The sequence below is a fragment of the Anopheles gambiae genome, chromosome 2 (assembly GCF_943734735.2).
Source record: "Anopheles gambiae chromosome 2, idAnoGambNW_F1_1, whole genome shotgun sequence".
Classification (NCBI taxonomy): Eukaryota; Metazoa; Arthropoda; class Insecta; order Diptera; family Culicidae; genus Anopheles; species Anopheles gambiae.
Window position 1 is genome coordinate 59183690 of NC_064601.1, and position 72089 is coordinate 59255778.

General features: G+C 42.9%; 2 protein-coding genes and 3 long non-coding RNA genes across 5 annotated transcripts; all 5 read right to left on the reverse strand.

Annotated features, from left to right (window-relative positions):
* Positions 1-9390: 9390 nt before the first annotated feature.
* On the reverse strand, positions 9391-11919 carry LOC3292406 (homeobox protein SMOX-3). Its single transcript, XM_558008.5, has 3 exons — positions 11521-11919; positions 10211-10322; positions 9391-9919 (listed from the first exon to the last, which is right to left on the reverse strand). Exons 1-3 carry the CDS (start codon positions 11725-11727, stop codon positions 9411-9413), a joined length of 828 nt encoding a protein of 275 aa, XP_558008.5. The 5' UTR covers positions 11728-11919; the 3' UTR covers positions 9391-9410.
* Positions 11920-25007: 13088 nt separating this feature from the next.
* On the reverse strand, positions 25008-27023 carry LOC133395087 (protein LSM14 homolog car-1-like). Its single transcript, XM_061663780.1, has 2 exons — positions 26990-27023; positions 25008-25393 (listed from the first exon to the last, which is right to left on the reverse strand). The coding sequence occupies exons 1-2, from the start codon at positions 27021-27023 to the stop codon at positions 25008-25010; spliced, it is 420 nt and encodes a 139-aa protein (XP_061519764.1).
* Positions 27024-31484: 4461 nt separating this feature from the next.
* On the reverse strand, positions 31485-33038 carry LOC133391562 (uncharacterized). The gene is made up of 3 exons (XR_009765052.1): positions 32271-33038; positions 32107-32210; positions 31485-31611 (listed from the first exon to the last, which is right to left on the reverse strand). It is a non-coding gene; the product is annotated as an uncharacterized LOC133391562 (long non-coding RNA).
* Positions 33039-41529: 8491 nt separating this feature from the next.
* On the reverse strand, positions 41530-42555 carry LOC133391637 (uncharacterized). Its single transcript, XR_009765121.1, has 2 exons — positions 41923-42555; positions 41530-41861 (listed from the first exon to the last, which is right to left on the reverse strand). It is a non-coding gene; the product is annotated as an uncharacterized LOC133391637 (long non-coding RNA).
* A 9594-nt stretch (positions 42556-52149) lies between these two features.
* LOC133391750 (uncharacterized) lies at positions 52150-52833 on the reverse strand. Its single transcript, XR_009765206.1, has 2 exons — positions 52543-52833; positions 52150-52481 (listed from the first exon to the last, which is right to left on the reverse strand). It is a non-coding gene; the product is annotated as an uncharacterized LOC133391750 (long non-coding RNA).
* Between the last annotated feature and the right edge of the window lie 19256 nt (positions 52834-72089).

Here is a 72089-nt window from a genome sequence, read left to right on the forward strand (position 1 = left end):
GATCCTCTTTTGTATGGATTCAATTCAAAATGTTGTTTCCACTTGCGCCCGCTAGCTGAATTAGAAATAAATGTGCACATATCACACGCACGTTTGCTTAGATCGTGTGTCTTTTTAATTCCCCCAACAGCAGAGCCTATCGCAAAGATGCCAATGCCAATGGTTGTGTTGTCTCTCAGGTAGCGAGATCGAAAATGCGTGGTATTTTGTAGCCGCAGCGGATGAAAATGTACGCATCAGAATCAAATAGTTTTGGGGTTTCCAAACGCACGCACACGCACAAACACACAAACACGCGCGCCCAAACTCACAAACACGCGAGCGCAAACTCGTGCACACACACACACACACACACACAAACGCGTGCGCGCGCGCGCACACATGCATGAACGCGCGCACGCCAGCACGCACGCACGCACACACACACGCACGTACGCGCGTCCGCGAGCATGAAAGCGCGCACGCCAGCACACACCCACGAAAGCGCGAACGCAAGCACACACCCCCCACCAGAACCCCCCCACCACCCCCTCCCCGCACGAGCGAGCACGGCTACCTTATCGGAAGAAAGGCTGGTTCAGCTATCATGTAGCGCATCCTCATCCCTAGCGCCGGGCGGGGTGGGGACATGATAGAGTGAACGATCACTTTCCCCGCGCTGTGTGCTTGTGCGTGTGTGTCGAGACACAAAAACGCGAGACAGATTTCGGCGAATTAAAAAAAATTATTGCCACTATACACTGTGCTACATAATGCTTACAAGGTCGTTGAAGCATCAAACATGTTCAAATTAAAAAATATTAGATTAGTGTTAGACGTTCTCCTACGCTTGTTTTAAATACGCTTCTTCACCCTTAACTGGCAGGGGCATCGAATGGTCTCATCAGCAGCGGCACGAAATAAAATAAACCATCAATACACCGATAACACTTTGAATCCCAAACCACCCGCTGCGCAAATTCGAGCAGTTTCCAGCGCAGAAAATGTACCAAAATCTGCGCTGGCCAGCGCAGATTTTGGCCCTTCCCCGCGCTGGACTTCAGCGATTCCTGCGCTGGTTCGAGCAAGTTTAGCGCCATCTGCTGGCGAAACGGACGAACTATTTATGGCGGCGGAGCAAAAAAAAAACGGTCAAAAAAATAAAAAATATTGGCGCCCATTTTTTCGTCCGCTTCTTCTCCCTCCCTCACCCTGCCTTGCCTTACTTGCGCTTCTGCCCGTGCCTTCCGCCGCCAGCTGATTGGCTGTTGCGGTGTATGCGTTGATACTCATATGTGCATTGCGGTTGTGTGTTGTTATTGGTGGGTGTTAGCATTTATTAATTTTTGTGTGACCTTGAGACTCTGTGGGAGAAGCTGGATTGGGATTCAAAGTGTTATCGGTGTATTGATGGTTTATTTTATTTCGTGCCGCTGCTGATGAGACCATTCGATGCCCCTGCCAGTTAAGGGTGAAGAAGCCTATTTAAAACAAGCGTAGGAGAACGTCTAACACTAATCTAATATTTTTTAATTTGAACATGTTTGATGCTTCAACGACCTTCTAAGCATCATGTAGCACAGTGTATAGTGACAAATTTTTTTTTTTAATGTGCCAAAATCTGTCTCGCGTTTTCGGGTCTCGTCACACACACACACACACAGCTCGGTGAAAGTGGCCGTTCACTCTATCATGTCGCGATCCCACACCCCGCCAGGCGCTAAGGATGAGGATGCTACAAGAAAGCTGAACCAACCGTTCTACCGATAAGGTAGCCGTAATCGATCATGCGTGGAGGTGGTGGGGGGTGGTCTAGTCGGGTGGGGGGGGGGGGGGGGGTAGTGCATACTTGCGCGACTTCGAGGGTGCGTGCTCGCGAGCGCGCTTTCGTGTGTGCGTGCTGGTGTGCACGCTTTCATGCTCGCGCTCGCGTACGTGAGTGTGTGTGTGCGTGCGTGCGTGCTGGCGTGCGCGCGTTCATGCATGTGTGCGCGCGGGTGTGTGTGTGTGTGTTTGTGTGTGTGTGTGTGTGTGTGTGTGTGTGTGTGTGTGTGTGTGTGTGTGTGTGTGTGTGTGTGTGTGTGTGTGTGTGTGTGTGTGTGTGTGTGTGTGTGTGTGTGTGTGTGTGTGTGTGTGTTTGTGCGGGTGTGTGAGTTTGCGCTCGCGTGTTTGTGTGTGAGTTTGCGCGCGCGTGTTTGTGTGTTTGTGTGTGTGTGCGTGCGTTTGGAAACCTCAAAACTATTTGATTCTGATGCGTACATTTTCATCCGCTGCGGCTACAAAGTCAAGGCATTTTCGATCTCGCTACCTGAGAGACAACATAACCATTGGCATTGGCATCTTTGCGATCGACTCTGCTGTTGGGAGTATCAAAAAGACACACGATCAAAGCAAACGTGCGTGTGATATATTGCACATTTATTTCTAATTCAGCTAGCGGACCCAAGTGGAAACAACATTTTGAATTGAATCCATACAAAAGAGGATTCTGGATTTGTTTATTACGGTGCGCGTATGGTGCTGCACCTGTCAGTCCAGAATCTGGTGGCTTGTTGGTTTGGAGTAGTTATCATGACGCCGGTTGACCGGCAATGCCTTGGAATGGGTTCGGATCGGTAGGTTCATGTTTTGGTCGAGTGCATTCCGTGTATTTGTCTCATCACAGCGGTAGCCCGGCAGCAACAAAGTCAAGACAAACTCTTACCCGGGTGTGGACTGCTACGCTAAGTTCTTTTTATTATTATTATTATTATTATTATTATTATTATTGGCGTAATAGCCAACGCGATCATGCCGGCCTTTTCAGGACTTGAGTACCACGTAGCCGGAGCCGGTGGCTAATCCCTTGCTACGACGGCCGGTTCATACGCGATTAGAACCCACGACAGGCATGCAGATGTGCGTAATGATGGCGGTGCCGCGGGCCCGCTCCTATCCAGTGTGCAACTTGCATACTGCCACACTGTCTCCTGCCCGGTGCATACGTAGCAGGGGGGAAGGATACACCTCCACAGTAAAAAAAAAACACCGTCATGAACCAGCGGTGGACCTAACGGTAGGCGGACTAGGCGGTCGCCGAAGATTTCTAGTCTGTAGTATGCCGTATGTCTACAAGTGGACAGATTATTAGCGACAAGGGCGATGGTCGTTAGGGCTCCATGGCTGGAGAACCATTTGCACCACCCCTCCCCCCATGGCGACTACAATTTTAGGGCCTGTGACCGATGATCGTAGGGGTCCCATGGCCACCCCCCCATCCGCCGGCAATTTAAGTATACCGTTCAATCTTCCAACAGCTGTGTGTCAGTACCCCCTCCTCAGGGGCCTCAATTCGTCTTTCCGCCTTTCATGAACACCTTCCTTTCTTTGACCGATAGATCATAACATTCCGGAAGAAATTACATTTGGCGACAGTTTTGCATACACACGCACACTCACAACCATGCGCAGGATGCTTAGCATATCTTAGCATATCTATGTAATCCACAACAGACGAAGGCAAAAGCTTAGTGTTAGAAACGTGTTAGAGCGAATTAGGGTTCTGCGCGTTGCACAGCAAACCCTCCATCGTGCGCTAGCGATTCCGTAGTCATTTTTACATTGCATCGATTAAACTCATTGCGCTTTTTTGGTTTGATTTGTAAAAATGCAACTTCATCGCCGCAATGTGTACAAACGGTTTTTTAAGCGCCACAGCAACTTATGAGCATTGTCCACACGCGAGAAAGAGATAGCGCTATGGAGGGAAAAAGCACGGACGACGGCTGACAGTGATTGGCCGTCTGACGCACCAACACATTCAAACCTTCGACAGCGCGCTCAGGCGAGGGGTACGAGGCGGAGCCAGGGACGGGTAGCTCGACGAGCTGCTCGACAAATTTGCCGTTGGAGGGAAAAAGATGGCATGATAAAATTCTCAGAACGCCATAACGCCTTCCGTCGCTTTGCGCAGCGGGTTGTATGTCCACGGAAAGAGGGGAAATTAAGCCAGCGTACAAACCAAAAAATGTAAACATCGCTAACGGAACACAGCACTGTGTAATAAGTACCCGAAGAAATACATTCAGAATTCAGTAAACAGCACAGATTTTGGAGCCAGAATTTAATTGTATAGAGTCCTTGACGGGTAGCTCTTGCTTGACACTTGTTAGCGCTCTCCGGTGAATATGGTAACTGTGCTGATTTTTGCTCCCATAGAAAACTCGAGTCGCGAGTTTTAACTATCTAGTGTGGGGCGCAATCCTACACACATGTTCCCGGTTTACAAAAATGGAAATAGAAATGACATTTGTAATTACCGTGGTATTTATATGTTTTGTGCAGTCAGCAAAATTTTTGAGATCACCATTTCGAAACACCTATCAAGTGGTTTTAAAAATATAATCTCCAATGATCAGCACGGCTTTCTACCCAACCGCTCAATTGAAGCAAACCTTCTCTCTTTATTGAGCACCTGCTATCCTGCAATGGACAATGGTAAACAGGTAGACGTAATCTACACCGACTTCAGTGCTGCCTTTGACTCCGTAAATCACTCAATGCTAATTTCAAAACTATCAAGCTACGGAGTAAATGGGGCGCTAGTTCATTGGCTCTCCTGTTATTTAAGTGATAGGCATATAACAGTGAATATTTCCTCCTCTATATCTGCACCATTCACCAACACGTTCGGGGTTCCACAAGGCAGTACTCTCGGACCTATTCTCTTTAACATTTTCATAAACGATGTTATTTATGTTATACCAGATTGCGAAAAATTGTTTTATGCAGATGATATGAAAATGTTTCTACCGATATCAGATCAAACCGATTGTTTTACTCTTCAAAACTGCTTAACTCGATTCAATTCATGGTGTAAATCAAATTGTATGCGTCTCAACATATCTAAATGCTCTGTTATATCCTATACTAGAAAAAGAACCCCCATTGTTTACGATTATAAAATTGATGATAGATCAGTGCCGCGTAAAAATGTGATTCGCGATTTAGGCGTCCATTTAGATAGCAGACTAACGTTACAGAACCACTATGAAGCAATACTTTCAAAAGCCTTCCGTTTGTTAGGATTCATTTTGCGTGTTGCGAAAGACTTCAAAGATCCATTCAGTATAAAAGCTCTGTATTGTGCAATTGTCCGTCCTACCTTAGAATTCGCTAGTATTATTTGGACTCCGACACAGCAATATTTAATAGATAGGCTAGAATCGGTTCAACGCAAGCTCACTCGTTCATTGTTTTACCGTCTCCCGTGGTCTCGTAATTGTGTTTGTCCCTCTTACCGTACAAGGTGCCTGTTATTTGGACTAGAACCTCTGCAACATAGAAGAAAGACGGCACAGTGCTTATTTATACACAAACTTGTTAGCGGATCTTTAGACGCCCCGTCAATTCTGAGTAAATTGAACTTTCAAGCCCCCAGTAGAATGTTAAGAACCAGGACATTATTTAACATAGAATTCAGATCGACTAATTTTGGATCTAACGATCCTTTATTAAAAATGATAAGTGCCTATAACTCGCTAGGAAACAATGTCGACTTGAACTCAAACTTAAACAATTTACGGACCTTTTTACATAGCTTAATATGACGCTTCCACAGTTTATGTTGTTTTTTATTTTTATTTGGTTGATTGACAGTTAAACTTGTTATGTTTTTTTATGCGTTTTTGTTAGCACTGTTCTTTAGCATAAACTAAAGAAATAAGTATGTTATGTAAGCTTATGCCAGCTGGATAACTTTCGGAATAAATATAATAATAATAATAATAATAAAATTTAATTTACCGTCTCGCTGTGAAAACAACGTACGACGTAAAAGGATGTATAAGTTTTATTTTTTCCCACACGCACTAAACTACAGCACAAAACTCCTGAAATACCAAACACGAACAACACTTTCCAGCACTACGATTCGCGAGCGTTGAAATTATTAAGAATTGTTAAAAATTTTTCAATGTGGAGCATTTTTCTCTGTGCTTCCTTCTCTTTTTTGTACTCCCTTCTTCCATCGATTTGATGCGCGATTCCTGATTCGACTTCGCAGTAACATCCCAACCAGCAAAACCGAAGCTATTGGAAAACTTTCTTGTGTGCCAAAGCGAGAGAGCATATCTACTCTCTCTAGAGTTTGGACTGGCAAAAAATAATGGACGAAAATCGGGAGAAGAGGAAACCCTTCGAACGACACGCACACATGCATTTGCATACGGATTCCACTTGACCAGGTCTACCGGTCGCTCATCCGGGTGTTAGGCATCCTTAGTGTCTGCGTACAAACTGCGCCCACGGGCCTGCCCACGCTCGAATGCAGAGCCGATTTCATACGATTCTATCTTTTCCAATAACATAAAAGGGACAGGGCTTATACCCCGAACGTACCCGAAAGGCATGTATGCTTCACTCATCAGAATCTAAAGACAAGGACTAGGCAAAAGAGATACAGAAAAATTTCCTCACGGCTACACATGTCCTCTAGACGCGTTGCCTATGCGTCTCGCTCGGTATCACAGCGGCATACGGCAGGTAAGCAGTACAAATGCAGCTACCTGATACGCACACATGTTTATCGAACACAACTATTCGGTTCGGCTCGGTAAACTTCATGAAGACTTCGGAACAAAAGGGCGCAGACTTTTTCATGATTTTGTATGATTTCGGCTGTTTTGGACCACGCGTGTAGGCGCTTACAGTCTGTCCAGAACTTTCCGTCGCTGTGGAAGGATGTGATTTCTTGTGATCCGTACTTTGCTCTCTTACGTTTTGTGCCGTGTCCCTTCTTCTTCAATTATGGAATGATTTATCCTTGTAAATTTCTAAGGTAAGTTTCTTGTTGTCGTGCTTGCTTCTATGGGTACATTCAACTAACGCTTTAAAAGTTACAGGTCGTTTAAAAAGTTACAAGTGCACGCGCATATTAATCGACGGCTACCTGATGGCCTTGCCAACATCCCGAAACAGATTTCAATACCGTTCTTTCGCAGAAGAGCGCACTTCAAGGACGCCAAGGATACGGCTAAACATGCGCATCACCAGCCCGTGACGTCATTTCCAGACAGGCGCTGGCTGAATATGACGAGGATATCCTAGCGCGGAGGATAGAAGGAAGAACGAGAGGCAGGCTAGCGGAAAGTTACCGCATTATTTTGAAGTGATAAAGCATCCTGCCGTATACAGAGCGTGAGTGTGCCAAAACGTTTGTGGAGTAACACCAATAAATAGCTTGCGAAAGTGTGCTTAAAGCAACTCGACAAAGTGTCACTACTACAACCAGCAATCTACAAACCAGCAAATATGGGAGCGGGACCAGTGTGTATGCGTGAGAATGACCAGCAACCCGCGGCCAATTCGTGCTGGGCTGAAGTTTTTATTTTAGCTGCTGCTAGTGTAAAAACTAGAGGAAATCTTATAGGAAATCTTTTTTTCACGTGCCGCCTTCGGAAATTATTGAGGGGATGCCGTTGAGGGGTGCCGCTTTCTGTTGGGAATGAGATACTGTACGAAAATATACACGCCGTTTTCATTTTGCATCCGTGGTCCATATGGAGCGCTCCATATGGATATAAAAAATAATATAATTTATCCATTTAGCTGTGATGTACTCGTTCACTCAGTGTAAAATTTGGAATGAATCATTCAGTTCTGATTCAATTTGCCCATGTATAATCTATATGTACAAAAACGCACCATACAGGGTTTCGAATCCTATAAGGGCATAGTTCAATCACTTAGGGGAATGTTGCAAATCGCTTGGGGAATGTTGCAAATCGGTAGGGGAATGTTGCATGTAAGCTGTGGAAGTTTGCAATCATATAGGGGAGTGTTGCAATCGATTAGGGGAATTTTGCAAGCGTACTGTGGAGCCGGTGCCGGTGTAAAAAGCTTCGAATTGATACCGATGATGTTTATTAAAAAAAACATCATATAGAGTTGTTTTTGTGTGGGATCCAGCTGTACACACTAGTGATTGGTATAATTGGCAAAAATCCGGTGTCGACTCCGATCCGACTCCGATAAATTCGGAATCGACTCCGGAAGGTAGGTCCGCGCTGCAATATCCGGAGTCGTTCGGAGTCGTCCGGAGTCGTCCGGAGTCGTTCGGAGTCGGAGTCGTCCGGAGTCGTTCGGAGTCGTTCGGAGTCGTTCGGAGTCGTTCGGAGTCGTTCGGAGTCGTTCGGAGTCGTTCGGAGTCGTCGGAGTCGTTCGGAGTCGTTCGGAGTCGTTCGGAGTCGTCGGAGTCGTCGGAGTCGTTCGGAGTCGGAGTCGTCCGGAGTCGTCCGGAGTCGTTCGGAGTCGTTCGGAGTCGTTCGACTCCAGACGACTCCAGACAACTCCGGACGACTCCGAACGACTCCGACTCCGGGCGGATCTAGTGGTTCCATTTTGCCGGAGTCGGAATCGAACTAACAATAGTCGGAGTCAGATCGGAGTCGTGGGTGCGCTTCATACAGCACATCACTAGTAGACACGATAAACTAAATAAATCCTGCTGCAGAGCCATAATTAAACATGATAAGTTAGTAAGATTGACGAAAATATTTTGAGGTATTTACAGTGGCACCCACAGTTGATGACAGTTCCAAAGTACGCTTGTAAAATTCCCGTAATCGATTGCAACACTCCCACTTTCACAGCTTGCTTGCAACATTCCCCTACCGATTTGCAACATTCCCCTAAGTGATTGAACTATTCCCCTCTGAGTTCCGAGCTCTGTTCTTGTTCCCCAGATTGACAGGTTCGATCCGTTCCTCAATTTTTGGAATTATTCCCATCACTACAGTGTTTATACCATATTATCAGCTACTCGCGAAATAACTGCGATTCGCGTTCAGTTCATCTAAATATAAGAACTAGTATGTTCAAGTATGTTGGGCCGGTCTGGTGGTTGATGACTGTACCACTCCTACGACTTTAACAACAATCCCTCAAGGGTTCTAGCCCCGAATAGACCGTGCCTCCATACGTAGGACTGACTATCCTGCTATGGTAACAATAAGTCAAAGAAAGCCAAGCTTACTTCACCAGTGGGTAAAAGGCAGGCCTTGTGACCGACAACGGTTGTTGTGCCAAAGAAAACAAAATGTTCAAGTTCATGAACCGATTAGCCCAGGCCTACTAACGAGCCCTGAGGCATTCAACGAGGCTTCTTAACCTTCTATCATATAAGCAGGAAGTACCATATACGGTGCTTCAAAATCGACGGGACTAACTTGCGGTCGCTTAGTACATTTACCGTTTAATACGCCATTGCAACACTAAACTTATTCTCTTGACCAAATTAAATCCTAACTCACTTTAAACATTTAATGGTAAATAGCAGTGATTAGAAAATTCTCTTTGATGACAAACTAGTAACCTGGATTTTACGGTTTTCAATACTCAATGGCATAAAGAAGGGCAAAAATATAACAAGGGTTAATCATATATTATGCGTTTCAATTTTTATTGGAATTTGAGTAATCGATGCATCCCTTACTGCTGGTTAGATCTATTTCTTCAGAATCATTGGATGAGTCGCTAGAATTTGCATATCTCACACTTATTCTCGATGGTTGTGAAGATAGTTGTACTGTTGAGAGGGTTTCAGGATCTTCAGTGATAGTTTGCTGGTACAGTTTACTCTCTGGGTGAAAATAGCGATGGTGTTCGAAAGAAACTTGCTCCAAACATTGCTTAGAAAAGACTGTCAAATTGCTTTCATTTAGGTGGTCCTTCCCATTTTCCTTGTAGGTGCTAGCAGCTTTATGATTCATTATAGTTGCGTTATCAATTCTTAGGCTGCTGCTATATACCGTATTTTGACAAACTGATTGTGAATCAATGTCACTAGACTGTTCATGAACACGTTCTGAATTGTGTTTATTCTTCGTTTCAAATATTCCTTTTTTGATCTCATCTTTGTTGTTGTTAGTATTGTTGTTTGAAGCAGTTCGCGAATCAGACGCTAATAACGAAATGAGATATAGTTAAATGCAATTATTAAATTAAGAACTCATTGAAGTTACAACAAAACATGTGTGTGTGTGTGTGTGTGTGTGTGTGTGTGTGTGTGTGTGTGTGTGTGTGTGTGTGTGTGTGTGTGTGTGTGTGTGTGTGTGTGTGTGTGTGTGTGTGTGTGTGTGTGTGTGTCAATTTGGCGTGATTGTTAATTCGAAAGATACGAAAAGTTTTTTATTTATTCCTTTTTTTCATCACTTCGTCATGATAATCTAAAATTTTCTAAAATATTATTTACCTATTATTATTTCTGCGTTACCCATACTTAAACAACGCATTCTCCATGCATCTTGCAATAATTGAAGTCTTGCTTGTTTCCTCCATTTGGCCCTCCGATTCTGAAACCACACCTAAAAAACGAAAGCAATCTTTCATAGCCATTAACAAATTCATCCAGCATAATTTAAAACACATGATTTATAAGTGGTTTATGGGCATCCTAGGTGGGCTGCCGGTCATTAATATAGTGTCCAAATTTAATACTCTAAATTAGAAAATAATTGGATAGTCAGTCCTTTCTGCGGAAGGACGTTATTGTTAGATATTAATCCACCCGATATTGTATGATTGCCAGACTATACCTCTTAAATATATCTAATAATTGTATACTTATATTATTATCATCATATTTGAAAGCTCCTTTAATTGAACGTCATATGCTTTGATCAAACGGCATTTTTAAAAGTTTGTCAAACACGGATTTTTTTTTAATTTAATAAATAGTCGAGAATGCAACTGGATAACTGTTTTGTTTCGAAATATCAAGCAAATTATTATGATTACAAGCATTCCTATTATTTAATTTTTTCGCTAAAGTAATGAAACTTAACTCTCGTTATAACGCAATACGCATCATTTTCGTTTGAGTTCGATAACATGTATTTATATCGTATATGTACAATTTTTTCGTATTTAGTTGTTAATTTATTCATCATCATTAACAACAGTAATAGTTTGTCTATGCCTACCTAATCATACCTTTTCCAACACTTATAAGTGGTCGATTAGTGATCACATAGCACGATCCATATGAGATTAGAATCCTTCACCGGTATTTTGTTAGGTCGTATGATTTGACGTCTATACCTAGACTGTTCCTGCCTCTGTGTTGACTTTATTTATTTTATAGTTATTATTAAGTTATAAGTTTTTTTTAAATCAAACCAGTACGACCTAATAACTCCTCAAACATAAAAAGCTTCCATTACTTTTTTGTTTATCTTTATTTCTCATTTTGCATTTCATTTTTGATCATATTTTTTATGTATTAGAGTTAATATAAAAAGAAAAAGTCAAAATCAAGCGACTGTACACAGCTTTTAGAACATAAAATAACATCAAAACAGTCTGTTGCACGTAAAACACACATAAATTGTCCCACAGAAATAGTTAAGAAATGTTCTATTGATCTTTGTTTACTAATTTTAATAGATACGACTACAATAATTTGTTCACCATTAACTTGCAAAAATATAAGTAATACGACTTTTTCGGACCGTTCCTTCTGAATAAAAAAAACTTGCAAAAAGTTGATTAATTAATTATAACCTGGACACGTGCTTCACTCAAATTAATCCGTAGTGCAACTTCTTCTCTCAAGAAGACATCTGGATAATGAGTTTTTTTAAACAACTGTTCAAGTTCTTGAAGCTGTTGCGGGGTAAACGTAGTGCGATTTCGCCGTTGACGACGCCGACCAAACATATATTCCGTAAGCAAATCTCCAGGCATCGGAGACAAGAATGGACCCGCCATCGATAGTTGTACGCAAAACTTTATATACTTTTTGTGTTTTTATTTTTCAAGCAACCAGATTTCACGAATAAAGCACCTTACAAATAGATTCACAAACACCTTATTTTATTTCAACTAATCTAGACAGTGTCTCCAACAAGACTGGTTCGTTTTGTTAGTAATAAACATCTCCTCGGTCTTCTCAACACTAAGTGCCATCCCGTGCGATCCCTTTCTATCTGATAAATACAACTTTTTCTATATTTCGCTTTCTCACTTTACCTCTCATTCCTCTCATATTTTTGAATTCAAATCAGAATGCGAATAAAAGTGCATCTTGTTCGACCAACACGTTATTCACCAACACATCCGATTTTGTCCCTTTCGTTTTATCGTTCGGGAAGTATATAATTGTGTTCATGTTACCTGTTAGTTATTTTCCAGCAGGAAACTTCCCCTTTTTTCATAACTGAGTATGTTGTCTCATTTTCATGAGATTTTTCGGCCATCGTAGATTAGAAAGGTACTTGAAAGATGCTTTAAAACGGAACATTTTTATTCATTATTTGTAAATGAAAACATGTTTTAATTTTGAACAACATCAATGTTGCTGTTTATAACCTATATTAGCGTTATTAATGCTATCTCTTATGTTCATTTGGATTACACGAGTTTTGTTACATTACAAAACAGTTTTATACATAATGGATAAAAAAATCATCAGTATAACAAAGTTTTTCAACTAAATATGGTTATACATGTAGATTTACGTTTGTAATATATTTGTATTGCAATAATTTTCCCAAGAGCATGTACCATTCAATTTACTTTTCACACCACCCGAGTGTGCGCGCTTCCACCACAGTCGTAATAGAAATGCATGCAAGCGCTTGCGCTTGTATTGTTATGTTAACTTCGATGCAAAGAAAACAATTATGAGTAATGTATTTCCAAACAAGGAAAATGAAAAAGACATTATATTATATTTTCGTCGCGTAGTGACACGCGCATATATTTTCATTCACTTTTGATTTGGGTAAGGATTGCTTTTGTTAGATGGAAGAGAATAGAACGAAAATTTGCGACGGGGTACGAGGAACCTTATTTTACCATGCCCTTTCAGGGACGGCTTAGGAAGTTCAGTAATGAAAAAAAGGCGGAGCAAAAACCGAGGCCAATCAAAACGTTATTAAAAACGTATTTAAATATGGTTTGCAATTCGCCATTTGTTGTCCATATGTAGCAATGTATCTCATATTGCTTTACTTATACAATTGTAATGATTAAATTATATTTATATACAAAAAAAGACCATATAAATACCAGGGTTGAAATCCATTTCCACTATTGTATTTTGTCTTCATTTGATACTTTTGGCCTGGCTCTTATTGATACCTAGGTCTATAGCACTACGTTAATGACTGCGTATCAGTTTATCGATATTTCATATGCTTTTACGCTAGAAATGTGTCACATTCATGGGCTTAAAATACGCTGTCCCAGGTGATATTCATGTTTTGAGGTATTGTGCTTCAGTCATGGCTTTGACTCATTACGAATCGGTAAATTATCCCCTTAGGGTAGCTTGAATAGCTCCAAAAATAATGTTATCCTCAGTGGAGGATCAAGCCTCACCACGGTCCTAGGCTCGGTTTGGTAGCAGGCCCCCAGGTAGCAGGTTATGGCTTAAAGATATAAGTAATGCTTTTTATGCTAGACTGCAGAAGTGTTTTCCGCACAATACCACATCACATTCAATATGCACTTTTTATAAATTACCGCATTGCATATATATATTTATATCTATAGCATATCAGGGACACAACTACCGCGGTGCAATACGGTCAGGGATTTAGGAGTCACCCTGGATTGTAAACTAGATTTCCGACAACATTACTGTGAAATTTTAGACAAAGCTAACAAAACGCTAGGATTTATTCGGCGACAAACGAGAGAGCTCAATGACCGAGCGAGCTGAGAGAGATCTGTATAAGTCCTACGTTTGTTCCATCCTCGAGTTTAGTCCTATAGTTTGGTGTCCGTTCTCTAGTGTATGGTCCAATAGGATTGAAGCTGTCCTAACGATAGTTACACGTATTGTCTTGCACTTCACTCCGTGGCGTAATGTAATCCCTCGTACATCGTACCGCACTCGTTGTTTGTTGTTTGGTCTGGACACACTTGCTAAGAGATGTGATATTGCCCAATATACGTTTATGTCCAATCTTATTGTCGGTGAGATAGAATCGCCAGCACAATTGGCTAGAGTCAACATAAATGTCTCTCCTAGAGTTTTCCTTAACTACAGACTAATTAGAACTGAAACAATTAAACATTGATGAACATTGAAAGTCGCATGATTTTTCAAAACATTGTACAAAATCATGAAATTTAATCAATATTTATTTGTATATTCTGGATAGTAACGAGCTCATATTTCATATTATAACCTATGCCTTCACGCAAAAGGGGTTACGAATCACGAGGTGTCTTTAGATATATTTCTTCACAAGCCCACACTTTGAATATGTAATATTTATAAACTACTGCATTGCTTCGAATTACGGACACTTATGGCATGTTCGGCGGTTCCGTGGTATAGTCGTCAACTCGTACTCGACTTAACAACATGCCCGTAAGCCAAGTCTAGAATGGACCGTTCATCCCTAACAAGGATTGACTATCCGACTGCGTAAGTCAAGCCTAGAATGTACCGTCCCGATCCTACTGCGTGGTACTAAAAAAGGTTCGAAAGAGTGTATAGGCTCGCATGTCTACGTAAGACGTGAGACCAAATAGAAGAAGAGGAAGAATACGGCAATTTTGGCAATCATTCTAAATTGTTAAAAAAAATCAATTCTCGAAATCATTACTCTCAGATTGTTATTCATATTCATCACGATATTTTCATTCATATTCCACAGTTTTGAGGTCATGTTTCATATTATGAACGCTTGGATCAGCGATGTCAAACTCATTTGACCCAGCGGGCCCAAATGCCACTGAAAATAGCAGTACGAGCCACAGCCTAATTTTAACATTATATTTATTATATGATACAAAAATCAGATCGCTATCCATTTCATTTTAGGATGATAGTTACATTACAAAAGTTGAAACTTTGATCAAAAATTTAAAAAAATAACTGTAGCAAATTATTTTCAATTGACCATTTGGTTATTTCCTTCCTGCTAATCTACATTGAATTCTTCATTCATTATGGCGACCAAAATCAGAGTCATAATCCCACCTGTAGTTTATCTAAACACATCTAAGGGTCTTGGTACGATACCTCATGGAGAGCTTGAGATCGTTTGTAACATCCTATCAAAACATCCTATCCTAACACGTGTTTGTGCTGAAATCTGAGTTCATCTTATATTTAAACGTTTTGCAGAAGTAAATGTTCTATCTTTAGTATACCTAAAGATTGGGGTTTTTGGTTCGATCTTTTCCAAAAAAATATACAAAAATGATGAGAGCTTACGTTTTTTATTCCTGTTGGTTAAGTGTTTTTGTTTATTTTTACAAATCTTTTTCTTAAAGAAATTGCTTCATTGGTCGCCAAATGCCAAATGTTAACAAAAAAAAGTAATGTTCTAAAACTAAATAATATGAGTATGAGTATTAACAATTTTGTATGAGGTTGAAGCAAAAATGTGAGTTGTTTTTTTAAAAGAATCGCTTATCAAATATTTGTTCCAAACATATTTAATCATCGGAAAGGGTATAACATAATTTTTATTGATTTCTTAACCATTTTACTATAGTGGTATGGAATTGAATGCTCATCTCATCTCATCTTATGCTCATCATCAAAATAACCATGTTTGATTTTCTTTCTATGATTATAACAGTTTTTGGAAGTTAAAATCCGAGTAAAAATTCTGAGTTAAAATCTCGCATAACGAGGAAATTCATTTTTGTTCCCGATAAGAAACCGTGACCATTTCGAGAGTTTCAATCAAAACAAATAGCGGAGATGAGAGTTTTTCTGCGCTTATCGACAACTGGAGTAAGTTAGCTACCCGCTTTCCACGACGGAAGAAATCATGGCGTTCGGCGAAATTTCTTATGCCTTTTTTCCCTCCTACGGCAAATTTGTCAAGCAGCTTGTCGAGCTACCCGACCCTGGCTCCAACTCCTTCCCCTCGCCAGAACGCGCTGTCGAAGGTTTGGATGTGTTAGTGCGCCAGACGGCCAATCGCTGTCAGCCGTCGTTCGTGCTCATTCCCTCCATAGCGCTATCTCTTTCTCGCGTGTGGTCTATGCTCGCGAGCTGTTGTGGCGCTTAAAAAAGCCGTTAACAAACATTGCGGCGATGAAGTTGCATTTCAAAAAAATCAAACCAAAAAAGGGCAATGAGTTTAAACGCTGCCAAGTAAAAATGATCAAGGAATCGCTAGCTCACGCCGGAGGGTTTGCTGTGCAACGCGCTGAACCCTAATTCGCATTGACACGTTCAGCCCGGCGCTGATTTTCATCAACTTTCCGTTCCGCCGGCATCTAGAACGCAAGCTAATAGTGAAACTGGTATACTGGAAAGTTCACTGGCAGTCCCTGGGGCCTGCCATCGAACTGAACGTGTTAAGCATTAAATATAATATTTTTACAATAGGCTTACTTAAATTTCAAGCGGAGAGGGGGGTGGCCATGGGACTCCTACGATCATTGGTCACAGGCCCTAAAATGGTAGCTGGCATAGGGGGGAGGGAGAGGTGAAGATGCAAATGGGTCTTCAGCCACGGGGCCCCGACGACCATCTTTCCGGGATCCATTGTCGCTAATACTCTGTCCACTTGTAGAAATACGGCATACTACAAACTAGAGATCTTCGGTGATCGCTTAGTCCACCTACCGTTAGCAAGGGCTGACTATCCGGCTACGTGGTACTCAAGTCCTGAAAAGGCCAGCATGATCGCGTAGGCTATTACGCCAATCTATCTATCTACATCTACATATATACATATAAATCTCATGTCACGGTGTTTGAGGCAAGCAACCTTCGAAACGGCTGGATAATTATCAACGAAATTTTGCACACACCTTATGGTGGTTTGGGAATAGGTTTTAAGACTTACTACATATCAGATCGACTTACTACATCAGATATTACACTAAACTTAATTTAATTACAATTTTCTAACTCCCATACAAAGGACATAATTGTTCTTGCTGTGTGCAGCACTTTGACAGTCGGTGAGAAGTGCGATTTACACTGGCGTTGAAAACCCGCAACCATAGTTTTTTCGACCATAGCTTTAGCAGTTTAGAATTAGAGCACTCAGCAAACAGTTTTAACATCACAAATTGTAGTTTGATAAAGACATACAATGATATATTTTTCCTTACAAAATTCACAAAAAGACCGTTGGTAATCAAGGCAGCGGGGCTATTGAATGACTAACAGTTTTAAATCTATAATATAGAGTGGAGCGCCATTTTTTTGGGCTAATCGGGAGCCGACCTCGCCTGGATACTTGAAAAACACGGATAATTAGTCGAATTAGATATTTAATCACAAATTCCAGTTTTTTAATTGTTCTAGTTAAGGCCCGGTAAAATCTACCGGATGTACTCAAATTTAGAATTATTCTCAAACTCTACACGTTCAGTGGCAACAACCATAACTCAAACACCTATTTGTTCTTATGCGTTACACCACAAATGTGTTAACCATGTAACTTCCTGGACAGTTCTTACTGTACTTTGCAGAAACGTTAAATGAGGCGCTGTCGATGAAGCTACTTTTGAGCAAAGTCACACAATTTTAAAATTTCTGAACTGATACGTTCCATGCCTCTGTTGACACAAATGTATAATTTTTTAATTATTATTTTTTATTTTTCGGCGTAATTTTATGGAAAGCATAGCTAAGTAGTTACCTCAACAACGTGTTCATTGAATAACGTATTGATGTGCAGTGGATTAAAAAAAGGGTGCCGCTAATACATATACAGGGTGGCATCGTAGAAGTGATACACCTATTCGAGTGCTCCTGTATTGTGTTTTTTATCACTGTGTGTCAAACTCATTTGCATATTTTGACTGCTTAATTTGTTTACTATTTATCGTGAAAAACGTAAACTTAGTGTTCACTTCAGTGTTCTCATATATTATAATGAATTCAAGTCGCAAACAAATAAAAATCTTGCATTTGCATGGATTGACAAACATACAGAGTAAGCAGAAACTGTCTCATCTCAATTTAAGTCAACTATTCGTCTACCGGACCATCAAGCGATACAAGGAGACAGGCACGGTTGTTCCAAATAAGAAACTGGGCAAAAAACTGAGTGTCCGGACTCCAGCGGTGATCAAAGCGGTAAAGGAACGTGTGGGGCAAAATCCAGCTCGCGCGGGAAGAAAAATGGCGCGTTAAATGAACGTGAGTCACTTTTCCATGCAAAGCATTCTGAAAAAGGACCTTGGTTACAGAGCGTTTAAAAAGCAAAAAAATCACGGCTTAACCAGCAAAAGTATTACCGAAAGGGTGATCAGATCTCGCTTGTTGCTGAAGACGCACGCAGGCCACAACATCATCTTTTCGGACGAAAAACTGTTCACTCTGGAGGAAACTTTGAATAAGCAGAATGATCGTATTTATGGAGCATGTATTCGGGATATAACAGCCGTCAAAAGAACAGTCGAACGGCATCAAAATGCGTCAGCTGTGATGGTTTGGAGAGCTATCTCGGTCAAAGAGAAGATTTCGTTATTTTTTCTCGACAAAGGCGTGAAGATCAACAAGGAGAACTATTTAGAACACGTTTTTCAAGGCCACTTGAAGCCATACGCTAAGAAGCTTTTTGGCAACGACAGCTTTTGCTTTGCTTCCAGCCCATAAGGCTTCGATCTTTCAGAAGTGGTGCAATGTGCTTTTGCTATTTTTTATCAGTGCATCGGAATGGCCTGCGTCGTCTCCATATTTGAACCCGTTGGACTTCTGCATATGGGGATACATGCTTTAAAAGTTGGGCGACCTCAAACATTTGCATTTGGACGGATTCAAGAAACGGTTGTTAAAGATATGGGACGAAATGCTGGATGAAGTTGTGCGTGCGGCCTGCAACGATTTCCAAAAGCGCCTACGGGCGGTTATCAAGTGTAAAGGTGAAAGGTTTGAAATAAATTAAATGAAATGCAGGTTTAGTACCAATAGAAGCTATTTCAATCGATTCCTAAGAGAAATCAATCCTGGTGTCAATTTTATTACAAAAACAAATTGTATCACTTCTACGATGCCACCCTGTACAACATGTTTAGATGCAATTGCGTACTTAAAAACATACAATTTTTGAAATGCTCACTTCTGCTTCAATCCATTTTGTGTTTTTGTGCCCATAAATGTAAGATTGAACTGTAAAAATATGATATCGCACATGGTTCGAATTTCAGTTCTACTCTTTTTTTCGACTTATGTTTCATACTAGTGATGAGAATAGTTCCGAAAATTGAGCAACGGAACGAACCTGCCAATCTGGAGAAAAAGAACGGAACGCGGAACGCAGGTTCAGAGGAACGCAGGATGATCTGCCATGGTTACGCTTTTTTCAGTTGCTCACTTTATATATGGTTAACTTGAAAGTATTAATTGAATATTGTGTATTATATTTTTTGTGCAGTAATCACACAGTTACAATTAAAACAAAGCTAAATAATAGTTTACTGAATGTGTAAAACTATTCTTCTACTAAAATATAAACGCTTAACTTAAGCAGCCCGCTATACAATTCCTTTTTCATTAAAAGGTTAGGGCATTTTGTTGTTTTTGTTTTTACTTAAATTAATGATTATTCCCTTTTTATACTTCTAAATAAAGAAGTAAATCAGAAATTTGTTGCAACGCATATGTAATTTTGATGCAAAATCAAAAAGCTTATAAGTTTAGCCGGTTTTTTAAATTTCGTATGGTCTAAATTACACTACACTGATTGAATTAATATTTCTTAATAGAAGCAGATAGCATCGAATAACATTGGTTTATATAAAATACATACACTGTTAAGTTGTTTTTATAAGGTTGACATTATACGGTACGGTGAACTACCCGTGTGAAAGTGCCCGGCAGTGCACTTTAATTGTCCATAAGAATAGCGCTGTTTCAAGGGGCGATAAACAGCGTTAAAGAAATTATTGCGGAAGGCTAAACGTGTCATGCACCCTCAATATTTGCACAAAGAAGATCTCAAGTAAAAATTCAAACGAGTTCATTGGAGATGCATGCGCAATGAAGCAGCTTAGCACCAGACACATAGCAATTCATTGATAACATCCATATGGCAGAAAAGAAACATTTCATTCATTGCGCTTACCGCTAGTGCAGGATTGTCTCTTTAAATTTTGGCGATTAGCTTCCCACCCACAAATCTCTATCCTTTTCTGGCTTCACGGCTCAGGTGTTGTACCGTTATCTCTTTGACTGAGAGAGTACGGCTTGCGCTGTTATCACTCACATAGACATAATGTGTGCGTATGTCCATACTAGAAAGAAGCAAAAGAGAAGAGAACGCCGTTCTTTACCGGAACGAAAAGAACGCTGAGAGAAACAGGTTCAGATTTTACCTGCTTCCTTTGTACGTACCAAATCGGCCCATCGTATGAAAGAGAGCAAATGATCGTGCGTTCCAGACTGGATCGAAAAGAACGCTGAGAGAAACAGGTTTAAATTGAACCGGCAAACCGGCTCATCAATACAAAGAGAATAGAATGTCGTGCGTTCTAGACCGGATCGCAAAGAGCACAAAGAGCAACCGGCCCAGCACAGATCGCCGAGAACGCTGAGAGCTGCCGGTTCAGATCGGATCGATAAGATCGTTGATAACAGTCGGTTCAGGTCGGATCGCAAAGAACGGTGAGAGCAACAGGTTCAGTTTGAACCTGCTTGGGTTAAAAATAAGGATCGCGGTCCGGATGCTTGCATGCTGGAACGGATCGCACCTGGCAGGTTCGGAACGCAACGCGCATCACTATTTCATACGTTAGGTAATAAGTAATAAATGCTTAGAACATTTTTAATGTAAATTTTCCCGGTCTTAAATTTCATTAAGGTCATTTTCAAAAACGCTGTCAAAATTTTATTTTATTATCCTGAAACTGGTTTTGAAGTATTGAATGGAACTGGTATTTGTGTATAAGACAATTGTTATTGTTGCGCCAAAAATCAAATTTCAACAGTGAACATATCCCCTCATATAACCATTTCAAATGTGTAGTTCTAATTTTCCAATCTATACTGTTATAGAAAAGAATGATTCAACACTGTTATACCCTTTCCAGATCAATTAACTAAATTCACGTTTACTTGCAAACTACTTTATTTACTCTTGACGACCCACATTTTTCAGATTTTGCTTCTAACTTGACGTGTCCTTAATTATAATGTGGTTGTTCTTAATCAACACCATAGTACGGTGATAGCATCACATGGTAGATATCGCCATCACTCTTGATAGATACAGTCAGAATCTTTTCAGTCCTCTTGGGCACGTTACAGTAAGCATAGTTTCATTGTGGTTCATTCTGCAGTTGATGCTGATCCGGCTGAATGCAATGCGCACGGTTGTCTCACCTAACGCGCAGTATGTTGCAGTCATGTTGCGCAATGAACCATCTCTCCCTTTAGTGCTTTGTTTCGGAAGGACATCCTAAAATAAGTAGTTCTTCCTGCCCGCGAGCAAATCTCTTCTCTATTATAAAATTCTAGTAAAGGCTGATCAGCGTTACTTTCCAGCGGTAGCTTGGATGTTTTTTGCTTACTTTACATCCATACAATGACAACCACTTTAGTTACGGAAAACGCGACGCCGACTTGGTTTAGAGTGTTTCGAGGAGTAAGGAAAGCACGATACAAATTACAGTCAGAATTTAATAGTTGAACGCTGTTCCGTGGTTTCCCAAAAAAAAAAATACGTAACAAATTTTTGGCGAGCTTTTTTTCCAAATATACGTTTTAGATGCAGAACAAAAGAAAGGGACAAACGTATTTGCTTTGAGTTTGTATTTTTACCCAGTGATCGAGTTTCGCAACATAACGATCAAAGTAAGCCATACTTTTGCGTGAAACCGTGAACGGTTTGACAAAACAAAAGCTTCAGTGTCACCAACGTTGTCGCGGAATTTTTGTTTTTTTGTCGACTAGAAGCAGTATATCGGTAAAAAACTATTTGTGGCATAACGAAAAAATCCATTTTCTTTAAGCATTTACTAATTCATTCCCATATAGGTGAGTAAAAGGTACAATTTTCCGAAATAGTTTAACAACAATGACAATTATTACTTATGATTTTAGAATAATGAGCAGTTTTGAAGAACAACTAGATAATAATTTTCCTATGCATCTAGAAGTGGAGCCACTAACACCAGCATGGCTTGCTCGATATGCAACTCCGCCTAACGAGACCCTAGCAGATAAAAAGGCAAGATTAAACCGCAAACGTCAAGCTAAGTACAGACATCGCCATCGGTCCGCGAAAGTCCATACGATGCCGACTGAAACAATGGCGGTACATGCCACTCCTCCTGTTGGAACATGTAACCGTTATCGAGATGCGCCACATGCTCATAATCTAACCAGCGGTATAAACGGTTCGGAACAACCTCAAACAAGACCAGTTAACATCGATACCACCGAAAATAATGTACCTGTAACGAATACAGTCCATCTCACTCAAACAGGGATTGATTTAGAAGCGACCGCATCCACTGTTAAGATGTCATCTACAATTGCGTGGATGGCACGGTACGCCACCCCGGAAGAAGAAACTCCTGCAGAATGGACGACACGATTGAAACGCAAATATCAAGCCACCTACTATCGTCGTCGACGAGCTGCTAATTTATCGGTCCCAAATTCAGTGCCTTCCGTGCGACAGACTAATCGGTCCAGTAGGCCTGTTTCCATGGAAACCAGCATTATTGATATCCAGATTCCATTAAGACAACGGTGGGAAACAATTCGACGACAACGACTAATCCGACGACATGGCACAAGAACTCTAAGGCAAGGCCTGGGATATCATGATGCCTACATCCAACCTCAACGTCATTATCTGGGAGTCCGTGAACCATGTCCATACTGTGCGGCGGAGAAGTGGTTTGGTGAGACTGGCACTCTCTGCTGCAACGGAGGCCAAGTGATTCTACCACCATTTGCCGAGCCTCCCCGTGAATTATGCGAATTGTTTACAAACTCACGATTCATGCAAAACATCCGAACGTATAACAACGCCTTTGCATTCACTTCAATGGGTGCATCGTTGCGAGCACATGATCAAGTGCGCCAGGATCGAACAGTCGCTGATGGTCGAGGTGTGTATACGTATCGTGTACAAGGCGCCCTTTGCCATCGGATTGGTATGCTTGGCAAACTTCCAGGACGAGCGCCACAGTACGCACAGCTCTACTTTCACGATTCTTCCGCTGAAGAGCAACGAAACGGAGTAATCGAAGCACGTGTGGCAAGAAGCAACAAAATGGATCGATTGATTGTAGCGACACTTCAGCAGATATTAGATCAGCACAACGAACTGGCACGCCTTTTCCAACATGCTTACGAAAGGATGACACAACAAGAAGATGTGCAGTTGCATATTCACGCACGTTTGCCAGGTTTGGATCAGCGTCGGTACAACCGCCCAACAGCCGATGAGATTGGTGATATATTTATTTCAAACAACGCTGGAAAGCCTCGCGATATTATTTTGCAGAGTCGCAGTACTGGTGGCCTCATTCGAGTGTACGAGACACACCAATTATATGATGCGATGCATTTCCCTCTTCTACATCCTTACGGTGAGGTTGGATGGACGTTCGGCATTCCGAAGGCAGCACGAAAAGATAACACTCATTCTGCGCGAGAAAATCGCTCCGCTGTTGATGAATCAGCTGACGTGATAAACGAGCAGCCTACGAGATCTTCCCGACAGATTACTCTTCGCGAGTACGCCGCCTATCGGATGTGCACACGGCATCCAATGTCTCTTATACATCGTGCTGGTCGACTGATGCAGCAATACGCAGTTGATCAGTGCTGCAAAATAGAAGAACAGCGGCTTAAATATCATCGCGACCATCAAGCCCAGCTGCGTGCTGATGCCTACTCTGGCATTATGGACTTCGCTGGACTAGCAGACCAGCAACTACATGGCGAACCAATTGGAAATCACAGAAACCTTGGCCAGGCAGGAACGCGTATTATTCTCGCACCATCTTTCCCCGGCGGTGACCGATTCATGCGGGCACAATATCAAGATTCAATGGCGATTGTGCGAGCGATCGGAAAGCCTGACCTGTTTATAACGGTCACTTGCAATCCCAAATGGCCGGAAGTGACGGAGGCTCTTCTTCCAAGGCAGCAAGCCGCAGATCGTCCTGACCTTACAGTGCGTGTTTTTCGTTTAAAATTTAAAGCTATTTTTGAAGATCTGTCGGCAGGAGTGCTGGGACTCGAGATTGCGCGAATACACGTTATTGAATTCCAAAAGCATGGCCTACCGCATGCACACTGTTTGATAATCCTCGGTGACACGGACAAACCACGGTCGGCGGCGGATTACGACCGTTTGGTTTCGGCTGAAATTCCGGACCAAGCGAACGAGGAGTTATACGAAACAGTGAGCAAGTGTATGATGGACCTTGCGGTAGATCGAATCCTCAAGAACCTTGCATTAAGGATGGCGTTTGTTCGAAGCGGTTCCCTAAGCAGTATACCAAGGAAACGCGTCAGGCCGAGGACGGATATCCCGTGTATCGTCGCCGCAACGATGGACGCAAAGTCGTCGTTAAGGGAGTGGAATTGGACAACCGGTATGTGGTGCCATACAATCCATGGCTTTGCCATAAGTATAACTGCCACATTAATGTGGAAATATGCGCATCGGTGGCCAGTATAAAATACTTGAAAAAGTATTTGTTTAAGGGTTGCGACCATGTAGCATTTTCCACTGACACGCAGTCATGCGATGAAATTCAACAGTATCAGGATGCACGATACATCTCAGCCTCTCAAGCTATGTGGGTTATATTTGGTTTTGAGATGCAGGCCAAAACGGTGACCGTCGTTCAATTGCCCATACATCTGGAACACCAACATCGTATCACGTTCCAGCCAAACGAAAATGTAAATTCTGTGTTAGAACGAGGTCATCATACCATGTTAACGCGCTTTTTCCAGCTGGCAGCAAATGATCCTGGCGCACGGAATCTAACGTACCAAGAAGTCCCAACTTACTATCGGTTTGATAAACCCACTCATCGATTGCCATGGTACGACGGACCAGGAATGCAATGGGTCCCACGCATTAGAGAGTTCTGTATCGTGGTTGGTCGAATGGCTGTCCGCCCGATCGGTTATGCGACATGCCGTTGCCACCGTTCAACTGATTGTTGCGGTTTCCGCTGCGGCCCCGGTAGTTGTTACCACCGCGATAGTTGTTTCCTCCACGATGGTAGTTGATGGCACGGTGGAAGTAACCACCTCGTCGGTTGTATCCGCCGCGTCTGGTCGACCCGACGCCGAATGTTTCCGTGTTCAGTTTGCGCTCCTGGCGCCAATCCGTACGCTGCTGCTTTCCCTTCGCGCGCTCGACCGCCTCGCACGAAATGTTGTCGAAGAAGGACTTTGCTTTGTCGTAGCAAATGACATCTTCCTCTTCCTGTTCGTGCTCACCGGCACCAGTTTCGTTGCCTGAATCGCCATTCGACCTATGTCACAAATGGAACGGTATTGCCTACGATTGTTGCTGTGCTACCGCAAAGGTAGCAAACTTCATTCGAGGACCTGCGGACTGTCGACGGAACTGTGTTTGCGAGCTACCAAGAAGCAGCAACAATGGCTGGACTATTTCAAGACGATCTCGAATGGGATCGGGCCATGCAAGAAGCCGTCACATTTCAAATGCCTTCCCAGTTGCGCAATTTGTTTGCAGTTATCCTTTTTTGTGGAAGGACAATGGAGGAGCCGCTATAATGACGAGCTATACGAGATGTACGGCGACCTCACTGTCGTACAGCGTATTAAGCTCTCCAGGCTCCGGTGGGCTGGCCATGTTGTACGCATGGAAACGGACGACCCAGCCCGTAAAGTCTTTTTAGGCCGTCCACAAGGACAGACGAGGCGTGGTAGGCCCAAATTGAGGTGGCAAGATGGCGTGGAGGCGTCCGCCATTAAGGCCGAAATAACGGACTGGCAGACGAAGGCGCGAGACCGTGAGCGGTTTCGGACACTCCTGAGGCAGGCCAAGACCGCAAAGCGGTTGTAGCGCCGGATAAGTAAGTAAGTAAGTATCCTTTCTCAAGGATTGGCACAGAATCCTCGCCGCCTATGGGACACATACGTGGATCATCTGTGCGAAGACTTTCATTGGCAGCATCGTGACCGCTACACATCGGAAGAATCTGATCAAAATCGTATACTGCGTGCACTGGAACAGTTTCAGGCTCTCCGTCTAATCGAAAAATACTTACGGGAAAGCACACCATCAAAAACGCTCACCAGCATCTCGGGTATGCCACAGTTAGCCGATTTTCACCAATTTATACCAATAGATCAACTACTGTCCGATCAAACCAGTGTCAACATTCACATAGATGCGGAGCGTTCGTACTCCATCAACACGCTTGACGAAACACTAGCATCGTTGCATCTGCTAAATGTCGAACAGCGTTTGGTATACGATGTCGTAACAGCAGCGGTGGATCGTCACGAATCGGAATTCGAAGGCTTACCCGAAGAACATCGCAAACTGTTCTTCTTGGATGGACCAGGTGGTACCGGAAAATCATTCCTTCTAGAGAAGATTCTGGCTTATACGCGCCGCCAGTCAAAGATTGCCCTTGCTGCAGCCTCAAGTGGTATCGCAGCGTTACTCTTGACGGGAGGTAAAACGGTGCACTCGACCTTTAAGTTACCTCTGGCACTTGACGAAAACAGTACGTGTAATATACCCGTACAATCATCCCTTGCGAACCTGATGCGGCAAGCAGCACTCATCGTCTGGGACGAAGCCTCGATGAGCAGTCGCTACGCTCTTGAAGCTGTCGTCCGTACTCTACAAGACATCGTGTGTGTGCATAGGCCGTTTGGCGGTAAGGTCTTGCTACTCTGTGGCGATTTTCGACAGATTCTTCCAATCGTCCCGAAAGGTACAGATGCACAGGTTATCCAGCAGTGTTTAAAAAAGAGTGCATTGTGGGAGCAATTTAAGGTATTGAGATTGCATGTCAATATGCGCGTCCAAACTGCATCAACCGCGTGGAGTGCAAACGATCCACAAAACTTTACCGATTTCCTTCTCCGCATCGGTGAGGGTCGCCATGCTACCTTTCCGGGGTTGGATGCATCTTTTGCAAAAATTCCCTGTGATATTGTGGCTAATTTTCATCTTTATTTATTTAATTAATTGTTTATTATATCCAATACCATGTGTTTTCAAATCGGTTTGTGTTAACAAAAAATCTAAGTAACCATTGCCCTCAATTCCCGCAGGCTGGCAGTGTGGCATGGAGCAATTCCTTCCGCAGCAACGCTCGTTGCTAAGAGAGCTCTGCTCTCACCGCTTTCTCTCTCTCTCGCGCTGAATGGTAACTCTCACGTCATTGTGGCGATTTTCGATTTTATATATAGTGAGATAATCGGCCAGAGCATGGATTACGTTCGACGAAATCCGTTTCGGCGCTCAGTACAAAATGAATTATGTTTATATAAACATACATTTACACCCTCCAGATTCAAGTGTTCAAATACAAAATACAGCATGTCTTTGCTTACCCATATGTGTCACTTATCCGTTTATATCAAGCACTTGAAATCTTGCTGGAGCTTCTATGAACCCTGTCACCGGCAATCAAAAAAACATCATATTCCATTCAACCGAGCTACACGGGTAATCAGCGACTATGAAGGCTTATAATTTTTTAATGCGTTATGGAATATCGACGCAATATACTGAAGATAATTTAATATACTTATACAGTTTCTATACCTGTGTATAGATTGCTCGCTTATAACTCGCTATCGTTTTTACTACGCATGCGACGAGGTTCTGACCGTTCCCTGAAATGAAATATTTGCTTAACCTTTTTCTTTACCGATGCTAATAAATGAGCAACAATCTATGCGATTTTCTAGGTGTAGTAGTACTATAGTACTGTAATTTCTCGTTATGTAAAATGATAATAATGCGTAATGCTGGTAGGTGTTCAATCAATATAACACCCCACGTGGAGGTACCGTTCGCGATCTACCGATGCGCCGGCTGTCCTGGAAACCTGCTTCTAGTTCGGTTCCTGTTGGAACATGACTCCGTGGCTCGCTTGACACCGTGTGTTTGTCTTGCACGTGTACATAGCTTAAGATTATTTAAATACATAATATTTTTTTCTTTTGGCTCAACAACCGTTGTCGGTCAAGGCCTGCCTGTACCACTTGTCGGGTTGGCTTTCAGTGACTTTTGGATAACCCCCGATAGCAGGATAGTCAGTCCTACGTATGGCGGCACGGTCTATTTGGGGCTTGAACCCATGACGGGCATGTTGTTAAGTCGTACGAGTTGACGACTGTACCATGAGACCGGCTATAGTCAATGATACAAACTAGTGATGGGTAAAGTTGGCAAAAATCCGATGTCGACTCCGATCCGACTCCGGTCTCCGGACGACTCCGGTCGACTCCGGACGACTCCGAACGACTCCGACTCCGAGCGGATCTAGTGGTTCCATTTTGCCGGAGTAGGAATCGAACTAACAATAGTCGGAGTCGGATCGGAACCGTGGGTGCGCTCCATACAGCACATCACTAATACAAACACATAAATAAAAGAAATGTGTACTCAGATACCTGAATTTACAACTTATAATGCTTAATCGTAAAATAATACTATGTTGGGTAAAACCAGGTTTACTGGGTCAGCTAAAGCATGTATCGGGGAGTACCTATATATGGTATATGGGTCCAATAAACTCCCTGGTAAACCAAAAACTCAGTGGTATCCATACGGATGACAGCCATAGCAGATCTTAATAACTTACGGTTATTACGACAGATAAGAAGAATCGAATGGCCCTAGTTTTAAAGGAATCATGCGACACACTCGCACTCCACTACCCCATCCCATGGAAAAACGCTCCCACCATCGAGGTGTTGACCAAAATTTCGCTGTGTGCATGAGACACACACTCGCACTCCTCCCGCCCTCCACAGCTGAACGCTCCCACCGTTGCGAAGATGGGAGAATTTTTGCTCTGAGCGAGAGACCCTGAAGCGCAAGAGATGACACTATGTGTAAAGACGATCATAATTTGATATGGTCAAAATGCATCGATTGTCGGTTCATTTATCTGATAATGATTTTTTCACTTCCTCAAAATTTTAAACGTTCACAACTAGGCTGATAACAATATTTGAAATGTAAATCAGAATAAAATCAATTTATTGGAAGTAAAATAAATTCCATTATACTTTATTATGACCATATGATCAACACTGCAACATAATGCCATTTACTTTGTGTTGTTCACTCTCGCGCTGTGTTGTGATCGTTCGAAACTCATTGCCAAAACGAATGTAAATTTCATTTGGGAAGGATTGGTGCCGGAAGATGCAGCGAAAATCATTAAGTGTTAATAGAAAAGTGGTTAAGTAAATCGTGAAAGATCAACGCAGGCGTAAATGCAGTATGTTTTGCAACATGATCTACGGGTAAGTGTATGCATAAGAAGAAGAATCTTCCAAATGATGTTTGTGTTCAAACAATCGTAGTACTTTTAATGTTTGTTTATTCTTCTATTATTTTCCATTACACCTAGCTATTTCATTACCAAAGCTCCTGATAACAGATCAAAGCAGGTGAATCGGACTTGAAGTGAAGATCAAGGCAAGTGAAACAGAGTCACCATTTAACATAAAATATCTTCCTGATCGGTAAGTTTCAAATATTACTAGTTTTGTTCACCATTCTAATTCTTGATTTATCTTTCATTCCTCAGGCAAACGCATCAAACAGCAAGTGTTTCTCTTCCAACAGCACGCACCATCGGTGGATCAAGCATTTCGCCCAGCACGCACCATCAAGAATTGAAATATTCCCGAATACCCAAGGACGTAAAAACCGATGGCGGCCTGTGTAACCCAAGGACGCAAAAACCGACAACGGGCTGTGTAATCTGAGCTCTTTACAAAAGCTCTCCACGAAGCTCTCGTCTGCAGTCTTGTCGAAAGAGCCCACAAGTGTTTTGGCATACTCCCGCTGTGTAGACGGCAGAACGCTTTACCCCTTCCAAATTTACCGTTCTTCCTCCTCTGGTTCTTCCTTCTTCCTACCGCGCTCGGGGTACAGTATCGGACAGAATGACAGGACCCTAGTGTTTTCAACGCAGCATGCACCCGTTGGGACAGGTTTATGTGTGGTTTGTGTGTTTGTGTTTGTGTGTGCTTGCATGTGTGTATATGTGTGTGTAAATGTGTGTGTGTGTGTGTGTTTGTGTGTGTGCATGTGTGTGTATGTGTGTGTATGTGTGTGTCTACATGTGTGTGTGTGTGTATATTTGAATGTGTATTGGTGTGTGTTTGTTTCACAAGTATGTCGTTTCGGATAGATTTGGTAGTAGTTTTTTTTGTGTTTTGGGTTAGGTTTTTGTTGTAATTAGCAGGACCAACGCCCCCGCGATCAGTGTTTCTACGATATTTTAACAATTTTACGGTCTTCTTTCGCCGTGGTCTTCTGAGAACGTCCGGTTGACTTGCGCGTTTCGGTTGTCCAAGCGCGTTTCGGTTGTCTAAGCACGTTTCGGTTGTCCGAAGCGCGTATGCCACAAAAGTGCGCGATCGTTCCATTACGAACTCGATCGTTCCGCACTTAATGCCAGCAGCCGCCATTCGGTTAATGATATGGCGCTGATAATCAGTACAATGTTTACCTCGACCCATTGTTACTAACATTGCTTGCTTGGACCGTCAAGAACGCGCTGGTTAAAAACATGGACACGGCTAATCCCGTGCTCTGCCTGCGTTCTACTTCTATACGCGATGAATTACATCGTTGTCGAGCAGCAAAAAAAGCGTATGGATAAAAACTAACAACGAGTACGCGAGTAAGCGTCTTCTCTTCAAAATCGAGAACAGAATACTGCCGCGCTCATGAAACAAAACGCCCATTGAAAAGAACAACCGCGCGCCAGCTCAATGTACGGGAGGCGTAGAGAAGCACCTGTGAGGGAATGCCGAGTTCATTGCTCTTGTGCGCGTATCCATTTCGCACCGGTGTCGCATACACATTCATGAAACAGCACACCTGCGTTGTCGTCCGAGGAACAAGCGCTGCTGTCGATGCAAACTTAAGCTTTTATCCAAGTGTAAACGCACGATGTTTCACATGATAACACACATTATCAGAATACTTTCAACGCAATATGACATAATGACAAGCTACGTTTTTCAGACAACCCCCCCCACACATACACACACACACACACACAGTTTGATAGTACTTTTGATCTGTCTCGCGAACTCTGGTTCATTGTGCAATAGCGAGGATGCAATGCTAATGCATAAGCCCTTCCCCAAGAAGCATACCGAAAGGTGAACCCATGGAGAAGGGTATATGGCCCAAGGAGGGGGTTTACTGGGTAAGAATCCCATGTCAACACCCGTGCGACAACGGGAGTCTTTCGAAGATTCCCCCTCCTTGTAAAACAAAAAAAAAACACACACACACATACACACACACACAAGTAACGTGGTAAAACAAGTGCACGGTGCGATGAAAAATTAGGGTCCTATCTTATTGTCCAATACTGTACCATCCGTGCTGCGCGTGTTCGGCTATCTTCAGTTTAGTGATGACGTCATGAACAGGAGCTGCGCGTGTTGAATCGGCTTCTGTTAAGTAATGACGTCCTCACCGGGGGCTCAATGCGTGCGAACAGACGGAGTCCACGGGCCTGCCCACGCCCGAATGCAGAGCCGATGGCATACGATTCTATCTTCACCATTAACATGAGAGGTACAGAGCTTATACCCCGAACGTACCCGAAAGGTATGCATGCTTCACTCATCAGGATCTAAAGGCAAAAAAGACACAGAAAAAAATCCTCACGGCTACACATGTCCTCTAGACGCGTTGCCTATGCGTCTCGCTCGGTATCACAGCGGCATACGGCAGGTAAGCAGAGCAAATGCTGCTACCTGATACGCACACATGTGAATCGAACCTCAACTATTCGGTTCGGCTCGGTAAACTTCACGAGGACGCCGCAACAAAAGGGCGCAGACTTTTTCATGATTTTGTATGACTTCGGCTGTTTTGGACCTCGCGTGTAGGCGCAGACAATGAAGCAATAATGAATGTTAGTAGTATGTATTACTAAGGAGAGTTTTGCGCATAGGATTACATCAAAACTTACCTTAATATTTTAAAACTGGAAAACGTTTTCTTTCCGTCGCTCACTTTGAACATTGTTGACGAGGCTAGCAGGTAGTCGTTGATAAATAGCGCACACACCTGTAACTTTTTAGACGCCAAGGGTTAGTTGAATGTACCTGTACAAGCACACAGCAAGAAACTTACATCAACAATTTGCTAGGATAAATCATTCCATAACTGAGGAAGAAGGAACACGGCACAAAACGTAAATGAGCAAAGTACGTCGCACAAGAAATCGCACCTCACTTCAGTACATCCTTCCATAGGGAAAGTTCTGGACTGACTGAGAGCTGTAGGGAGCTCAGATTACACAGGCCGCCGTCGGTTTTTGCGTCCTTGGGAAGGAGAAACGCGCTGCGATGAGAGTTCGCATGCTGTTTTACACGCGCGCTTCACTAACACCAATACAAATACCGTGCTTTGACGAGCCGTCTGTGAATATCCCAAGTGACATTTGCTCGAAATTGTCTTCCCATATCTGCTCAATTAGTACTCGATACGCTTGAAATTGTGGATTTGTGTGTGATCAAGTGTGTTGAAAGCGCCAAGATTTTGAGTGTTCGTAAAATAGACGTTCCTCTATCGATGGACCATGCCGTCGAGCTCATAGCTCATTTTTCATTCATAGCTATGGTTTTTTGATGAAAAACAAAAGCTAATTTTGTGTGACGTTATTTTACAAAAAATGGATATTATTTATGTATAAAATGGGAACATGGCCGACTATGACGATAGGAAACATCATTTCCGAGGGAATCTAGAAGAAAGTAACGTAAAAGCCGCTTCACAGTTAATTTTAAAGGACTTTTTCTAAATTCCCTTAAACTGGTGCAGTTTAAGGGAAGTTAAAGGCTCCAATTTAAGGGAATTTGCTCGAATTCCCGATTATTCGTGCTCGAAAATGTCAATTGGGATGTGTCTTCTTTCAGCGAGCTCAACAACTTCGAGCTGCTCGTCACATCGTGTTGTCTCGCTTACACTACAGCATCGAACCATCTCCCCTCCTACGCGTACAAAACCACCAGTACAGAGCGATGCTTTGCCGGAGATGGTTGTGCGCGTTTTTTTCTAAGTCCTGCGCGCAGTGTTTGTGCGTTGGTGCGCATTTCGTTCAAAGTCTTGTGCGCTGGTGTGTTTTGGTAAAGTTTGAAGGAAATAAACAGTGTGCACAGACGCACATGCAATGCGTGGATCGACAGGTAAGAATTTAACAACGCAGATTGTCAACAAGTTTCCCGCAGCCTGGCTCGAACCGGTAGTTTGCAGTACGACGCCATTCGTGAGTATGATAGATTCTAAATGTGTTGTGAAAGTGTACTTTATGTTTCATAGTGATGGGCAAAGCGGTTCCGAAGCCGGAGCCGGCTCCTACCGGCTCCAGACAATTTCGAAGCCGGCTCCGGAGTCGGCTCCGCACCCACGGCTCCGGAGCCGGCTCTGCACCAACGGCTTCGGAGCCGGCTCCGCTCCGACGGCTCCGGACCAACGGCTTTGAAGCCGGTTCCGCACCAACGGCTCCGCTCCAACGGCTCCGGAGCCGGTTTTAACACAAAGGACCATAAGAACTTTTTCAATGAAGTTTCAATCGAGGAAATCCGTAAATAGCGGAGTACATCATGTTTAAAAGAATTTATCTAAAAAAAAATCGATTAGTTTTGAATATTGTTAAGACAGACGAGACTAACGAATGTTACACAACGTCATGTATGTCAATACTGCAATCATATCGTGTGTTAGCTTCCACACATGCGAGAATATATATTCGTTTTTTTATTACGCTATCATACAATGATGTCTCTATAGAACCGTTAGTCCGAAGCCGTTGGTCCGGAGCCGTTGATTCGTCGCCGGCTCCGCAGCCGTTGGAACGGAGCCGTGAGTGCAGAGCCGTTAGTCCGGAGCCGGCTACGGAGCCGTTGGTGCGGAGCCGTGGGTGCGGAGCCGTTGGTACGAAGCCGGCTCCGGAGCCGTTGGTACGAAGCCGGCTCCGGAGCCGTTTGTGCGGAGCCGGCTCCGGAGCCATCGGAGTGGAGCCGGCTCCGAGAAAAAGTCGGAGCCGGCTCCGGAGCCGTTAGTCCGGAGCCGGCTCCGGAGCCGTTGATGCGCTCCGAAACGCCCACCACTACCACGCAAACAATGGGCCTCATCGCGAACGAAAGTCGATAACGGAGTGGATAATTTAGCCGATCGGTTAGCAAAATTCCAATGTTATCCAATTGCGTTTTCTCAATCAGAATCTTCGCTAACCGATCGGTTTGGCAGTGGAGTGGAATGGTGTTTGCCGCCATAGCAACGTGGTTAAAAAGTCGAGCAGTGGGATATGCAGTTGAAAACTTCATATAAAAAAAACCATTTCAGTCGGATAGCCATATCTACTGCTCCACCCCAGTTGATATAACAGTGGAAAACTAAATTATATTAAAAACCATGTTTCACAGCACGCAAAAAAGGATGTTTTATCGCTGTTTGAGTTATTTAAGATGTTTTATCACTCGATTTAGCTAAAATATTATTTTTTAGAAAATATAAATTTACCTGTTTTTTTAAATAAATAATTAAAACACATAAATTTAGGTTTATAACAGGTATCTAGTTTTTATAGTTCAAGCTAAGAAATAAGAAACCAAAAAAAATCCTTTTCTGCTAATCCTTCTCTTTTATCCAACCTTATGTTATGGCCTTATGGCATGTTAGAATCGGTTCCGACACGTAAATGCAACGAGATTGGGAAGACCAGTATTATCACTAGGTACAAGAAATTATAAGCAACTCATATCCGTTGGAGCGGCGAGTTCCGGTCGGAATCGTTTGCGTTGTCTTGTACCTATCGAAGGTGTTGTGCCTACTTGTACCTTCCGGACTATCCCCAAAAACTCAGGGTCGCTTATGGAAGGGTACAGCCCGGGAGTGTTCGGATTGACACACACATCGCTATGTTCCACGCCTCGTGACAAACGTGTCACCCAATGAATTTTTTTGTTCATCCATTTAAACGAATATGTACACTTGAATAGCTTCTCTTCTGATTCACATACATTACAATTTTAACGTAGTTATTTTATTTTTATCAAATCTGACGCAATCATCATCGTACGTGTGGAAGCACACTCATTGTCGTATCAAGCTCGCCAGTCTTCAGTGGACGGTCCTTGTTCAAGGCATGGAAACGATCGTCCCAGGTGTTGTGCAGGGAGAGGGGGTGGGGGGAGATTTCATCTCTTGGCTTTGAATCAAATACACTTTAATTTTTTTCTTAGGGGAGTCGGGGGTATTGGTCGGAATCCCTCATATATGGGCCCCTGTATTCTTTGAGTCCCTTCGTCCATGGAGCCTTTATCGTTCATGGAGGCCCGCGATGAGACTACTGTACACACCATATATGCTGGACTTTATATCCACGGAGCCTCCTGCGGCCAATCAGTCCGCTTACGGTTAAATCTGCAATTGCGGAGAGGGCGTAGTAGGTTTAAATTTAAGTGGCCAGATGACTTGGAGGCCAGTCATTAAGGCCTGGCATTATTAGACTGGCGAGGGCGAGAGACCGTGAGCGGTTTCGGACACTCCTTATTGCACGGAATAAGTGTACCGCGTTGTTTCAATATATTTTTGCACGAGGGTGTAAAATACGGACGTTTACGGATCCAACGTTCGCGGTGGCTGGAGTTGATGGACGCACATGGTATATGGCACAGGACAAGCGTCAGTGAAGGTGGCAAGCTCAGAAAGGATTCAAACCTCGTCCTCCAGTTCATACGATTTTGTTTCAACTAGACTTGTTCAGCCTACAAACCGTTTTACACTTTACCCGGATTGTTTGAATAGACCTACAGTCAGTACTGTCTAAGGCCTGGTGTGGATTCTTCACTAGATGGCCAAATAAGCCAAATTTACTATTTTATTTATTCCGCAACACAACACCTCTAAATGTAAACAAAAGTGTGATTGACAGATAGGCAAAATCAATGGCTACTCGAATCGGAAAGAGTTATCCACCGGTGGAGAAATTATCCACCGGTGGAGAAAATTATCCACCGGTGGAAAATAAATTCCACCGGTGGATTCGAGCAAATTAACCGATCGGATAAATTTTATCGACTTTCGTTCGCGATGAGGCCCAATCTTAGACTGTGCCTGATCGGGAACGAAAGTCTATAACGGAGTGGATAATTTAGTCGATCGGTTAGCAAAATTCCAATGTTATCCAATTGCGTTTTCTAAATCAGAATCTTCGCTAACCGATCGGTTTGGCAGTGGAGTGGAATGGTGTTAGCCGCCATAGCAACGTGGTTAAAAAGTCGAGCAGTGGGATATGCAGTTGAAAACTTCATATAAAAAAAACATTTCAGTCGGATAGCCATATCTACTGCTCTACCCCAGTTGATATAACAGTAGAAAACTATATAATATTAAAACCCATGTTTAACAGCTCGCAAAAAAGGATGTTTTATCGCTGTATGAGGTATTTGAGATATTTTATCACTCGATTTAGCTAAAATATTATTTTTTAGAAAATATAAATTTACCTGTTTTTTATAAACAATCAAAACACATAATTTATAACAGGTATCTAGTTTTTATGGTTCAGGTTAAGATATAAGAAACCAACAAAAGAAATCCATTTCTGCTAATCCTTCTCTTTTACCCAACCTTTTGTTATGGCATGTTAGAATCGGTTCCGAAAGTAAATGCAAAGAGATTGAGCAGACCAGTAAAATCATCAGGTACAAGAAAGTATAAGCAACTCATATCCGTTGGAGCGGCGAGTTCCGGTCGGAATCGTTTGCGTTGTCTTGCACCTATCGAAGGTGTTGTGCTTACTTATATCTTCCGCACTATCCCCAAAAACTCGGGGTTGTTTATGGATGGATACAGCCCAAGAATGCTCGGACTGACTCACACATCGCTAAGATTCACGCCTCGTGACAAACGCGTCACCCAATGAATTTTATTGTTCATCCATTTAAACGAATATGTACACTTGAATAGCTTCTCTTCTGAATCACATACATTACAATTTTAACGTAGTTATTTTATTTTTATCAAATCTGACGCAATCATCATCGTACGTGTGGAAGCACACTCATTGTCGTATCAAGCTCGCCAGTCTTCAGTGGACGGTCCTTGTTCAAGGCATAGAAACGATCGTCCTAGGTGTTGTGCAGGGAGAGGAGGTGGGGGGAGATCTCATCTCTTGGCTTTGAATCAAATACACTTTAATTTTTTTCTTGGGGGAGTGGGGGGTATTGGTCGGAATCCCTCATATATGGGCCCCTGTAGTCTTTGAGTCTCTTCGTCCATGGAGCCTCTATCGTTCATGGAGGTCCACGATGAGACTACTGTACACACCATATATGCTGGATTTTATATCCACGGAGCCTCCTGCGGCCAATCAGTCCGCTTACGGTTAAATCCGCAATTGCGGAGAGGGCGTAGTAGGTTTAAATTTAAGTGGCCAGATGACTTGGAGGCGTCAGTCATTAAGGCCAGGATAATAGACTAGCGAGGGCGAGAGACCGTGAGCGGTTTCGGACACTCCTTATTGCACGGAATAAGTGTACCGCGTTGTTTCAATATATTTTTGCACGAGGGCGTAAAATACGGACGTTCACGGATCCAACGTTCGCGGTGGCTGGAGTTGATGGACGCACATGGTATATGGCACAGGACAAGCGTCAGTGAAGGTGGCAAGCTCAGAAAGGATTCGAACCTCGTCCTCCAGTTCATACGATTTTGTTTCAACTATACTTGTTCAGCCTACAACCCGTTTTACACTTTACCCGGATTGTTTGAATAGGCCTACAGTCAGTACTGTCTAAGGCCTGGTGTGGATTCTTCACTAGATGGTCCGTAAATAAGCCAAATTTACTATTTTATTCATTCCGCAAAACAACACCTCTAAATGTAAACAAAAGTGTGATTGACAGATAGGTAAAATCAATGGCTACTCGAATCGGATAGAGATATCCACCGGTGGAGAAATTATCCACCGGTGAAAATTAAAGAAAATCCAGGAGAAAATTATCCACCGGTGGAAAATAAATTCCACCGGTGGATTCGAGCAAATTAACCGATCGGATAAATTTTATCGACTTTCGTTCGCGATGAGGCCCAATGAGACCCCAAATTTTGAGTGATTCAGGCCGAGGGGTATGAGGAAGCTTGAGGAAGCAAGGAGAAACGCGCTGCGATGAGAGTTCGCATTCTGTTTTACACGCGCGCTTCACTAACACCCGGCCTCAGCACAATTTTTCGATCGAAAAAAATCGATAGGCGCTCACGTAAAACTGACAGTATAACTATTTCTTTTATACCCCTACATGAAATTGGCCCAACAAGTAAACAATTTTTAAATCATTTATAAATAATGTTTTATCACCCAAAATATTGAAAAAGAACCAACACATTTACCAACTTGATTTTACATAACGTTTTTCTAAAACATCAACCTTGATTTACGTTATTTTTCTGATATTCGATAATTTCCGCAGCTCAATGCGTCGCGGATTTTGCCCCATACAAAGCGGCACGATCGAATTTTTGTAGCATAGTTCATTTTGCTCGTGAGTGTCATGGTATACCAGTTTTCAAAAAGACCAGTAAAATGAACACCTTGGCGGCGAAATGAGTGTCAAATGACACCAAAATGACAGCCGGATCTATCGAATTTTTTCGATCGAAAAATTGTGCTGAGGCCGACCAATACAAATACCGTGCTTTGACGAGCCGTCTGTGAATATGTGTTCTTTCAGCGAGCTCAACTTCGAGCTGCTCGTCACATCGTGTTGTCTCGCTTATACTACAGCATCGAACCATCGCTCTGTATGTCCCCCTCCTACGCGTACAAAACCACCAGTACAGCGCGACGCTTTGTCGGAGATGGTTGTGCGCGTTTCGTTCTAAGTCCCGCGCGCAGTGTTTGTGCGTTGATGCGCATTTCGTTTTAAGTCTCGTGCGCCGGTGTGTTTTGATAAAGTGTGAAGTGAACAGTGTGTACAGACGCACATGCAGTGCGTGCATCGACAGGTAAGGATCCATTTATTCACAGATATGTGTTTGCTGGATGGAGGTCGTACTTAGCAGGACGACGACATGATGTGCGTTTTTGTCAGGTTTTAAATGTGCGACGAAAGTTTACATTAAGTTTCAATAAAGTGTTTAATGTAACCAAAAATGACCGTGTTTGTGTTTGCTTTTATAATAAGTGCGTATTTGCGATCGTGGTAATGTATGAAAGAAAGCGAAAAACAACAAGCTTTTGATGTGTTGGAGGCATGGCTCGAAAGAACACAAACACACCGTGCTGCAGAGCGCACCGTGCGTTGCGGGTGGGGTGGGGGAGGGCTCGCGTGAGTGGGTAACTCATTGGTCGAAGAGACACCGTTTTTGGGTTTTTGGGTTAATATTAATATTTCAAATATGAATTCAAATAGGAAAACACGCAGGAATTACAAGGAACTAAACCATAGGATATAGATAAAACTACTTGACTTATTAGGACTGCATGAAATGAACTGCTCGAACTACACGAATGAACTTTGTAATGAATTATGTAATGAACTATGGGACAAACGAATATACAGTTGCAAACAGACCGACGATTAAGGTGCACTCTTTTCATTCTCATCAAATTTACACAAGTTAATATCACAGTCCAGTACTTTAGTGAATATATTTCACATTTTTGGTCCTTCGAACATGATACGTGACATCGAGGAACGACATCGAGGAATGTTAGAATCAGCAGGATTCTCGCTAAAAACTGGGCATCGAATCAATCAGAGGCACTAGTAAATATTCCTGCCGAAGACATTGCAATCCAACCAACGCATGAGTGGCAAGAATCAAACCATGTATCCACACTTGGAATCGTTTGGGAACCAACAGCAGACACGTTTCGGTTCCGTATTGATATGCCTCCTATCACAACCATAATTACCAAAAGGCTAGTTTTATCCTATATTGCTAAAGTTTTCGACCCTCTCGGCTTGCTTGGGCCTACGATCATCATTGCGAAAATGTTTATGCAACAACTATGGGCGCTAAAGAAGGATGGAAAGTCATTTGACTGGGATAGCGAGCTACCATCGCCCCTACAACGTGAATGGTTAAAATTTCATTCAACCTTGGGATCACTCCGTGATATACGCATTCCACGTTATATTTCCCAATGCACAGCTACAAACGTGCAAATACATATATTCGCAGACGCTTCACAATTAGCATATGGTGCTTGTTGCTATATTCGTGCTGAAAGCATAAAGGGAGTCAGTGTTCGATTGCTAACGGCCAAATCAAAGGTGGTAGCTTTATCTAATTCACATTCGATCGCTCGATTGGAATTGTGTGCAGCACGATTGGCAACAGTCCTTCATCAGAAGGTGCAACAATCACTAAAAATTTCTGCTACTACTATCTGCTGGACGGACTCTATGACGGTACTACACTGGCTAAACTCTGCCCCAAATCGATGGAAACCATTCGTAGCGAACAGGGTCGCTAAAATACAACAGACACCTAACATACAGTGCTGGAAACATGTTCCTGGCATCGATAATCCAGCTGACGATATTTCGCGCGGTCTGACGCCGGAAAAAACTATTAGTGTGTCAGCGCTGGTGGCACGGGCCACATTGGTTATCGCGAGGCATGGAAGAATGGCCACAAGATCCACCATCACTAAATGAGTCAGCGAACGCGGAGAGGAGAGGTTGGCATCACGGATTGCAACAACATCAACAATCTGCGAGTTTCGCAACGGATTGTTTTCACGCTATTCGGTTTACCACAAGCTTCAACGGGTTGTTGCATATTGCCTGCGCTTCATTCATAACATAAAACACCGCCAGCAAACTAAACCAAATGCTAAATCCGTTCCACTACTCACGGTCGAAGAGCTCACACAGGCAGAATTGAAATTGTGCTATTTGTCACAATTAGACTCGTTTTCCGAAGAAAGACATTGTCTACAAAAAAGCAAAGAGATCCCTAAACAGTCTAAACTGAAATGGCTATCACCGTTCATCAATAGTCAGGGTATCCTACGCATTGGTGGCCGGCTCAGCAACGCACAGCTGGCAGATTCAACTAAGCATCCCATTATATTATCTGCAAAGCATCCATTATCAGCACTACTGGCAGTTTCACTGCATCTAAAGAAGTTACACACCGGGCCTCAAATGCTGCTTACAACGCTACGCCAACGATTTTGGCTCATAGGAGGTCGCAATTTGTGCAAATCGGTCTACCACAGTTGTCACTCTTGTTTTAAAGCTAAACCTACCCTCGTCAAACAAAGCATCGCTGATCTACCAACGTCCAGAGTCACTCCAACGAGGCCTTTTTCTGTATGCGGTGTAGACTATTGTGGACCAATATACCTAAAGGCAACTATACGCAACAAGAGTCCAATCAAAGCATATATTGCGATATTTGTATGCTTTTCTACAAGAGCCGTTCATATTGAACTCGTAGCCGATCTCACCACCACATCATTTTTAAATGCACTACGCCGTTTAGTTGCACGTCGCGGACAAATTAGTGAGCTACACTCAGATAATGCCACTACATTTAAGGGAGCATCGCACGAGCTGAACCGCATTTACAAAATGCTCAAATGCGATGAGAACGATCGTATTACTATTTTCAATTGGTACGCGACGAACGAAATCCAATGGAAATTTATCCCTCCACGGGCACCACACTTCGGAGGTTTATGGGAGGCAGCGGTGAAGGCAGCTAAAAAACACATAATAAGAACCATAGGAACGAAAAGCATAACACAGGAGAATATGCTTACCCTGCTGGCACAAGTGGAACAGTGTTTGAATTCTCGACCATTAACTACTTTATCAGATGAGCCTTCTGATTTAGAACCGTTGACGCCGGGACACTTTCTCATCGGCTCTAATATGCAAGCGGTACCAGACGTCGATCACACCGGAACACCAGACAATCGATTGAAGGAGTTCCAGTTGGTGCAGAAACACATGCAAAACATTTGGGCTAGATGGTATCCGGAGTATCTGCAACAACTGCAAGCGCGAGCCAAACATTGCAACGGGCAATCGGTGTCACTGCAAGAAAACCAGCTTGTGATCATCAAGTGTTGCGACGAGTTTGGCAACTGTCCGATGTAATGATATTAACGCGTATTGATGACTGCCCGGTGTAAAATATGCCACACGGATACTTGATAACACACGGATAATTGATAACACACGGATAAGGTGAACAGAAAGGATAAGGCGGGTGTACGGAAAGAAACAGAGTGCGGCAGCGATTCTTTTCTTTCCAACCGTACGACGAGACAAAAGTTTTTTTACTTGTTTCACCGTTAGTTAAGCTTTCGGCAATAAATATACTTTGTAAAGATATCTGGAAAGTCGTCGCGTTCGTTTGACTGTTGCTCAACGCAACATTGTAAAAAAACTTCTGGTTTAACCAGAGAAGTGTTAACCACTTCGTAAATATCGTTTTAAACGAACTTTATTGTGATAGTTAAGCTATCACAACAGGCAAGTGTACCGCGCAAAGAACAAACTCTCCGTAGTACAATGGAAGTGAGTGAATTGGTGACGGGTCGTTCACCTGACGGTGACGTGCAACGTGTAGATATATCCTCCGTAAATGGGTTTAATCCGCTAGCGAACTCTACCACTACATTGAAGCAATATCCGTATCTCCGCGCGCCTCACAACGATCGTCCGACCAGTGCTTCTCAACCGTATGAGGTTAAGATTCATGCGCGTGTTTCACAAGCAGCATCGTGTGCCCATCAAATGGGCAAGATAAGGATTCCAAATCCTTACATAACGTTAACAATTCACCCGGAAAATTCGGCATCAAGTGCTGTTCGGCCGGGTGATGTATACCGTTCGGATCCACCTGCGTTAAACGCAACCTCTTGGGATGGTGAAACATCCAGTGCTCATCAACCCGCCGTGAAGCGGCCTAATGAACCACGTGTACCGCTAACAACAAATAACGCTCAACTTGGCGAGATGAGCTTATATAATTCACATGCGCCGTTTGTAGAATACAATGCAATTCGAACAGCGCAACCAGTTGCGGTTAGCCTACGGGAACCATATAAGCTGCACGCAGCTTATGCTGCTGCATGGGTACAGTAACGGACATTAAGATAGGACCCTTTTTTTTCAATGCACCGTGCACTTGTTTTGCCACGTTACTCGTGTTTGTGTGTGTGTATGTGTGTATTTGTGTGTGTATGTGTGTGTGTGAGTGTGTGTGTGTGTGTGTGTGTTTGTGTGTGTGTGTGTGTGTGTTTGTGTGTGTGTGTGTGTGTGTGTGTGTGTGTTTGTGTGTGTGTGTGTGTGTGTGTGTGTGTGTGTGTTTGTGTGTGTGTGTGTGTGTAGTAGTAGTAGAAAGTGAGTGTGCTTTTTAATGTGTATTTGCAAGTGCGCGGGTTTGTGTCTGAAAAACATAGCTTGCCATGATGTCATATTGCGTTGAAATTATTCTTATTATGTGTGTTATCATGTGAAACATTGTGCGTTTACACTTGGATAAAAACTAAAGTTTGCATCGACAGCAGCCCTTGTTCCTCGGACGAAAACGCAGGTGTGCTGTTTCATGAATGTGAATGCGACACCGGTGCGAAATGGACACACGCACAATATCAATGAACTCGGCATTCTCTCACAGGTGTTTCTCCAGTGCACGCCATTGAAAGGCCTTCGTGCATCTCTGCGTTGCACGTTGTGTGCGAATGGTAAACTTTGTGCGTGCATTGAGCTGGCGCGCAGTTGTTCTTTTCAATGGGCGTTTTGTTTCATGAGCGCGGCAGTATTCTGTTCTCGATTTTGAAGGGAAGACGCTTACTCGCGTACTCGTTGATAGTTTGTATCCATGCGATGTTTTCGCTGCTCGACAACGATGTAATTCATCGCGTATAGAAGTAGAACGCAGGCAGAGCACGGGATCAGCCGTGTCCAAGTTTTTAACCAGCGCGTTCTTGACGGTCCAAGCAAGCAATGTTAGTAACAATGGGTCGAGGTAAACGTTGTACCGATTATCAGCGCCATATGTAAAAGCGAATGGCTGCTGCTGGCATTAAGCGCAAAAGGATCGAGTTCGTAATGGAACGATCGCGCACTTTTGTGGCAAACGCGCTTCGGACAACCGAAACGTGCTTAGACAACTGAAACGCGCTTGGACAACCGAAACGCGCAAGTCAACCGGACGTCCTCAGAAGACCACGGCGAAAGAAGACCGTAACATTGTTAATATATCGAAAACACACTGATCGCGAGGGCGGTGGTCCTGCTTATCACACCAAAAACCTAACCCAAAACACAAAAAAGCTACTTACAAATCTATCCGAAACGACCTACTTGTGAAACAAACACACACATCAATACACATTCAAACATACATCCACACACACACACACACATGCACACACACATACACACACACACATACACACACACACACACACACACACACACAAACACAAACACATACAAACCACACATAAACTTGGCCCAACGGGTGCACGGTGCGTTAAAAACCCAATGCCCTATCTTTCTGTCCGATACTGTATCAAGTGCTGCTCAGCATGATGATCTCATGTATCCCGATCTACGAGCCAGTCGCTTACGGTTGATACCACGAGGACAAGCAGCATCTTGCATTCTTCGACCTGATGATACAAATCCGGGAATGAGTGCACCCCTACCAAGCACGCAGGACCCTGATGCGTCGGTTACCTTCCGGACCGATGTACCGAATGCTGATCCCCGTGGACAAGTTAACACTCGGGATGCGTATACGGCTAACGGGGCGTCAAACGCTCAGCGACCGAGTGAGTATCCCTTGTACACAAATCTAAGTGCGCCTCGCGCACATGAACTACGTTTATTTTTAGATCGATGTGAAGTGCCTTTGGGCATACTACAGAACGCGGTGCGAAGAATCGATGAGCGCTGCAAACAGTTTCGAACCAAGCAGAGATTGCACTGGAGGAGCGATGCGATGCAAGCAGGAAGAAAAGGAACGTTTTCTTCAAGCTCATCAACCATGAGGCCGGTTTCGTGCTAGCGGAATGATACTCAGCACGGCGAGGAACACACACATCCAGGATACAGTTTCAGTGGTCATCCTGTCCTTAATCAAAACAAGCAGTTTGCGCGCCACTCCACCAGTAGTGCCAGGAATAAGCTTTCGTTTCCGGCAACCCTAAATAATTCGAACGGCATGTGCGATAACTTAAAGGATTGATCGCGATTTGAATATCGAACAGAGAGAAAGGATTAGAACAGGCACGACCGACGTGGAAACAAGCGAATAGGATGTGGATAGGAATGACACCAGAACAGCCATAAGGAAAGTGAATTCGATAATTCACTGGAGGGGAGAATGTTGCGACGAGTCTGGCAACTGTCCGATGTAATGATATTAACGCGTATTGATGACTGCCCGGTGTAAAATATGCCACACGGATACTTGATAACACACGGATAATTGATAACACACGGATAAGGTGAACAGAAAAGATTAGGCGGGTGTACGGAACGAAACAGAGTGCGGCAGCGATTCTTTTCTATTCTAACCGTACGATGAGACAGAAGTTTTTTTACTTGTTTCACCGTTAGTTAAGCTTTCGGCAATAAATATACTTTGTAAAGATATCTGGAAAGTCGTCGCGTTCGTTTGACTGTTGCTCAACGCAACATCAAGGAAGACAACATGAATCCTACCTCGTGGCCGATGGGTCGCATCGTTGCAGTTCACCCAGGCAAGGACGGAGTCGTTCGCGTGGTTACGCTGCGCACAGCTGCCGGAAAACAAATCGTACGCGCAGCTAATCGTTTGGCAATTCTACCAAACCCCGACGTACTCAGCAATCTGGAGAAGAAAGCAGACACTGGCACTGAGTAACGTAAACTGCCTTGAACTACACTACATTATTTTTTGCACACACCACACTTTATTCCGCACTTGTTTACGTTTGACACTTGTCAGTGATAGCAGGACAGGATCCGTACATACACACATACACACCCACGTACATACGGAACGGAAGCTAGAATCAACGCGTTCGCTTTACGCTTGGTTAGCAGTTTGTTTATTATTTTCATTTTTCAATTAGTCTTGAATTTTAAAGAAGTTCCTTCTTTGGTGGCCGGTAATGTTGGATTTTGGGTTAATATTAATATTTCAAATATGAATTCAAATAGGAAAACACGCAGGAATTACAAGGAACTAAACCATAGGATATAGATAAAACTACTTGACCAATTAGGACTGCATGAAATTGAACTGCTCGAACTACACGAATGAACTTTGTAATGAATTATGTAATGAACTATGGGACAAACGAATATACAGTTGCAAACAGACCGACGATTAAGGTGCACTCTTTTCATTCTCATCAAATTTACACAAGTTAATATCACAGTCCAGTACTTTAGTGAATATATTTCACAACTGTATTTCGACAGCGTCACTCAAATCACTCAAAAAATACACTCATTTTGCCAGACGGGGAGGGTGTAACTCATTCCTCTAAGAGTAACCCACGCAAACAATGAGACCCCACATTTTGAGTGATTCAGGCCGAGGGGAATGAGGAAGCTTGAGGAAGCACGGAGAAACGCGCTGCGATGAGAGTTCGCATTCTGTTTTACACGCGCGCTTCACTAACACCAATACAAATACCGTGCTTTGACGAGCCGTCTGTGAATATGTGTTCTTTCAGCGAGCTCAACTTCGAGCTGCTCGTCACATCGTGTTGTCTCGCTTATACTACAGCATCGAACCATCGCTCTGTATGTCCCCCTCCTACGCGTACAAAACCACCAGTACAGCGCGACGCTTTGTCGGAGATGGTTGTGCGCGTTTCGTTCTAAGTCCCGCGCGCAGTGTTTGTGCGTTGATGCGCATTTCGTTCAAAGTCTCGTGCGCCGGTGTGTTTTGATAAAGTGTGAAGTGAACAGTGTGTACAGACGCACATGCAGTGCGTGCATCGACAGGTAAGGATCCATTTATTCACAGATATGTGTTTGCTGGATGGAGGTCGTACTTAGCAGGACGACGACATGATGTGCGTTTTTGTCAGGTTTTAAATGTGCGACGAAAGTTTACATTAAGTTTCAATAAAGTGTTTAATGTAACTAAAAATGACCGTGTTTGTGTTTGCTTTTATAATAAGTGCGTATTTGCGATCGTGGTAATGTATGAAAGAAAGCGAAAAACAACAAGCTTTTGATGTGTTGGAGGCATGGCTCGAAAGAACACAAACACACCGTGCTGCAGAGCGCACCGTGCGTTGCGGGTGGGGTGGGGGAGGGCTCGCGTGAGTGGGTAACTCATTGGTCGAAGAGACACCGTTTTTGGGTTTTTGGGTTAATATTAATATTTCAAATATGAATTCAAATAGGAAAACACGCAGGAATTACAAGGAACTAAACCATAGGATATAGATAAAACTACTTGACTTATTAGGACTGCATGAAATGAACTGCTCGAACTACACGAATGAACTTTGTAATGAATTATGTAATGAACTATGGGACAAACGAATATACAGTTGCAAACAGACCGACGATTAAGGTGCACTCTTTTCATTCTCATCAAATTTACACAAGTTAATATCACAGTCCAGTACTTTAGTGAATATATTTCACATTTTTGGTCCTTCGAACATGATACGTGATTTAGTGAGTGTAAATTCGTTCATTCCGCATCAAGAGTGAACAACGGTTTTTACGGCTTAAAGAGTGCAAGTTATTACGTGACATTCCCGCCATCGCATTTCGCCCCGCATCAAGGGCAACGGTCGTTTTCGCGTCATCATTCGAATTTCGCGAAATCGTGTTTGTGTGTGATATCTGAGTTCCGGAAAATGGAAAAAATGGAAAAGAAAATCAAGGCAGTGCTGCTGAAGAAGAGGATCGCCGTGGAAAATCTAAAGTCGCTGGAACGGTTCCAGGCAGAATACTCGACCGATGATGCCAAGCAGATTCCAGAGGCCTTAGAGGATTTGGAGAAACACAAAGAAGGGTTCTTCACCGCGGTTTCTAAACTGGAAGAGCTCGACGACAGTGACCAAATGATCGAAGCTTGCATTATGGAAAGGATCGACATCGAGGAACGCTGCCGCAAGCTGAAATCCTTCCTTCGGGAGCATCAACCGAAGGAAGAAGGGTCCCTTAACGAGACGACAGGTTTGGCATCATCTACGCTTGCGTTTGGTCGACCTCACGCGCCAAACCTACGCCTGCCAAAAATTGAGCTGCCAACGTTCGATGGAGACCACACAAAATGGCTTTCGTTCCGTGATCGGTTCATAGCCATGATCGACGCATCTGCTGAGCTACCGTCTATCGCCAAACTGCAATACTAGCTTTTTTCGCTCAAGGGGGATGCAGCCTTACCCTTCGAACACACACCTCTAACGGCAGACAATTATTCAGTGACTTGGGCAGCACTTTTAAAACGGTACGATAATTCTCGTCTGCTAATACGTGAGTATTATCGTAAATTGCACTAAATTCTTCTCGGAGTGCAATTGGTGTGCGTGGATAAGCTAACCCACTTGGTGGATGAATTCACCCGTTTCGTCAAAGGACTGGTGAAGCTCAAGGAACCGGTTGATTCATGGGACACACCACTATCGAACATGCTGCTTATGAAACTGGATCGTGAAACGCTGTTGGCTTGGGAAAAACACTCCGTACACTTCACCAAGGATGCATACAAAGATGTAATTGCGTTCGTGCAAGATCGAATCCAGATCCTCAAATCGACCAACAATTTTGTGAGTGAGCAGAGCGCTAGTGGAACTAAGGTGGCCGGCATTCATCGTCACGCAGTGCAACGGAGGTTCGTCGCAAATGCAGCTGCATCGTGCCCTACTCCTGCTGTTTCATCTGGTTCGATTCAGCAGCCCAAGTGTCCGTTAGAGTGCGCAGAAGATCATCCATTACGCAGCTGTCCAGTTTTCATCGGCAAGGAGGTTCAGCATCGACGGGACGTCGTCGCATCGAGGCGGTTGTGCTGGAACTGCCTCAGCAGCACACATCAAGTCAGAGCGTGCAAATCTGACTATTCGTGTCGTACGTGTCGTGAACGCCATCACACTCTCCTGCATCACACGCCACCTAGAACGGTCACAATGGTAGCACATTCCGAAGAGGACAAAGTGTTTTTGGAAACAGCAAACGTCCAGGTCAAGGACCATTACGGCAATCTCTTCGAGGCAAGGGCCTTACTCGACTCCGGTTCCATGTCGAATTTCATATCCGATGAATTCGCTCGGAAATTGTTGACCAGTCGCAACAAGGTTAACGTCGCTGTATCGGGCATTGGAAATACAGTACAGCAAGTGAAGGGTTCGATCGTCGCAACGGTGCAGTCGAAAACTCAATCCTTTGCTACGGAGATGGCTTTTCTGGTGTTGGAAACGCCATCAGCTCACATCCCCACTTCACCTACGGACATCTCATCGTGGAAAATGCCGGACGTGGCATTAGCTGACACCAACTTTAATTTGCCTGGGCATATCGACATCGTTATCGGAGGCGATACTTTCTGGGAGCTTCACACCGGTCGCAAGCGCTCTATTGGCAGATGCCTGCGAGAAACACTACTCATCGACAACCATTCACAATTCAGCGGGAAGGTATGTTGTTAGTTTCCCTTTTAATCCTAATCCAAATGTCGTTTTAGGGGAATCTAAAGCAACAGCCGATCATAGACTCCATTGTATGGAACGCCGTTTGGTGAATAATCCTACAATGAGAGACGAATATCTAAAATTCATGCGGCAATACGAACATTTGGGTCACATGAAGAGGCTTACTGGTCCAGTAGACGATTCGACTCAGCATTATTATCTTCCTCATCATGCCGTGGTAAAGGAGTCGAGTACTACAACGAAGGTTCGGGTCGTTTTTGACGCGTCGTGCAAGACGTCCAGCGGCTATTCGTTGAATAACAAGCTGTTGGTCGGTCCAGTCGTTCAGGACGATCTTTTCTCCATCATTCTTCGGTTCCGTTTGCATGCCATCGCCCTGACTGCTGACGTGGAGAAAATGTACCGTCAGATTCTACATCACCCTGACGATAGAAACCTGCTACGTATCCGATACAGAGAGAGCCCTACAGACGAAATATCCGCCTTCGAGCTACAAACAGTCACGTACGGTACAGCATCTGCTCCATTTTTGGCAACTAGAACTCTACGGCAGATTGCTATCGATAACAGCGACACATACCCACAAGCCATAAACGTTGATTTAAATGATTTTTATGTGGATGATTTACTAACGGGATCAAACGACATTAACGAAGCCATTCAACTGCGCACACAAATTTCATTAATGTTAGAATCAGCAGGATTCTCGCTAAAAACTGGGCATCGAATCAATCAGAGGCACTAGTAAATATTCCTGCCGAAGACATTGCAATCCAACCAACGCATGAGTGGCAAGAATCAAACCATGTATCCACACTTGGAATCGTTTGGGAACCAACAGCAGACACGTTTCGGTTCCGTATTGATATGCCTCCTATCACAACCATAATTACCAAAAGGCTAGTTTTATCCTATATTGCTAAAGTTTTCGACCCTCTCGGCTTGCTTGGGCCTACGATCATCATTGCGAAAATGTTTATGCAACAACTATGGGCGCTAAAGAAGGATGGAAAGTCATTTGACTGGGATAGCGAGCTACCATCGCCCCTACAACGTGAATGGTTAAAATTTCATTCAACCTTGGGATCACTCCGTGATATACGCATTCCACGTTATATTTCCCAATGCACAGCTACAAACGTGCAAATACATATATTCGCAGACGCTTCACAATTAGCATATGGTGCTTGTTGCTATATTCGTGCTGAAAGCATAAAGGGAGTCAGTGTTCGATTGCTAACGGCCAAATCAAAGGTGGTAGCTTTATCTAATTCACATTCGATCGCTCGATTGGAATTGTGTGCAGCACGATTGGCAACAGTCCTTCATCAGAAGGTGCAACAATCACTAAAAATTTCTGCTACTACTATCTGCTGGACGGACTCTATGACGGTACTACACTGGCTAAACTCTGCCCCCAATCGATGGAAACCATTCGTAGCGAACAGGGTCGCTAAAATACAACAGACACCTAACATACAGTGCTGGAAACATGTTCCTGGCATCGATAATCCAGCTGACGATATTTCGCGCGGTCTGACGCCGGAAAAAACTATTAGTGTGTCAGCGCTGGTGGCACGGGCCACATTGGTTATCGCGAGGCATGGAAGAATGGCCACAAGATCCACCATCACTAAATGAGTCAGCGAACGCGGAAGAGGAGAGGTTGGCATCACGGATTGCAACAACATCAACAATCTGCGAGTTTCGCAACGGATTGTTTTCACGGTATTCGGTTTACCACAAGCTTCAACGGGTTGTTGCATATTGCCTGCGCTTCATTCATAACATAAAACACCGCCAGCAAACTAAACCAAATGCTAAATCCGTTCCACTACTCACGGTCGAAGAGCTCACACAGGCAGAATTGAAATTGTGCTATTTGTCACAATTAGACTCGTTTTCCGAAGAAAGACATTGTCTACAAAAAAGCAAAGAGATCCCTAAACAGTCTAAACTGAAATGGCTATCACCGTTCATCAATAGTCAGGGTATCCTACGCATTGGTGGCCGGCTCAGCAACGCACAGCTGGCAGATTCAACTAAGCATCCCATTATATTATCTGCAAAGCATCCATTATCAGCACTACTGGCAGTTTCACTGCATCTAAAGAAGTTACACACCGGGCCTCAAATGCTGCTTACAACGCTACGCCAACGATTTTGGCTCATAGGAGGTCGCAATTTGTGCAAATCGGTCTACCACAGTTGTCACTCTTGTTTTAAAGCTAAACCTACCCTCGTCAAACAAAGCATCGCTGATCTACCAACGTCCAGAGTCACTCCAACGAGGCCTTTTTCTGTATGCGGTGTAGACTATTGTGGACCAATATACCTAAAGGCAACTATACGCAACAAGAGTCCAATCAAAGCATATATTGCGATATTTGTATGCTTTTCTACAAGAGCCGTTCATATTGAACTCGTAGCCGATCTCACCACCACATCATTTTTAAATGCACTACGCCGTTTAGTTGCACGTCGCGGACAAATTAGTGAGCTACACTCAGATAATGCCACTACATTTAAGGGAGCATCGCACGAGCTGAACCGCATTTACAAAATGCTCAAATGCGATGAGAACGATCGTATTACTATTTTCAATTGGTACGCGACGAACGAAATCCAATGGAAATTTATCCCTCCACGGGCACCACACTTCGGAGGTTTATGGGAGGCAGCGGTGAAGGCAGCTAAAAAACACATAATAAGAACCATAGGAACGAAAAGCATAACACAGGAGAATATGCTTACCCTGCTGGCACAAGTGGAACAGTGTTTGAATTCTCGACCATTAACTACTTTATCAGATGAGCCTTCTGATTTAGAACCGTTGACGCCGGGACACTTTCTCATCGGCTCTAATATGCAAGCGGTACCAGACGTCGATCACACCGGAACACCAGACAATCGATTGAAGGAGTACCAGTTGGTGCAGAAACACATGCAAAACATTTGGGCTAGATGGTATCCGGAGTATCTGCAACAACTGCAAGCGCGAGCCAAACATTGCAACGGGCAATCGGTGTCACTGCAAGAAAACCAGCTTGTCATCATCAAGTGTTGCGACGAGTTTGGCAACTGTCCGATGTAATGATATTAACGCGTATTGATGACTGCCCGGTGTAAAATATGCCACACGGATACTTGATAACACACGGATAATTGATAACACACGGATAAGGTGAACAGAAAGGATAAGGCGGGTGTACGGAAAGAAACAGAGTGCGGCAGCTCTTCTTTTCTATTCCAACCGTACGACGAGACAAAAGTTTTTTTACTTGTTTCACCGTTAGTTAAGCTTTCGGCAATAAATATACTTTGTAAAGATATCTGGAAAGTCGTCGCGTTCGTTTGACTGTTGCTCAACGCAACATTGTAAAAAAACTTCTGGTTTAACCAGAGAAGTGTTAACCACTTCGTAAATATCGTTTTAAACGAACTTTATTGTGATAGTTAAGCTATCACAACAGGCAAGTGTACCGCGCAAAGAACAAACTCTCCGTAGTACAATGGAAGTGAGTGAATTGGTGACGGGTCGTTCATCTGACGGTGACGTGCAACGTGTAGATATATCCTCCGTAAAGGGGTTTAATCCGCTAGCGAACTCTACCACTACATTGAAGCAATATCCGTATCTCCGCGCGCCTCACAACGATCGTCCGACCAGTGCTTCTCAACCGGATGAGGTTAAGATTCATGCGCGTGTTTCACAAGCAGCATCGTGTGCCCATCAAATGGGCAAGATAAGGATTCCAAATCCTTACATAACGTTAACGATTCACCCGGAAAATTCGGCATCAAGTGCTGTTCGGCCGGGTGATGTATACCGTTCGGATCCACCTGCGTTAAACGCAACCTCTTGGGATGGTGAAACATCCAGTGCTCATCAACCCGCCGTGAAGCGGCCTAATGAACCACGTGTACCGCTAACAACAAATAACGCTCAACTTGGCGAGATGAGCTTATATAATTCACATGCGCCGTTTGTAGAATACAATGCAATTCGAACAGCGCAACCAGTTGCGGTTAGCCTACGGGAACCATATAAGCTGCACGCAGCTTATGCTGCTGCATGGGTATCAAGTGCTGCTCAGCATGATGATCTCATGTATCCCGATCTACGAGCCAGTCGCTTACGGTTGATACCACGAGGACAAGCAGCATCTTGCATTCTTCGACCTGATGATACAAATCCGGGAATGAGTGCACCCCTACCAAGCACGCAGGACCCTGATGCGTCGGTTACCTTCCGGACCGATGTACCGAATGCTGATCCCCGTGGACAAGTTAACACTCGGGACGCGTATACGGCTAACGGGGCGTCAAACGCTCAGCGACCGAGTGAGTATCCCTTGTACACAAATCTAAGTGCGCCTCGCGCACATGAACTACGTTTATTTTTAGATCGATGTGAAGTGCCTTTGGGCATACTACAGAACGCGGTGCGAAGAATCGATGAGCGCTGCAAACAGTTTCGAACCAAGCAGAGATTGCACTGGAGGAGCGATGCGATGCAAGCAGGAAGAAAAGGAACGTTTTCTTCAAGCTCATCAACCATGAGGCCGGTTTCGTGCTAGCGGAATGATACTCAGCACGGCGAGGAACACACACATCCAGGATACAGTTTCAGTGGTCATCCTGTCCTTAATCAAAACAAGCAGTTTGCGCGCCACTCCACCAGTAGTGCCAGGAATAAGCTTTCGTTTCCGGCAACCCTAAATAATTCGAACGGCATGTGCGATAACTTAAAGGATTGATCGCGATTTGAATATCGAACAGAGAGAAAGGATTAGAACAGGCACGACCGACGTGGAAACAAGCGAATAGGATGTGGATAGGAATGACACCAGAACAGCCATAAGGAAAGTGAATTCGATAATTCACTGGAGGGGAGAATGTTGCGACGAGTCTGGCAACTGTCCGATGTAATGATATTAACGCGTATTGATGACTGCCCGGTGTAAAATATGCCACACGGATACTTGATAACACACGGATAATTGATAACACACGGATAAGGTGAACAGAAAAGATTAGGCGGGTGTACGGAACGAAACAGAGTGCGGCAGCGATTCTTTTCTATTCTAACCGTACGACGAGACAGAAGTTTTTTTACTTGTTTCACCGTTAGTTAAGCTTTCGGCAATAAATATACTTTGTAAAGATATCTGGAAAGTCGTCGCGTTCGTTTGACTGTTGCTCAACGCAACATCAAGGAAGACAACATGCATCCTACCTCGTGGCCGATGGGTCGCATCGTTGCAGTTCACCCAGGCAAGGACGCAGTCGTTCGCGTGGTTACGCTGCGCACAGCTGCCGGAAAACAAATCGTACGCGCAGCTAATCGTTTGGCAATTCTACCAAACCCCGACGTACTCAGCAATTTGGAGAAGAAAGGAGACACTGGCACTGAGTAACGTAAACTGCCTTGAACTACACTACATTGTTTTTTGCACACACCACACTCTATTCCGCACTTGTCTACGCGTTCGCTTTACGCTTGGTTAGCAGTTTGTTTATTATTTTCATTTTTCAATTAGTCTTGAATTTTAAAGAAGTTCCTTCTTTGGTGGCCGGTAATGTTGGATTTTGGGTTAATATTAATATTTCAAATATGAATTCAAATAGGAAAACACGTAGGAATTACAAGGATCTAAACCATAGGATATAGATAAAACTACTTGACCAATTAGGACTGCATGAAATTGAACTGCTCGAACTACACGAATGAACTTTGTAATGAATTATGTAATGAACTATGGGACAAACGAATATACAGTGGCAAACAGACCGACGATTAAGGTGCACTCTTTTCATTCTCATCAAATTTACACAAGTTAATATCACAGTCCAGTACTTTAGTGAATATATTTCACAACTGTATTTCGACAGCGTCACTCAAATCACTCAAAAAATACACTCATTTTGCCAGACGGGGAGGGTGTAACTCATTCCTCTAAGAGTAACCCACGCAAACAATGAGACCCCACATTTTGAGTGATTCAGGCCGAGGGGAATGAGGAAGCTTGAGGAAGCACGGAGAAACGCGCTGCGATGAGAGTTCGCATTCTGTTTTACACGCGCGCTTCACTAACACCAATACAAATACCGTGCTTTGACGAGCCGTCTGTGAATATGTGTCTTCTTTCAGCGAGCTCAACAACTTCGAGCTGCTCGTCACATCGTGTTGTCTCGCTTACACTACAGCATCGAACCATCGCTCTGTATGTCCCCCTCCTACGCATACAAAACCGCCAGTACAGCGCGACGCTTTGCCGGAGATGGTTGTGCGCGTTTCGTTCTAAGTCCCGCGCGCAGTGTTTGTGCGTTGATGCGCATTTCGTTTTAAGTCTCGTGCGCCGGTGTGTTTTGATAAAGTGTGAAGTGAACAGTGTGTACAGACACACATGCAGTGCATGCATCGACAGGTAAGAATTTGCTGAACAGAGGCAACGCAGATTGTCGACAAGTTTCCCGCAGCCTTTCCCGGTACTTTACGGTATGACGCCATTCGTGAGTATGAAGGATTCTAAAAGTGTTGTGAAAGTGTAATTTATGTTTCAATAAAGTGTTTAATGAAACAAAAAATGACCGTGTTTGTATTTGTTGTTAGAATAAGTGCGTATTTGCGATCGTGGCAATGCATGAAAGAAGTTGTGTAGCCTTCGTAGGATAGTCGCGTGCTGCCTAACTGCCGAAAAAGGTGTCGCTTGGCGGTCTTCACAACTGCTTCCCATAATCCGCCGAAATGTGGTGCCTTGGGAGGGGTGAAGTGCCAATTGATGCCGCGGTTAGTGCAATCTGTCACAATTAGATGTAGCTGCTGTTCACCGCGAAACATTTCGAACAGCTCGTGAAGCTTTCTCGCCGCGCCTTCGAAGTTTTTCCCGTTGTCTGAATGTATGTGTGCCGGTAAACCGCGTCGTGCTGTGAATCTGTGTAATGCATCTAAAAAACCAGCAGTAGTTAGATCACTTACCAGCTCCAAGTGTACGGCCTTAGTGGAAAAACAAACAAACACGCAGAGGTAGCATTTTCCCGGGGCGGCTCGTTTATGGGCTGGCTTCAGGTATAATGGACCGGCGTAATCCACTCCGGTAACACTAAAAGGCCGGCTGGGAGTGATGCGCTGCGCTGGAAGCTGTCCAAGTTGTTGCTGTTCAAGTGTCGGTCGCTGTCGAATGCACCGAAAACAATTCTGCACAATGTGCTTAACAAGATTGCCTCATGACTTCGTTTCCCTTTTTGAGCTCCATTTTGAGCCCGAGTTCAGCTGAAAATGCATCCTGCTGTGCTAGGCGGCTTAACACAGTGTTTGTTGTTTCCATGTACTCGGGTGTGACGATTAAAGGTGCGGGGTGCTGTGCTGCTCTTCGCTGAGTGCGTGCCTTTTCCTTAGCGTTACGTGTGAAGCGAATGCAGTATGATACGATACGCAGCAATCGCTTGTAGCTAGAACACAACGCAAACCAAGGGTGATTAGTGGTTGTGTTTACAACGGCAGCACATACCTGGCGAATCTCTAGATTCGTTTCGTTGGCTGGTTCCGGGTTAGAGTTGGGCCAGATGGAAGCGGGCAAAGATAGCCAATCCGGACCGAAGCTCCACAGTTTGCTTTTCAGGAAATCAGCGGCTGACATGCCTGGTCAGCAAACCAGATCAGCAGGATTAGACGCGCCGGGTACATGTCTCCACTGCCGCGGGTGTAAGTAATGCTGCTCTTCAGATACCCGGTTAGCCACGAACGTTGCCCATGTGTTGGGTGTGGCGCTGATCCAGGTTAAGGTGATGGTGGAATCCGACCAAAAGAAAGATTCTGCAACGTTGATCCCCATCGCCTTCTTTACTCGGTGATGCAGGTGTGCTCCTAATACAGCAGCGCATAGTTCAAGGCGAGGTAGTGTGACGCGCTTGAGCGGTGCCACACGCAATTTGGAAGAAAGCAACGTTATGCGAATCTGCCCACCTTCGCCTTCACAACGCGCATAAATGCAGGCTCCATATGCTGCCTCCGATGCATCACAGAAGGTATGTAGCTGAATACGCGCACCTGGGAGAAGCGCATAACGACTAACCTTGAATTCAGAGATGAGTTGCCAGTCCTCTTGTATTGTTTTCCATTTCTTCCAGATAGTATCTGGAACATACTCGTCCCAACCAGCTTTCTGCAACCATAATTCCTGCATCATCATCTTGGCCCGAATGACAATCGGGGAGATCAGGCCCAGCGGATCGAACATGCGAGCTACGTTGGATAGAATGGATCGCTTTGTCGGAATGGACACATCACTGGACACATATTGCGGATTCAAAGGATAAAACGTCATGCTCTGGCTCCCATGAAACACCAAGAGCCTTTACCGTCTTGTGTGGTAAGAATTGCCGCGCTGACTGTGTGCCGATTTGATCCGCATTTAAACCGGCGAGCACCTCGAGCTGATTGGATGTCCACTTTCGCAGCTCGAAGCCGCCTTTGGCGAGCAATTGAGAAAGCTCGATTCGCAACTGGCGAGCATTTCCGATGGAATCAGCACCACCGATGAAATCGTCAACGTAGAAGTTAGTTTTCAAAGCAGCTGCAGCATTGGGACAAGAGGCGCCCTCATCGTTTGCAAGCTGCAGCAATGTTCTGGTTGCCAAGAATGATGAGGGGGCTAAGCCATAAGTAACCGTATTCAGCTCAAAATATTCGATTGGCGAGTGAGGCGAAAATCGAAAGCAAATGCGTACAAATTTCCGGTCGTTAGGATGGAGCAATACTTGTCGATACATTTTCGCAATATCTCCAACAACGGCTACCTTATATGTGCGGAAGCGCAAAATTATGTCGAGCAGATCGTCCTGCACGACAGGGCCGACGCATAACGCCTCGTTTAGCGAAAAGCCGGTGGACGTCTTAGCTGAACCATCAAATACCACGCGAACCTTTGTTGTGGAGCTAGCGGCTTTGAACACGGGATGGTGAGGCAGATAATACGCGCGTTCGTCGTTGGAGGGATTTTTTATGCGTGACATGTGCCCAAGCTCCAGATACTCACGCATGAAGTCATGGTACGCCGCTTTTACGTTTGGATCTCGTTCTAACCTCCTTTCTAACAAACTAAACCGCCTTAATGCTGCTGCCTTCGAAAGGCCAAGCTTAACATCGAAGTCTGCTTGTTTAGGTAAGCATACCATATAACGACCAGCTTCATCTCGCTGTGTTGTATCCTTGTAAAATTGCTCACATTTGCGATCCTCAGGAGAATAGCCATCGTTAACCTGTAGTTCTTCTACTTTCCAGAAACGCTCTATTGATTCTTCTAGTGAAACCATACACACCACGGATGAAGTGTGAAAAGTATTGGATGTTGCTGGCTGAGAGGTAGATGCTGATCCACTCACGACCCAGCCAAATACGCTCTCCATCAGGACTGGTACATTCGATGACATTTTATATTGCGCCCCGCTTACAAAGAACGTGTGATAGTGCCGGGCACCGAGAATAATGTCGATCGGTGCCGACTTCTCGAAATGGGGGTCGGCGAATATGATATGTGGCGGTAATTTCCAGCCGCTGGTGGGCACATCATGTGCGGGCAGGTCAGCAATAAGCTTCTCGACTATCAAAAACTCAACGTTAATCGCATAAGGGCTCGCTCTGGATGATACCGTGGTGCGCATCGATTTCCGCACCGGGGTGGACGATTGACCAGCACCAATCAGCGTGATATCGACCGTGCCCGATTTGATACCTAGCCGGTTAGCAAAACGGCTACTCATCAAATCTGGCTGGGAGGCACTATCTAAAAGTGCGCGTGCAGGATTATGCAGCATTATGCCATGTGCATCAACAATGTTTACTAGTGCAGTTTGAAGCAGAACTTGTTCCGTAGTTTGCCTCAATGCTGCTGCATAAGTGCGTTGCGTGTTTGCCGTGTGATCGTCTGTGTTGTGTGTGTTGCGTACGGAAGCATTTTGCGCAGCTGACGTGTTTGCAGTGGAAAATGTGCCGTAATTTTGTGAAGAGTGTAAAAGCGAGTGGTGTGTTGAATTGCAGTGTCTGCACTTGTATTGCGATGAGCAATCACGCACACGGTGATTGTCGCGCAAGCAATTCAAGCACAATTTCAGTGTCATTGTGTTTCGGTACCGTTCCTCCGGTGACATTTGCATGAAACGGGGGCATTTCGTTAAATTGTGATCGGAGTGGCATAAAGGGCATGTGCGTGTGTCGTGTGATGTTGACGGAAAGCTTGCTAAGCGCATAGGCGGAGCATGTTTATGTGCGTAGTGCGTTTGGTTCACGGTAGGGGGAGCTTCGGTAATGTTTACCTGTAGGGTTTCCAACACTCGCATACGGCGCTGTAAAAATGCGATTAATCCTTCGTAACTAGGATTTTGGCTAGTTGAGGCATTTTCCTCCCAATCTCTTAATGTGGAGGTAGGCAATTTTGTGCACATTAAGTGTTCTAACAAGCAGCTCCATGCCTCCGTTTTTTCGCCTATATGATTGAGCGTTTTCTTGTGACGTTCGAACTCGTCCACAAGATGGTGAAGGGTTGATGCACTCTCCTTCTTAACGGTGGCCATACCAAAAAGTGCTTGAAGATGCCGTTTCTTTAACAAATACTCATTCGAGTATCGTTCGGTGAGCATTTGCCATGCTAGCTCGTAATTGGCTGCGCTGATCGTGATTGCTTCGATCACTTTTGCGGCCTCGCCTTTCACGGAAGCTCGTAAATAATGAAACTTTTGTATCGGTGGTAGTTCCATGTTTTCGTGAATTAATCCCTCAAAAGTGTCCCTATACGTGAGCCATTGCATGTAATCACCATCGAACTCAGGAAGTGAGATGGTGGGAAGCTTTATACCTGCCAACGGGTTAGTGTTTGGTGTTGTGCTTGCGGATCGCGGAGCGTGCACCCGTTTAGCCTTCAAATGGGCTTCAAGGCGTATCAAACGCGAGCCAAAATCGTCTCGTAACGCGGCACTGTGACTAATCACTTCCTCGGTGGCCGCCGCATCTTCCAATTTGGCCTGAATTGCTTCCAAATCAACGGAAAGTTTCTGGACCTTTGCAATGCGAATTTTGATTTCGATTGCATCCCGTTCCGGGTCAAATTCTGCCAAAAACTTTTCATGCTTAGCCAATACTGCTAGTAAAACTGTCCTTCTGGACGACAAAACGTTTATCGGAGCAGTCATAGTGCGGTTTGACAAAAAACGCTAAATTTCGCAGACACAGTGAACTTGGTCGATTGTGAGGCGACTAAAGCACAGTTACACGCGCGCAAACAGTGATTATCGCGAGAATAATTAAGATTCAGAAAACCAGAATCGTCTTAATCCTGGTCACGGCACCAATGTTTAATCTCACTATTTCGGATAATTTATTTTCCGCGTTTCGGTGTAACTTTCAAACCTTTAATATTTACCAGCAGTTATTCGTTGTGCAGCAAAATTGGAAGAGAGAGTTTATTCGCGACATACACTGTTATTTATAAACTACTCGATCGAGCCGAACACTCGAAATTGAACGAAGAATGTTCGTTTTTCGTTAAGCACGATATGAAGTGACAGGGCTGTGCCTGAACAGTTTGTAAATTCAGATCTTAGGAGCTACTACTTTTTTGAACAACAAGTGTAGAAACACAAATTTTGTCTGAGTCAAGAACAGCAACAGGGAAGATGTCGTACTCTGAGAGTGGAGATGTGTGTGTGTATGTGGTGATCGTTGCCGGGACAAGTGTGCTTTAGGATACCACGCGTGTAGGAGGGGGTAAAATCGCTTGGCTCATTGAAATTGCACGCAAAGTTTACGCGAAGAAAACGCAACACTGCGGATTGTATGGAAAATGTTGCGCGTTCAATCCGATTGTTATGCGATTGTCTTGGGGGTTGCTACAAATTTTGTCTGCAGCTACCAAGCTGGGTTTGTTGGAGGCAAATCCACCACTGACCAAATTTTCACTCTACGGCAGATCCTCCAGAAGTGCCGAGAGCGCCAGATCCCAACGCATCACCTGTTCATCGACCTCAAGGCGGACTACGACACCATAGACCGGAAGGAGCTATGGAGCATCATGCTGCGGTACCTCTTCCGTGAGAAGTTGATCCGGCTGTTAGAAGCCACCATGAACGGGGTGCAGTGCAAGGTGAGAGTATCGAACTTGACGTCACCTGAGGCAAGGTGACGGACTCTCCTGTCTGCTCTTCAACATCGCTCTGGAAGGTGTCATTCAAGGCGCGGGGCTAGGCGATGGCACGATCCTCTACCGATCTCTTCAATTTCTTGGCTTCGCGGATGACATCGACATCATCGGCAGGACAGCAGCGAAGGTGTGTGAGGCGTACACCCGACTCAAACGCAAAGCAGAAAGAATTGGAATCAATGCGACGAAGACGAAGTACCTGCTTGCCGGTGACTCAGACCATCTGGGAAGCAGTGTATTAGTTGACGGCGACATTCTCGAGGTGGTGAAGGAGTTTTGCTATCTCGGGACGGTCGTACTTCGGACAACGACATCAGCAGCGAAATCCGGAGACGTATTGTGCAGGGGAATCGTGAATGAACCGCTTCACTTCACTATGAGCTTCACCGACTGGTGAGATCCAGAAGACTTCAAGCCCGCACGAAATGTGAGGTATAGGGGTACTGGGGGTAGTTTCGACACCTTAAGGTTTTCCCCTGATTGCAATACTTTTGCCAATGTAAACTTACTAGTAGACATCGAAAAAGCTTTTTTGGTGTATTATGTACCATCTTACGAGAAACTACGGTTCTTGGATTGATTTTGATAATATTTAGATAAAAATAAAAAAGTGTGTTTTTTGTTGCGTCACGACTGCAGTGCGGGTAAGTTCGACACCATGATGGGGTAAAATCGACACCTTGGGGGTGATTTCGACACATTGGTTTTAGCGTTCAAAATAGCAAACTCTGATGGCCTGTAGTTTTCATTGAAGTTCAACAAAGTATTTCGTACCAATTTTACGAAAAATTAACACAAAACAGTATTGAAATATACGAAAAAAATGAAAATACAAGCAAGAACAAAAATTTCATTTCAAATAGCATCGGACCAGACTCGGACCAGGCTTTCATAAGCCTAAACCATATACAAAGTACATGTTTTGAGTCCGAGTTTGGCAAACGTTCTGTGAGAGAATAATAGCTAAATTCCATAATTATAACTTCCTAGGTTTGTTGACATCTTGAATTTTCAAGCTTCTACGGTATTTTTAATTGCGTGTTTGTTCAGCTTGATTATTACGTTTGTCGTACATCGTTAAGGGACATCTTTATAAAATACAGGCACTTTCAAATTACGATATAAACAAAGTTAACATGCTACAAATAAGCATTACACTACTACCAAGTGGGGTGTCGAATTTACCCCCATTGGCCGCACAAGTTTTAGTGACATTTTATATTCTATAGATTAATGTAAAAATTACGCCTTGTGATACAGAACTAATCAATAGTATTTATAAAACAATACTATTAACATGGAAACTATAATTTTGTTGAAATAACGCCACAATTCCTTAAGTGTTCTTCGAAACCGCCCTCCCCTAGTGATCCCTTCCCGCCGAACTGCAGTGGGCCGTAATGACCCCCTTCTTCGTGCAATTCGTCGATTTAACTGTGTATACTCTATGTTTGATTTCAACCTTCCCTTATCCTCTTTCCGATCCCGCATCAGAACCCTCCATAATCCCGTGCTGCCTTAGTTTTTAATTTTAGATTCTAATTTTCTAAAAAAAAAATTTTCTCAAATTTTTGATAATTTGTGTTAATTTTTGTTAGGTTAGGAACATAGGTAATAAGTATTATTTAAGCATTTGTGTAACCAAAAGGTAGACAAATAAATATGAATATGAATATGAATATGAATATGAATAAGTCCCAGAAGTAAAAACTTACATCGGCTGTCAATCAGAACCACCATGTGTTTATTTTGTTGTTTTTTGACAATTGACAAGTTTCTGATCAGTGAAATGTGACTCAAATATTCGAAACAGTTGACGTAAATAATATGTATAAGTTTTTTGTCTTCAAAAAGTTCTATAAATACAAAAACGGCAAGGTGTCGAACTTACCCGCAGTGTCGAACCAACCCCGACTTCCCCTACTGAGTACGCCGGATTCAAATTTGACAACGACAGTTTCATACTTTACAACATCAGAATAGAGTTTACTGCGTCCAATTGAGGGTTTAAGACGCCAAAGTCACACTTGACGAAAACCGATAACTAGTTAACAATATAAAATTGGCTATAAAACCCTGTATGCTATTACTCGCTCGATGCTGGTGAGGAACTTCACGAAATACAAAATTTTGCCACGACTTGGACAACTTTAATCAACAAAACAGGAGGCATTGATTTGAAATCGTTCAGGAATATATGAAAGATTCTATGGGATTACAAAGAAAAAAACATTTGATTTTTGACATGGTGGATAAAATGGCATGACTGAAATTGTATGCGGACTTTCCGCGGAGTAATTGTCTGAATGGAAGTTTCAAACTGTTGTTCTGTACGCTGGTGCTACTGTTAGTGCCCGATATTTCAATAATATTTTAGATTCTGAATTCTTAGGGTGTTAGAAGTGACACATTATACACATTATTTTATAAACATGGCTGACACAAAATTTTAACAAATCACCCATTACCAACCTAAAAAAAATTAAACAAACTACGGCACCTTGGAACGATCCACTAGATCACAGCGATCAAAGAGTGTTAACAAGGTTGAGAATTGGACAAACCCGACTTACGCACACGTACACTGGTGGATATTAAAATAGGAAAAAAAAAATTTGTGTGTTTTTTTTGCATACACTAGGTGTGTCATCGCCAACAGTTCGAGGCGTACTGAATTTGCAATAGCCGAATTTTGCCTTTTATACTCTCATTTTTGGTTCGCTACTTATCTGAGTTTTGAGTGCCGGCAGCGTTTTGCGGCAGTATAAAAGGAGAGCCAAACCGTGTTGTGCTTCATTCTTCCATCAGTGGTCAAGGTGAAAGGTTGCAGTTTAAAAATTCCACAAAATCATCATGGGTCGCGGAAAGCACTGCACACCAGAGGAGCGAAAACACATTCAGGGGCTGTATCGTGAGAACGTGCCAATCAAGACAATCTGCAAGGCGTTCGGCCGTTCGCGGACGTTTGTGGACAACGCCATTCGTAGCGAGGCTACGGGTAAATCGACAGGTCGTCCGCGAAAAACAACGGCCGACGTTGACGCGCGGATTGTTGAGATGATCAGGGCGGATCCTTTCAAAACTTGCACTCGTATCAAGCAGGAGCTTGGTTTGCAAGTTTCGGCGAAAACGGTCGGCCTCAGCACAATTTTTCGATCGAAAAAATTCGATCGATCCGGCTGTCAATTTGGTGTCATTTGACACTCATTTCGCCGCCAAGGTGTTCATTTTACTGGTCTTTTTGAAAACTGGTATACCATGACACTCACGAGCAAAATGAACTATGCTACAAAAATTCGATCGTTCCGCTTTGTATGGCGAAAAATCCGCAACTCATTGAGCTGCGGAAATTTTCGAATATCAGAAAAATGCCATAAATTAAGGTTAATGGTTTTGAAAAACGTTATGTAAAAGCAAGTTGGTAATTGTTCTGGTTCTTTTTCAATATTTTGGGTGATAAAAAATCATTTATTAAATATTTTAAAAAATGGTTTGCCTACACTAAGTACTGAACTCGATGGGAATCGACTTCATGCAGGAGTATGAAAGAAATAGTTATACTGTCAGTTTTACGTGAGCGCCTATCGAATTTTTTCGATCGAAAAATGGTGCTGAGGCCGGGTGTCTCGCCGTTTACACGCCGCTGGGTTCTGTGCCCGGAGACCGAGGAAGGTTCGTAAGCTGCAGCCGCACCACGTAGAAGCGCGCATTCGGTTTGCCGAAGAACATTTAGCTGCATCCATCTTTTGGTGGAGCAAAATCATTTTTTCGGATGAGTCCAGAATCAATCTGGATGGTTCGGACGGCATTAAATACGTCTGGCGCTTTCCTAATCAGGCGTATCATCCGAAAAATACGATAAAAACCCTTAGTCACGGAGGCGGCCACGTAATGGTGTGGGGTTGCTTCTCCTGGCACGGCACGGGTCCTTTGTTCCGTATCAACGGGACACTGAACTCGGAAGGGTATAGAAAAATACTTAGTCGTAAGATGTTGCCATACGCCCGACAACAATTCGGAGACGAAGAACATTACATCTTTCAGCATGATAACGACTCTAAGCACACATCGCGAACAGTTAAATGTTATTTGGCAAACCAGGATGTGCAAGTTCTACCGTGGCCTGCGTTGAGTCCTGACCTCAACCCGATTGAAAATCTGTGGTCAACTCTCAAACGTCAGCTTAAGAACAAGCATGCACGTTCAGCCGATGATCTATGGACACGCTGCAAGGTTATGTGGGAACGCATAGACAGAAGCGAATGCCGTAATCTCATTGGCGATATGGCCAAACGCTGTCAGGAAGTGATAGCGAATAACGGTCACCAGATTGACCGTTAGAATGTGTTTTCGCTCAGTGGAACACCGCAACACCTCCTCCCAACAACCACTTAAACAGTCCTTTTCAGGGCTACCAAATATTTCTGACAAGAACTATGTCTTTCGGTCACAGAAAAAAGTTCCTATTTTTATGTCCACCAGTGTACAAACTTAAAAAGGAATCACCGTTAATCTTCCCATTTTGTGGATGTGATACAACGGTGGAACACATTTTAATGAATTGTTTTGGATATTACGCAGAAAGGAAGAGACACAGACTTGGAGAGCACTTGGATATTGTACTTTCCAACAATTACAATGAAATTGAAAAACTTTTGAATTTTGTAAAGGACACTTATCTCTAAAAGCAAGTGTAGGAATAATTATAAAGATAAATATAAAGATACTGTTCCCTCTATATTCCCTCTATAGCAAGAACGGCATGTCCTCATGTATTAAATAGTTGTGTAATTGTCTCACGGTTTTGAGATAATTAGGTCTATTTTATTGCGTTCGGCATTCGAGAAGATTCACTCGAACGTGCATTATGTTCACTTTGAATCGTTTTGCTAACAACATTCCCCTTCGAGTAACTCATCAGTACATTAGAGTCGACGAAGTAAAAAACGGTACCGTATTATTCCAACAGGAAACAGGTGCATTCGGGAGATTTTCTGCTGACAGCTCAAGCTGTCGGGAACACGAAAATTTTAACCATACACATAATTTAAGCTGCTTTTTACAATTATAATTAAGTTTAACTTTCGTTTATCAACACTTCAATTACTAATTTTTAGCCCATTTATAAAAAAATGGAAAAAAAAACTATTTTAAAGAAGTGCTGAATCCGTTTGTTTACACTTACTCCTACCGTCGGTTGCTTCGACCAACTCAAGCACACAGATACAAGAACATAAACGTCGATTGGAACCTAAAGTGTATGAAGACCAGTGTTGCACACTGCAGGACTCTTTCTTTCGCCAGTTGGTAACTATTTTTTAAGTTAAAACAAACGTTTTTTAAGCTGTCTTATTATTTATTCTTTCGTTAGATACGCTTAAAAATCCGTCACTTGTCGTGGGCTTCGACGAAAGAGTGACCTTGCATGTTTCGCTTAGCCTAGATCGGGATCCTTCGGAAATGCTCAACCCGATCAGTGGTAAACGTTGACCACACTAAACACTGTCTGTGTCGCCCTCTTTCGGGAAATTTAAAAAGTAACACAGTGCCAGCGACCGTTAATAATAATTAACAACCAGGATGCCTCAAAGACTGTTTTTTATGAAAAAACGTCACTTTTTGACAGAACGGGTGAACACTTTTCCCAAAAACCTTTCTGGCGACTTTCCGAATACACAAACACTCTTAAACTCTTCATTTTGTACAATAACATACCATTAAAAATACGTAAAATATTTCTAATTGTAAGCTAAATCAATTCTGAACGAATTAAAATCCATTTTTGTTTCAAAATAATGCCGTCGATGAGGACACCAATGTATAGGGTAAATGTACCTATAGTGGTGATAGTACCAATAGTGGTGCTATTGCTCTAAAATGCAGTTCATAGGGCAAATTAAAAGTAATTAAGTTATTTAAGCTAGTGTGAAATGTTCTTTAGCCTTTTACAAAGGATTTAAAAGTTAAATGGGGCCATTCCGTTACTTAGTGACCGAAAAATCCATTATTTTGTAAAATGTGTCAACATTTTTCCAAAATCCTTAGGATTTCATAACGAAACTCATTTTTCTGTAAACATTTTAAATGACCACATAACCACGCAATTACTAGTTTTTCAACATGACTGTTATGTAATGTTATTGTTCTACTAAAATTATTTGCCTTTTGACCATATTCATGCATTTTTAAGTGTTTTTTACCATAGTGCCATTATAGGCCGCGGGGCCATGGGGATTCTCAACACTCATTTTCTCAAGCACTCATGAGTGCTTTTGAGAAATCCTCGTTCTCAGCGTTTGTCGAATCGGAAGGCCGCGGGGCCACGGAGCATTCTCAAGCTGAGAAAACATTCTCAAGCACTCATTTAAGTTTCTCAAGCACTCAAAACTTGTTCTCAGACGTGAGCTCGTGGCCGTCTTCAATTTTTCTCACTCTGAGAAACTGATAAAGCCACTCAAGCTTTATTTGAAGCTTTAAATAGAAACTTAGTTTTTGATCACAATTTTTTTTTTTATTTTTCAATTATAAACATTGAATACGTTTTGCAAAGTGATTACCGAAAAACAAATAGCACAATTTCTCATATTTCAGTTAGCCGATCGCTGCATCGTCAACTTTCTCAAAGATTCTCAAAGATTCTCAAAACCGATTTTGTTCCGATTCGACAAACGCTGAGAACGAGGATTTCTCAAAAGCACTCATGAGTGCTTGAGAAAATGAGCGCTGAGAATCCCCATGGCCCCGCGGCCGAACAAAATCGGTTTTGAGAATCTTTGAGAATCTTTGAGAAAGTTGACGATGCAGCGATCGGCTAACTGAAATATGAGCAATTGTGCTATTTGTTTTTCGGTAATCACTTTGGAAAATGTATTCAATGTTTATAATTGAAGAAAACAAATTAAAAAAAAAAATGCGATCAAAAATATATTTTCTATTTAAAGCTCCAAATAAAGCATGAGTGGCTTTATCAGTTTCTCGAAGTGAGAAAAACTGACGACGGCCACGGGCTCGCGTCTGAGAACAAGATTTGAGTGCTTGAGAAACTTAAATGAGTGTTTGAGAATGATTTCTCAGCTTGAGAAAGCCCCGTGGCCCCGCGGCCATAGGTACACAAAAAAGGCATGTTCCTATAGTGGTTATAGTTATAAAATCAATAAAAACAGGTCGTTTTAGATTTTTTTGAGGAAATTTTTGACATGTCGTACTGTTTTCACTAAAATAAGCAACAGAAATGAGTTTTATGTAGGTAATTTACCAAAAACAGGCCAAAATTCGCTTATCTGGTTGAATGAAAAATTGACTTCAAATCAAGCAGACTCTTCCGGGTGTAGGTTGACAATAGGTGTGATGCAGTACTTTAGTGAATAGTTTCATTAATCAAATTTATACATTTTTTTACGATCAAATTACGCAAGAAACCAATATTATGGCAGTAATCCTTGCTATTCATACGAAAACAGCTTCGAAACTAAGTTTCATTGATATTATACACCGTTTTTGATGCATCTTTGTTTACCACCACTATAGGAACACAATACGACGACTATAGGAACCATACCACCATTATAGGTACAACAAAGCGATCACAAAAATATGTATTTTTTCGTAAAATTTATGTGTTTCATGATAAAAATGGTTGTGATTGCAAAGATAAAACATATTCCAAAACATATTTGTTAAAATATTCAGAAATTGTCCTTCCTGTCACTTTAAATCCATTAAAACACATCGGTACCTCTACAAATTGCACCACTATTGGTACCTTTACCCTACTACGTAAGTGTCGCTAAGAAAAGCGAACCGTTCCAATGGAATCATCTCACCCATTCTGTCAAATGTAGCTTTTTTGTTTCCGAAATTAGTTGTCAATTTGTATGGGATGAGACCACCTGATCTTCATACGCGTATACGTATACCAAATTTCCTCCCACTCGACTTGAGTGCTTCCGACGTAATCGAATGTCATTAGAGTAAAATAATAGGCATGAATGTGTGAAACTCTGTATTCCGTAGTCCCATTGACTTACAAATAAGAGAGAGTTGACTGTAGCAACAGACGTATGTAACGTTCACGATGTACTCATGCCAAGTTATACATACACCGCAAAAAAAAATTAATGTATGTAACCATATATACTATAACCATACAACCATAAATGCATATATGTAACCACCCACGTATGTAACTCAAAAAACCCATTTTTAATATAACCTATAACTCACGTAACAAGCTTCCTAAACATTATTTTTTCAATAAAAATTTAAATAATAATGTCTGTCTTTATGTAATTAATTCGTAAGGCGGTTTATGTCGCATGAATTTGTAAAAACTAGATATTACTAGACATTACATACTGACATTGAATACATTTACGCTATGTTACTTAATAAAACACGTGAGCATTCCTTTTTCAATTTGACTCAGTCTTAATGATGATTAAAACTACTAAAAACGAACAACAATACAAAAAAAAAGAAATAAGACAAAGAATAGATAAATAAGATGAAACAAAACATTGCATCTATTTTTTGCAGCATGTTCAACGTAGCATCTTTGGCAAAGATAAACAACAGTGGATGCCCTCGGAAACCATAGAGCTGTTTCAGTACAGTGAGTTTACTGTGTTATGCTGCCATGCCCTAGGGTACGTTTTCATTTTCCGAAAGTTTATTATGATTATGAGTATTATTCTCCGTTTCAGTTCAGGAAACTGTCATTACATTCAAACTGAAATACAATAGGAATGGTTGAGTAGAATGATTCAATGGGTCTGGTTTTCACGGTTGAGAAAAGCGGAGAAACAATTTGTATAGAAACTCATCAACATTATGCACTGCGGAAGTTAGGCTGCTGTTGATTTTTTAATTAACAGCGTAGTGTTTTATACGTGTACGCTGTTAATTGAAAAAAATGTATAACATGTATGTATTTAGGTATGTATGTATGTGTGTACATGTGTATGTATGTATGTATATACTAATGAATAACAAACCAACAAATAACCAGTACAATTTCTGTTCAGTATCTGTAGCATATGGAAAACATCATTAATAAAATTATGATTTATTTGCATCAATCATTTTATCATTAAAAAGAAGAATAGCTGTGAACAAAACTCAAGAACTGATAACAATTGTACCACAGCTGTTATTTTAAAATAGGTTTCAAAACTAAAAACAAAACTACTGGGAATTAACTTACTGGGAATATTTCACGTAATTCGTATACGTATTAAGAGATGCCATAACGACAATCAGAAACATTGTTAGCGATATGTTAGTTTATAAAAAGATGATGATGGTCCCACCCTTTCCCCTTCATAGGTTCGAGAAGGACGAAATTATCTTAAGATATGTTGTATTTATTACTTTAAAAATGGACTTATTACTTTGTATTACTAAATTACTAGTGTATGATGTGATACATTCTTTGACCAAAGAATCTGATCAGGTACCACTAACTCCATTCATTTTCTATTGACTGATCCATGTTCATGGTCCACTATACGCGCGCGTCTCAAATCTTTGAAGACTCTCAAATATTTTTTTTGTTATTTCAAATTAAAAATTTTAAAGATTTATTTTACAATTATTTAATTGAAAAACAAATAATATTTCTATCATTATCGGATGAATGTGGTTGATATGCTACACAAAAAACACAAAACAAAACACATTAATCTAAATACGTTTATTACTACTAAACACAGCACTACTTAACAAATTGCTTAATATAAGCTACACATTTATTTTTAAATTGTAGAAGGTTTACAGCATTTATTATTTCGACTGGCAACGATTTGTACGTACGAATAACTTAAAAAATTATGAGTTTTGAGCATTCCTGAACAGGTAGTGAGGCGCTCTTGGCTCATTAGCTCTTTGAGCACGATGGCGGTGGACGTCAGTTCCTCTAACAATATGCTCTCTAAGATACCTAGGGAACATACCATGTAGGGAAAGTCAGAGTTGGTTCGACACTGTGGGTAAGTTCGATACCTTGCTGTTTTAGTATTTATAGAACTTTTTGAAGAATAAAAATTGGTACACATTATTTATATCAACTGTTTCTAATATTTGACTCACATTTCACTGATTAGAAAC

Excerpts from the sequence above, each read along its gene's own strand:
- LOC3292406 (XM_558008.5), bottom strand. The coding sequence starts at position 11,727 with ATGGCGGGTCCATTCTTGTCTCCGATGCCTGGAGATTTGCTTACGGAA. Across the intron at positions 10,323-11,520 it reads TGAGTGAAGCACGTGTCCAG|GTGTGGTTTCAGAATCGGAG; the intron begins GTTATAATTAAT and ends TTCGTTTTTTAG. Across the intron at positions 9,920-10,210 it reads TAACGCAGAAATAATAATAG|CGTCTGATTCGCGAACTGCT; the intron begins GTAAATAATATT and ends TTTCGTTATTAG.
- LOC133395087 (XM_061663780.1), bottom strand. The coding sequence starts at position 27,023 with ATGGCGACCCTCACCGATGCGGAGAAGGAAATCG. Across the intron at positions 25,394-26,989 it reads CGATGCGGAGAAGGAAATCG|GCAACGAAACTGGTGCCGGT; the intron begins GTAAAGTTTTGT and ends ATGGCGATTCAG.